At 39.2% G+C, this 60948-nt stretch overlaps 2 protein-coding genes across 2 annotated transcripts in view; both read right to left on the bottom strand.

Annotated features, from left to right (window-relative positions):
* Window positions 1-13216, bottom strand: part of LOC108710353 (hepatic lectin) — a 16385-nt gene extending 3169 nt beyond the window's left edge. The window contains exons 1-8 of the mRNA XM_041587174.1: window positions 13032-13216; window positions 12478-12588; window positions 10904-11020; window positions 8725-8757; window positions 8362-8415; window positions 6566-6619; window positions 3130-3275; window positions 1405-1511 (exon numbers count right to left, since the gene is read on the bottom strand). Of these exons, the coding sequence (XP_041443108.1) occupies window positions 1405-1511; window positions 3130-3275; window positions 6566-6619; window positions 8362-8415; window positions 8725-8757; window positions 10904-11020; window positions 12478-12588; window positions 13032-13089 (680 nt within the window). The 5' untranslated portion in view covers window positions 13090-13216. The remainder of the gene's footprint in view (window positions 1-1404; window positions 1512-3129; window positions 3276-6565; window positions 6620-8361; window positions 8416-8724; window positions 8758-10903; window positions 11021-12477; window positions 12589-13031) is intronic.
* A 15052-nt stretch (window positions 13217-28268) lies between these two features.
* Window positions 28269-51811, bottom strand: LOC121401622 (hepatic lectin-like). The gene is made up of 10 exons (XM_041587175.1): window positions 51581-51811; window positions 43147-43300; window positions 41546-41671; window positions 40521-40637; window positions 38579-38632; window positions 36576-36629; window positions 36317-36379; window positions 33416-33561; window positions 29109-29215; window positions 28269-28464 (listed from the first exon to the last, which is right to left on the bottom strand). The coding sequence occupies exons 2-10, from the start codon at window positions 43154-43156 to the stop codon at window positions 28323-28325; spliced, it is 819 nt and encodes a 272-aa protein (XP_041443109.1). The 5' UTR covers window positions 43157-43300; window positions 51581-51811; the 3' UTR covers window positions 28269-28322.
* Window positions 51812-60948: the final 9137 nt, after the last annotated feature.

Here is a 60948-nt window from a genome sequence, read left to right on the forward strand (position 1 = left end):
GAAGTAGGTGGTCAAAGTTTTTTTTAAAGAGACAGTACTTCGACTATCGAATGGTTGAATAGTCTAACGATTTTTAGTTTGAATTGTTTGATTCGAAGTCAAAGTCGTAGTCAAAGGTCGAAGAAGCCAAAAAAAATTTAGAGGAAGTATTTTTTATTCTAATCCTTCTCTCGAGCTAAGTAAATGTGCCCCCATGTCTACTAGAAAATAATTTAAACATTAAAGAAACCCAATAGGCTGGTTTTGCTTAAATGTATCTTAGTTGGGATCAAGAACAAGCTACTGTTTATTATTACAGAAAAAAAATGAAATATATTTTATTTTAAAATAGGATTATTTGGATAAAAAGGAGTCTATGGGAGATGGCCATCCTGTAATTCTGAGCTTTCTGGAGGTAATAGAGGTTATTTATTTATAAAGTGCTGGCCAGGGTGTAAACTACAAAAAAAAAACATGCAAGCCAACATGTTTTTTGTAACTTGTGCACTGCCCTGCTATTCGCTGAACTGCCTTTGCCAATATTGAGTTCAGCAGTAACCTGTTTGTGCCCAATACAGTGTTGCCTGCAGTTAGCACCCCTGGGGTAAGTAAATGACCCCTTCTTAGTTTTTTTACGGTTAAGATCTCTTTTAAAGCATAAGTAAGCCTTTTATTTCAAATCCTCTAAAAAATCCTCTAAATAGTCCCTGAATAACATACCTTTCTCCCTGCATTCAGATTTATTTAGTTTCCCTATTACAACCAGATTAATTGCAGATCTTTAAGTTACTTCCTTGTCTAGTATGAAGCTCCACCCCTTTTGCTTTCTGAGCACTCCTCTCTAAATGAAGACCTCAAAGAGGTGCTTACTGGGCATGCTCACTGCTTCTTATCTAATGGAAATCAATCAGGTATGTGCAGTAAAGGTATTCCCTAATTTCATGAGTGATTTATTAGTATATATAAAAGGAATACTATACACCAAAATGAATTCTAGAGCAAGAGATAGTTTATATCAAATTAAGTGGCATATTAAAGAATCTTACCAAACTGGAACATTTATTTAATTAAATATTTCCCTTTTACATTTTTTTCCCGTGAACTCCCATTTCATGATATTTTCTGTGCTGCTTCAGAGATCACCTGACCAGAAATACTGCAGCTCAAATTGTAACAGGAAGAAATGATAGAACTCTAATTGGCTCATGTGACCTAACATGTATGGTTTGTTTGGTATGTTTGTGTACATCGTAAATCTTAAGATCCCAGGGGGCAGCCCTTATTCCTTAAAGTGGCAGTTTTACACATGAGCTGTTTTTATAGAGACCTACATTGTTTGAGGGGTATAGTTGTCCTTTAAAGATAATACTATTCTTCACATTCATGATAAAATCTTAATGGAAAGTACAAGTTTTTATTTCTTACCCATCTGCTACCTGATGGAGTGTTCCATCTACCCATTTCCACCTTTTTCCATTCCTTTTGAGGCCAATCCAGAAAAATGAGTTGCCAGTAATACTTTCAAGGAATTTCTAGGGAAGCAGAAGACACCTCTCATTACAAGAGAAAAGTAAGACACAGTTGTACTACATATTAACATCTTTCAAAAAACCATCATCATGGGTTGCTATCTTCAACGGAAATTCATAGAACTGGATGTTTGTTGAGTTGTGCATGCATGATATATAGTAAGTTTGAATTTCAATTCAAGTAGAAAATGAGACAATTACATGTAAGTAGATTTTCTTTAGTGGTTTTATAGGTTTTTGAAATCACAAATGAACTCACTAATGCCATGGAATTTATTAAAAGATCTGAATACAAAAAGTAGTAATGGGGGAAAAAACACTGAATGGTGCGCTAAAAAATATGAATTCCCTGATAACCTCTAAAAAGTCTTTCAGGCAATTCCTAGTGGAAAAAATGTGAAAACCTCTAAAAGTCTAAATTGATTAAAAATGGTCCCATAGGATTAGTGCAGCTCTCATTCCACTTCTATCTAACTGGCAAATTTTTGCATTAGTAATTTTTATACTTAAATCTCGAATTTTTGGAGTTTTAAAGAAAAATAGGTCAACTATGAATTTTTAGATATTCGTAAAAAAAAATAGAAATTCGATTGTTAGTAAAAAGGCCCCAAAGTCACAGAAAAATGAATCAGTCGGCACAAAAGAGCAAATAGAATCCTTAGTATTACAAACAAGTGGATCACTATGAATTGTGCATCTCGGTGCGACCAAGTGACATCAGTGCTTGTGATGCAATGTTGTGTTGTGTTGTGTTGTGAATTAATGTAATGACTTCATATTTCAGTTTACTGACTCTGCACTAGTGATGGGCGAATTTGTCCCATTTCGCATTGCCACGAAATTTGCGACTTTCCCGCAAAATTCATGAAATGGGCGAAAAATTTGCGGGCCACCAATTCTGACTCATTAAAGTCAATAGGCATACATTTAATTGAAAAAAGTTTGACGCCAATGAAATTTCACTACAATTTCGCAAATTTATTCACCGGTGGCGAAACGTGCAAATTCGTGCCTGGTGAATAAATTTGCCCATCACTACTACGACTATTCCCATTTGTTGCCTGCTTTGTGATTACAACTCGTTTGGTACCACATGCTTAAACTGTCTGTTTCACAATCTCAAATGCTCACGTTCCTCCTAAATTGCCACCTCCTGATCCCGATGGCCTTTGTGACCCTAGCAGTGACCAAGCCAAAGTGCATACACCAGTGTGTCCATCTGGTACATCAATGTATAGATGTTTGCCTTTTTTTCTGACATTTTTAAGAATTGTATTCTGTGTGGATTTTCTGATTCAGACTTTTTGCAGCATCAGGCTTTAATAAACCCCGAAAATTTGGGTTTAAAAAAAAAAATAAAAAAATTTGAGTTTTGCCTCAAAAAGCCAGACCAGAGTTAAGTAAATAACCCCCAAAATGTACAATTTCATTTTATTTGTGGTAATAATTTTTAAACTTGATGAATAATATTTTATTCCATGGGTTCAAATGCATTGCCTTTAAGGCAGTGATTCTTTACCTTGATACAATTCACTTTAGAGATGGGACCTGAACATCCCCACTATAATGTAATGAGATGTCAATGGAGTTAACTGTGTTGTATGTACAGTAAATGCCTCACCTGTTCCTTCTCACTGTTGATAACAACCAGGTCACTGTTCTTTGATTTACAGATGCCCTGGGCCTCTGCCCAGTACATTTCAGTTCTAACAATATAATAACAGCTTCCATCAAATGCTCTCCAGTTAGAATCACACCGTGGTCTCTCTGAAAGGGAAGACAGAGTTTGGGGCTGTAAAAAGAAATGTTATATCATAATTATGTCCACATGATGTATGTAACCACCCCCTTTAATTATTGGAGTTGGTCACGCCATTCATTGAAGCCATGGGAGCCACTAAATCATACATTGATATTCTTGACAATTCTGTGGTTTCTATTTTACTGCAAAAGTTTGGGAAAGGGCCTTTTCTGTTTCAATTGAAAAATAACCCCATGTATAAATAAGAGCCGTGCAAAATTGGCTTGCAGATAATGAACGATTTGACTGTCCTGCACAGAATCCTGACCTCAATCCAACGGAACCCCTGTGCGATGGGTTAAAATGTCAACCAGACCTGATCACCAATGAGAGTGGAAGCAATTCCCATCAGCAAAGTTCCAACATCTACCCAAACCAGAGGAGTAGCAATTGATTGATTGAGTGATGGCTGAATTTGTCCAGTTTTGCTTCGCTGAAAAATTTGAGAATTTACAGCGAAATTTGTGAAACTGTGAAAAATTTCCGAAACGCATTGAAGTCAGTGGGCATCAAAATTATTTTGATGCCCGCGACAATTTTTATACACGCGTCTATTTTGTCCAAATGCATTAGTCAATAAGCGTCCGAATAATTTTGACGTGCAACAATTTTTATGTGCTCAACTACTACACTATTTTTTCACTTGGCAGATTTTTCACCGGTGAATTTTTAACCCAGTATTAAATTTATTTGCTGGTGGCGGGAGGAGAATGAGGCTAGAGTGATAACATAACAGAAAACATTTTCATACCCAAACACTGATTAATGGATTTGATTCTTGTTTCTAGGACGAATATATCTTCCCCTGAAATAATAAATTTCCTATAAATTATATATTTGCACACAAGAATAAACTAGTATTTTCATCAATGATTGGTAAAAAGTGGGCAAAGGAAGGGCAGATTGATTGTCAATATAAATAAATGAAAAGTCAAGCACCTAGGCTTCTCTAATAATGTGAACACTTGGAAGGAGATAATTGTGCATAACAGCATATTTAAGAAAACAGAATGACTGAGCTCCATCTTTTAAGGATACCTGCACTAGTTCTGACCATGCACTTAACATATGGATTCAGAGACATGTACTGTAGCTGAACAAGGACTGTGCACACATGGGGTTTTTTTCTTTAAAAAAACTCATATCTATTAAAGGGCATGTAAAGTCAAAAAAATAAAATCCCATTTTTACTTTCTTTAATGAGAAAGAAACCTATCTCCAATATACTTTAATTAAAAAATGTGTACTGTTTTTATAAGAAACCTGACTGTATGCAGTGAAATGCTCCCTTCATTTACTGCTGTGGATAGGAATTGTCAGACAGTCCCTAATTGCTGAGCAGGGAAACAATCATACTTATGAACAGCAGGGGGAGCCCCCGCCTTACTTCCCAGCCATGCAGAACTCAAGCAGCTTTGTTTATGATGATCCCTAAGCAGCCCAGACTACACTGAGCATGTGCACAGTCTTAGTCTTGCAAAGATGTATAACAAAGTTACAAGATGGTGACCCCCCCTGTAGCCAACTTTGAAAGCACAAAATATTTGTTTGATTAGGCTTGTGGTGCAGTAAGTTCATGTTTATATTTAGTATACAAAATACAGCATTTCTAGCCTTATTCTATTTTAGACTTTACATGCCCTTTAAATGAGGAATATGCATAATTGTGGTGGGACTGTTGGTGCTCTTCACCCCTTGGTTTCCTTATTTGAGGTTATTTGGGACATATAAGTAAATAACACTCTGGAACATCTCCAACTTTTTTTCCAGGACAAGCAACAGCCCAGGAAGTGGGAAAACTTGAAATCACTCATTCAGTCATATGGTCATCTCCATAAGTGGAATGATATATTTTCAAGCAACAATCTTTAGAAGTACAACTGCATCCTTGCTTGCAGATAATTACTGGGGCAATGCTGGGCATTTTCCATTCAGAGTACTCCATTTGCTATTTTGCTTAGGCTTGACAAAAAGTCCAAGCAGTTATAGGCTGGGATTCAAACTAAGTCCTGACATTTCAAGTACACAGAGGCCCAACCCCCCCAGCCCACTAAATAGTAATTGTCTAACTAAGCAGCCTCTCTGGCATTTCACAGAACTCACAAACAGTCCAGGCCTGAGCCCAAGTGATAAAACAAATAACTTACCACAAATTTTTGTGCTGCAATTTTCTTTGGGCTGTACTGATGCTTAATTGCCCCAGGTAAATTGGGGACTGTGGCTGCAAACATCCAACACTCAAAGGGTACTTGTTTATTTACCTCTACTCTGGTCTACAACTGGTGCCAATATCATCATTATCAATGGTTATGACAATATATGCAAGAGGGTGATTTGTCAATGTTCAAATTAGAATTTTTGCCACAATTTGATTTTTTTGCACAAAAACCCACACATTCAAGTTATATTTTCAAAAATGTAAAAGTTTGGTATTAATTAAGCACAAAAATTGGAAAAAATAGAATGTAAAACTTCAGCATCTAAAATCTAGCGATTTCATGTAGAAGTCAATGGGAGTTGTCCTAGGCAAAATTCAAGCCATTTTTTAAATTCAAGATTTTTTCACTTATAAAATTACAAATGAGATTTTTGATAAACGAGCCCATAAGTTAACTCAGTAACAGCGCTATTGCCATATAAATCTACCTCTCCGATAAAAGAATGTGCTAAACACATGAAGTGGCATTATGAAGGAGCATTTGCAAAGTATTATAATGGGTGTAAACGTACTCTGAACCCTGATGCAACAAAATAACAACCCGCCATCTTTTGACAGTAATTACAGCTTTTCTGACTCTGCACCTGTAAAGGAACCCTACGGTTACATTATTTTTTTCTCTTTTAATACTGAGGATTATAAATTGTAAATGTCATATATTATGTTTAACATTTTTTTCATCCAAATAAAAAAATAATATAAACAGACACAAAATATAAATATGTCACATAATGTTTAGATTTCCTTAGAAATATCTCAAAATATCTAATCTTTTAATATATTCTTCAAATTTGCAAAGTATTGAAGGTAGGACATGCAATAAGTCAGCACAGACTGCAATTGTGTGATACATTCCTTCACTACAGTGCCCAGGCTGGAATTGAATCAAAGCCGTACTAACCATTACACTAAAGTAGTCTTTGCCCTTTACTAAATATACATTTAAAATCTCCAGTTTTCTTGCTGTCCCCTTCAACCCAACATATCTGTCCTCATTGGGAGAACCCTTAGTTGATCATAACAGACGCATTTGCTTACCCAAACTAGGATTAATGTTCCTCATGTTTGATAAAATATTGGCTTTCTCCTTATCTGCAAATGATACATTTCAATTAGATTAAATATTTGATTGCTACAAAAATGCATAAGAATTCTATAGTATAGAATTTGATATATTGCTGGTTCATAAACTTAATATTTTAGAAAGCATTCAGGATAGTGGACTGCTATCTTGTCCACAGTCAACAGTTGGTCAACTGGATAGTAGTCAGCCATGTAATTCCAGCATAACTTTGTCTTAAACATATCAAGCAAGTAGTCAAAGGATTTCTGTTATTTTAAAGAAACCTACCATTTCTCTGTATCCTTTTTATAATGAAGATAAAGCATAAATTAATTATATTCTCTTTCTATAAAGAACAGGAGCCAGAATATAAATAAAGTTTATATACTCCTTTGTTCTTGTTATCTGATATTCACCCTGCCCTGGATTTGAACCTATTTCCATTTACCTTTTCATTGTCCTATTTACCCATCAATGAATCTTAAAGGGGAACTATTGCGAAAATAAAAATTCAATACAAGCTTCAGCATACTGAAGGAAGAAGTTTTCTAAATATAATCAATTAAAAAATTTTTTATCTACTGTATACTGTCCCTCTCTCAGCATCTGTTTCTCTTAAAGGGATACTGTCATGGGAAAAAACATTTTTTCAAAATGAATCAGTTAATAGTGCTGCTCCAGCAGAATTCTGCACTGAAATCCATTTCTCAAAAGAGCAAACAGATTTTTTTATATTCAGTTTTGAAATCTGACATGGGGCTAGACATATTGTTAATTTCCCAGCTGCCCCAAGTCATGTGACTTGTGCTCTGATAAACTTCAATCACTCTTTACTGCTGTACTGCAAGTTGGAGGGATATTGCCCCCCTCCCTTCCCCCCCCCAGCAGCCAAACAAAAGAACAAAGGGAAGGTAACCAGATAACAGCTGCCTGGTAGATCTAAGAACAACACTCAATAGTAAAAACCCATGTCCCACTGAGACACATTCAGTTACATTGAGAACGAAAAACAGCAGCCTGCCAGAAAGCATTTCTCTCCTAAAGTGCAGGCACAAGTCACATGACCAGGGGCAGCTGGGAAATTGACAAAATTTCTAGCCCCATGTCAGATTTCAAAATTGAATATAAAAAAATCTGTTTGCTCATTTGAGAAACAGATTTCAGCGCAGAATTCTGCTGGAGCAGCACTATTAACTGATTCATTTTGAAAAACAATATTTTTCCCATGACAGTATCCCTTTAATTCTGTCTTTTTGCAGGAGTTGGGTGTAAGATAGTCATTGACAGTTAGATCCTTTTGCCTAGAAGATGTATTAGAGCTTGCTCAATTAAAATCACCAGACATGTCTCTCTATGTGCAGAATTTGTGCAAGAGGCAGTTATTTTGTTTGTACAGGAATCAGTTATTTGAGTGAGCTCTACTTCATCTGCTAGGAAAGGAAGCCCCGCTATGAGATATATTGGATCTAACTGTCAGTGAATATCTGACACCCAACTGCTGCATGAAGACAGAATGAAGAGAAACAGATGCTGAGAGAGGAATAGTGAATATAAACTTGATTATTTCAGAAATGATGCAGAATGTTTATTGATTGTATTTAGAAAGTTTCTTATTTTAATATGATGAAGCTTACGTATATTCATTGATAATTGCGATAGTTCTCCCTTAAATTCAAATCTCCGGGTTTTTTTTTTTGCTACTCCTTTTCTACAATATATGTGTTATCATTAGTAAAGTGCTTAAAAGACAAATTAAAAAGCATTTGCTTACCCAAAGTCTGCTTAATGGTTTTTATTTCTGATTCAATGTTGTCTTTCTTCTCATCTGCAAATTATATATTTTTAAAAGGTAGAAAAACATGAATTTATTACATAAAAATACAGCAGAATTTATTCTACAGATGTTTTTCATTTTCCAAATACTTTGTTCAGAAGTGTGAAAAATACTTTAAAAGAAATAGGCAGAAACAGTGAATATATGGAGGAAGATTATTTTGGAACAAATCATGAAACCCAAGCTAAACACCCTTGATATAAGAGGATATGAAATCAATTTTTTGCCAGATGTGAAACTTCTACAGTGCTTTGGTCACTGATCGATTTTGGTTGGTAAAAGGTTATGGAGTATACTTACCTGACAGTTTTAGCTGCTGGATTATAACAGAATCTGAAAAAAAAGAAGATTGGAAGCAGGAGCTTCAGTGCTGGCACAAACTGAGGTTATATGGTGAATTTGTGTTATTTATACTGTAAATAATTTAGAAGCAAGAAATTCATACATTTGATATGTTTTAGTTCAATATAAAGAGTATAATTATCTCACTTTTCCATTACTCTAAGGGGCTGATTTATCAATGTTCGAGTTGTAATTTTTACTGTGATTTGTTTTGCTTTAAAATCCTTAGTATGTTTTCAAAAACATGATTTTTTTTATTTGTAAGCACAAATTGCATGAGAACTCAAATGTAAAATGTAAGCATCTGAAAGCTTGCAAAGTCATGTACAAGTCAATAAGAGCTGTCCTGGGCAAAATGTATGTGGGTTATTTAATTTAAGTTTTTGAAATTTTTGAAAGCTTGTAGATCAATTTAAAAAAGACTTTTTTTATCCAACCACTTTTTTTAGACAGATTTTTCAATTATAAAACTAGCAGTTTACAGTTTTGAGCTCATTCATGTAGAAAAAAATATATATTTGAATTCTGATAAATAACCTTTATATTGTCACTGAACTCACTGGTGACTTATAGGAGGTTATTTACTAAAACTCGTTTTTTGCTAGACCAGGGTTGCCCAAAAAGTAGACCGGGATCTACCAGTAGACCTTTATCTGGTGATCATTAGATCTCAAGACACAGTCAACAAACAGAAGAAATAGTTGTTTTTTAAATATAGTAAAATAAATTATCTTAGAAATCAATATAATATTTAAGTAATATTTTCGATGGAACAGAATGATAAAAGTGATATCATGGATGAAGATCATAATGGGACAACATCACTAAAAGTAGATCCCGCATTAGTAAAGTATGGGCACTCCTGAACTAGACCTAACTCCCATCCACAAATTTAACTAATTTACTAATAATTAAAAAAATAAAAAAATAAAAAATTTGAGGTTTTATGACTACCTCGAATATTACAAGTTTATAGGCTTAAATACCTCAAATATGTCAAGTTTATAGGCTTAAAAATCTAAAATTTTTGTGTTTTCGAGTGAAACTAACAAACCCCTCAAAACCCCTGAAAATTGGGAAGGAAAAAAAAATCTTCAAATAGTTAAAGAGACCTCTGCCTTTGACTTTTACATGAACTTAACAGGTTTTTATTTTTGGATTCAAATTTTTTGCTTTGGGGCATAATAAATCCTGAAAAAAAAATGTCTCTAAAATTTTGAGTTTTTTGTGAGAAAACAAAACATGACCTTTAATAAATAGACCCCATAATGTCCTAACATTGTACCATAGGGGGTACTATACATTATTCTCTTTATCTTTCCATATGTTGTGAAATTATGTAAATATTTGTCCACAAGAGCCTGTACTGATTTTTCTTAAAGGACAAGTAACCCTTTAAAATAAGTGAATGTAAAACTGAAGAGGGTGCTATTCTAAGCAATGTACAATTCTATGCAATGCACATTCATTATTTCTTTCTTTTGTTATTCCAAGATATTAAGGAAATGTGAACTGTCAACATGAATGAATTGTATTACAACAGCGCCACCTGCTTGTCTTTTTCTTACCAGTCTGAAACCTTTCTCAAATCTTCCCTAACCAGGAGAACATCAGGCCGGGCCTCTTTCTTTCTCCTGGCAACTTCCCTGACAACAGCTGGTGGAGCTGTTGTAACAAAATTCATTCATGTTAATTGTACATGTAACCATCAATATCTTGGAATTAAAAATAAATAAATAATGAATGTACATTGCAAAAGTGCTTAGAAAAGCACCCTTATCGATTTTACATACACTTATTTTAAAGGTGTACTTATCCTTTAAGTGCAGTAAAACTTAAATAAGTGGTATGTATTGTCAGTAATCATGTGTTAAAGAGGAAAGGTTTCATCTCCATAATACTGGGTCCAGGACTTAATCATGTCAAGTTTTTTTATATAGTCAGTTTTCTGACTACATAAGATAAGTCTGTATCTTGCTTCATTGTACTGTGTAACTAGACCTAATAAAATGCACTTGTGAATCAACTCACATCCTGTTCCTTCAACTTCATAGGCATTGAGAAGTAGGAAGCAAGTATTTAGACATTAGTCCAGCTATTATTGTAATTGGTCATCATTCTCCTTTCTCACACTCACAGTATATGGGCACCAGACTTGTAAGGATAACCAAGAAGATGAACGTAAGGATGAGCAAGATCACCAGAAAAAACAGGAGTCTCTTCTGCTTCTTCACCTTTTCAAGTGGTCTAAAACCTGGAATAAAGAGAGAGACATAGACCATTGTATATATTTTTGAAGTTATTATGCAGTTTGATTATTTGACCCCCTAATAACCTAAAGAAGACAATATAGGTCCAAACGTTGACCTCAACATGAATGTTTGCTGTTTGAGGGAGTTTCTATCTATGCTTCCTTTGGGAATGTAGTATAATATGTATTGCTGCAGATGAGTAGGATGTTGCCTATTGGATTACAAATTGCCGACATAAGTTGCCATTCTATTTTATATCATTTTCATATTTTCACAGGAGCTCCAAGATGTCACCCATTTGCTTAACCCAATAATGTTCATGTAAATAATAAAATAAACAAGGGATGTACTGATATTCTGACTATTCATGAGCATTAACCCTGATTCCGCATGCTACTTGGGAGTAATCTTGGACCATTCCCTATCCTCCTCAAATCCTAATAGAGCATATTCTAAACCTGCTGCTTTTCAATCATAATATCAATAAAATACATCCCATTTTTTCAAGAAACCTTCTGCTCCATACCCTTATCCTATGCCACTTAGATTATTGCAAATTCCTACTTCCCACACTCCCACCTCTCTCCCCTGCAATCAGTCTTACACTCCACTGCTAGAATCTTTCTGCTCTCTCCAAAGAGGGAACCAGTTTATTCCCTGTTAAAATCTTTATCTTGGTTCCTAGTTAAGCAAAGGAGACATGAAATCTTTCTAATAACCTTTAATGCCCTTGTTCCCTCTGCTCTTCTACTTCTTCTCTTGTGTCTCTGCCCATTCCTCACCATCTCCTCCATTATTCTCAGAACCACCTTTCACATAATTCTCATCCACTGCCGTCTCTCACCATAAAACTATCTTGCTGCTTCTTACCTCTGGACATCCATCCCTGAAATCCTCCACAGGGAACTTAATATCTTTAAAAAGAAACCCAGACTATATAATTTGAAGCACTAGAACAACATTTGGTCTGGTCTCAGCACTTAAAGGTTATTGTCCAAATGTAAAAATGTATTTTAATTAGATATTGTTTAGATTATAATTCTGGGAAGGTATAGACAAGGTACAAGACAGCTCTCAGAATCAGAATAGGGCTTAGGGAACCATACAAATGGAAGTAGCAGACTATATTATATACAGTTAGGGTAGAAAGGTAAAATGGCTTCCCGAAAGGAAAAATAGAAGGTGGGAAAGTCAGAGAAACAGTGAGCTGCCCTAAATACAACCATTAGGAAACTGGAAACTGAAATCCAGAGAGAAGAATGTATGAGTATAATTGAGCAATTCTTTGCATTTCATAAAGCTCTCTACTTGATATGGTTCAGCCATTCCAGTTTTGCTGAATAAGTCTTTTTTTATTCATTTAATGCAGCAATACATGCATAAAAGCCGGGAACCAAACAGCACTGGGCCCTCTGATGGTAGTAATGGTACATAGAATAAGAATTATTGTATACATTACATTGTGATGAAATATTTTCTTGTATTTGTTGTTCAGGGTTCTCCATCTTCTCATTTGGCTCAGATAGTTCCATATTGAACTTAACCTCATATATATGGCTTTGGTATTTTCCTAGACATGTTAAATTAAAAGTATTACAGATCCAAGGACTGTAGTGCAAAATTAGCCCATGTTGCCAATAAACACCTATACCCCAATTATCACTATTGGGGTATGGATGGATACCCCAATTATCAATTTAACAGTCCCTATTCACACTATAGGATTATTATTCCTACGATGCTAGACATGTAGGAAAAAGCAAAAATGAAATAATAAGCTTTATCATCAGCACTAAAACAAATCATGTCCCAAAACTAGTTTTAGTAGCACTGTAGGACTTCTTTAAACAGAGATCCTTTCGTGGTAATTATATATTGAAAATAATGTCACGTAATTCATTGGGTAGTTTCCAAATATTTCAGTGTCAATACACTTATTTTCCATCACTATAATCTGTCTGTCATTATCTATCTATACACATGAAACACACACTTATACATATATTTCGGTACCTTTGTTTATTTTGGGCAAATTGTTTGAAATGTCCCTCTGCTCTGTTGGGTTGGTCATCTTTCCTGCTGCTCTGTGCTGCCTGTACTGCTCTTTTAAACTGTCTGTCCACTTCCCAATTCTTAATAGTTCTCCTTTTTTGTCATTCCTTAGAAGACACTTTTGATTATTACTCGGAAGTAGGCAGTATTCAGTATTTTTCCATGGTACTGTATATACCATACAGAACTAATGCCGTACCATTATATTTAGTGATGAAGATGGGTCTAATGGTAAAATTGCTCAAAAGGACCCTATGGGCAGTAGAACACATGATAAGTCAGTGTTACCTTAAAAGAACAGTAACACCAAAAAAATTAAAGTGATTTAAAGTAATAAAAATATCACGTAGTGTTGCCCTGCACTGGTAAAACTGTTTGCTTCAGAAACACGACTATAGTATATATATAAACAAGCTGCTGTGTAGCAATGGTGGAAATTGAAAAAAGACTATATGGCACAGGTTAAATAGTGGATAATTGATAACACCATTATGTTCTACAGAGCTTATCTGCTGTGTAACCTGCCCCCATTGCTACAAAGCAGCTTATTTATATAAACTATAGTAGTGTTTCTGAAGCAAACACACCAGTTTTACCAGTGCAGGGCAATACTGCATTAAATGTTTTATTACTTTAAACGCTTTCATTTTTTGATGTTACTGTTCTTTTAAGCAAGTACTGTAATAGGTAGTGATGGGCGAATTTATTCGCCAGGCGCGAATTTGCGCGATTCGCCACCAGCGAATATATTCACGAAACGCCCGAGAAAATTCGCCCGAAAAAATTCGCCGGAGTCAAAAACGAGACGCCAGCGCCGTTTCGTGAATTTTTCACCATTTCCTGAATTTCACGCGAAATTCACGAATTATCCGGCGAAACAGCGCAAATTCGCCCATCACTAGTAATAGGCAGTAAGCATTCTTTTAAGGGATAGGCTTCTTGCTGTTATTTTGATATTCTTCCATTGGGATGAAGGCAGGGACAGGATGAGTTCTGTACCAGTTATAAATGGAGACAATGTATGTTTGCATGACTTGCTCAAAAGGAACAGCACTCCTTCTGCTCATCCAACCCAGAAAGCCTTTGTCCATTATGGGACAATGTGCTTTCTCCACATGGGATCAGTATAACATTGGTTGCATTAAAATGCTTGTCTAACAGCTCACAAAATGAATTAATTGCTCTTCATTAGCCCTGTCTATAATTGACTGGAGGTAAAAGGTTTAAGAACTCTGAAATGATTTTAGACTTTCATTTACTGGGATCTAGGAAACTTTGTTACATTTATCACCAAGCCTATAGGCGACTGAAGTACTAGCACTAGAGTTGACACAATCATGAAAGTGGGTTTTTTGGGGGATGGACAAACTGACTCACCGTAGAACCAATATATTTTGGAGGTCGAATATCACTAGTGCAGGTTAAGTATTAACTTCTACAAGGCTGCCCTTCATTAGAGACACATATGGATCCCAAGCTCTCACCAACCCAGGACTGCTTGGAATCAGCACATGAGCCCAAATTATATAACCATGGATTTTAAAAGGATGCACTGAAAAATGAGAGTGAATTTGTAGATTTGTATAGTTCTCTCTCTCGCCACAATTGGTTGCTCAATGCTCATCTCTACTGACTGAATAATCATAATTATATGCATTTTCTAAGGGAAAACTGCCATATTTTAGCCATTACCCATATTAAAGCATTTTAATAGGTTTTTATTACATTTTAATGTTGCTCCATAAATGCCTTCGAAGAGGAAGTTGCATCTAGAAAAATGTCATTTATATCATCTTTTTGTTCCCATAGCTAGGTGGCCAACCGTGGAAAACAATGGGTTAATGTCATCTGTGTTCTTGTAGAAGTGTTTAGGTTGTTAGTTCACATGTGTAGACCGCATTATACAAATGAGTACAGCATGTTGGGTTGTATCAGGTATGGAACGGGAAGAGTGTTTGTTGCACTGTTTTCCCTAAAATGTGACTCACTCCTTTAACCACCAAATTTACACCACTTTATTTTAAAACCATATACATTGTTTGAGGGAATCTTAACCCAAAAGATGAATTTACATATAATCGGCTTAGCTGCTATCTTTTAGAGTGTTAATGGACTATTCAGGTTGTGCACATTCATCTAGGGTTGCTGGCGCTGACTTTCTCAGAGAGATATTGAGAAAAGCCTGATAAGCGCAGTCTAAAACTGCAACTATCTACTGAACAATAGGAAATGCATGTAACTAGCACAAGTGCTCAGAGAAGCATCCTGAGTAAGCATACACCAATTCATGTTTTGGGTTTAATCGTTGTATTTTCTGTTACCAAAGACTATCGAGTTCAACCCCTCAAAATAATCCCCTGTGCACATACACACACATACTCACACATACCCTCCATACACTCACATGAAACTAGATATACCAATATCTATATTAATTGTAGATGCTAACATCACAATAGCCTTGGAAATCATCCAAGCCACTCTTAAAAGCATTTACAGAATCAGTCATCACAACATTACCCGGCAGTGCATTCCCCAACTTCACTGTCCTGACTGTGAAGAACCACCTACACTGCTTTAAATCTTCCATCCCTTCAACCAGTTTGGTTGCACATCTGCACTCCCTGCAGTTCATTTATAATCTCCTTAAGGACTGGAGCCCAAAACTGCACTGCATACTCCAGATGAGGCCCGTGACTAATTGCCTACTGGGCACAAAATGAGTAAGGCCAATGGAGATGCCTCTATTTCAACTTTATTCAATAAATATTGCTTTTACTTTCATATCTGTGGCCCCGTGGATTTTTATAGAGTACCGGTTGGCCCATTTCTGTTTGTCTGCATGAATAATGTTATACTGTTCCTTGAGCTGAGGGTCTGGAACCACAGATTCCACTTGGTGAGTTATCTACATTGGTTAACTGTAGCACTTTATTTTCTTCTCTGTGTATTCCATTTATTCCAGTGAATACATTTCTGTTCTATTCCTTTACATAACAGTGTATGTGCCAGTAATTAGGTGCTTTCTATGTTGCATAGGTTCTTCCCCGTTTTGCTCCATCTCATTGGTTTTGTATTAGTTATGCCTCACTATTCTGCCATTTCTGTTTTTTTAATAATCCTCATTTTTAATAATAATTGGGTGCTTTCTATCTTACATAGGTTCTTCCCCGTTTTGCTCCATCTCATTGAATCTGTACTAGATATGCCTCCCTATGCTGCCACTTCTTTTTTTTTTTTTTAATAACTTCTCATATTTTAAAATTAACTTCTAAAACTTCTATCCTCTAGAAGTCAGTTGCTGCTGTAGAGGATTCTTCAGCCTGCATGTTTTAACTTTACATCTGATTTATGTCTGTGAGTGCTGCTAGTGGCGAAGACAGCCATAAATCCTCTACAGCAGCACAGCAACTGACTTCTGCAGATATTCATTATGGTATTTTTTAATAAAGCATTAAAAATAGTTAACATTTTGCTGGAAGGAGGAGGTACTAGAGGGGGCTATAATTTTTTTTTTTTACTTAAAATTTTTAAGTGTTACTGATCCTTTAAAAGGCGAGTGTAGCAGGTAGATCTACTTGATACCAGACAAGAGGTACTCAGCAGAACATGGACCTTTTAACTGACTAAAGCTTTAGGGAAAATTAGAGATTGAAAAAAACTAAATATATTGGCCACAATGTGAGTAGCACCTGACACCCATAAATGCAACTCTTTACTCTTTGCCAAAAAATAGTTTGAGTCTCTCTCTCTCTATGTGTATATTATCTATCTTGTAGGTCTATATCTTGGTGGGACAGGACATGTGCATACCCCTGTTATGCCAACCATTCAGAATGGTCAAAGTAGAAGGGCCACATGGATTGCTCTTATTTATTTATTTTATTATCATTATCATATACATGTAATACATGTATTATTGGATTTACATCATCAATAGCTTACCATACACAGGTCCTGACTCCCCTTTGCTATAGAAAAGGGTACTGGGTATTTCTCTCAATGGCAGTGCCTCCACCTAGTGGGATCCAGGTATACACATACGGGTGGCCCCACTAGGAAACAATAATTAACAACAGCATTGCAGTAAAACAGATACACTTTATATAACCAGAGGCAAGTGTCAGGCTCTGCTGGGGTTTGATCCTGAGACCTCCTGGTGACTGGATGGTCACCCTAAATACTGGGCCAGGAGAGCAGCCAGTAAGTTCTCATTTACTCTTCTGCTGGCTCTCCGATTTAGTCATTTCACCCAACAGGGTGAAATGGGGGGGCCTTATATAAGGCTAGCCCTCCTAACTGCCAGTGAGCATTGGCCTAATGTGAGTACTGAGGCACTGTCCCTGGCTCTCGTTAACTGCATTGCCTCTTCTAGTTTCTATCCTGTTCTCCACTTTTCTGGTTCCTGCTTCTTGTCTCTCCTTAACCTGCTCCTGGTTCTGGTCCTGCCTGTCCTGCTCCAGTCCTTCTGCTCACCCCTCATCCTGACCTGGTTCTTCACCCTGTTCCTGCTTCACCCACAACGTCCTGCTCCTGTGTCTGATCCAGTTCTGTTCTCTTTGTCTGCAAAGTCCCGCTCCTGTCTTGTCTCTGATTCAGTCCTGTTTTCTTTGCCCACAACATCCCGCTCCTGTACTATCTGTGATCCAGTCCTGTTCTCTTTGCCCACACTGTTCCACTCCTGTCCTTTTTCTAATACTGTCCAGTCCTCTTTGCACGCACCATCTTTATTCAACCTGACTCTAAGCCCTCATCACCCTGTTCCAGTCAATACAGTATCAGCTCCTGCCTGAAAGACTCACCTACATTTCTCTTCCTCCTTAGCAACCCTTCCTATCCTTGACAAAAAGTAAAATGGAAATACACAATATCACATATCAATCCTTCCCTGGGGTACCCATGTGGTTCTTCAACGCCTGGCAGTCTTTAACAGGACACAGTCCCACACTCTCACTCTTGCTGGACAAACACAGTCGCAATCCCATGAGCTTTTAAACCCAGGTAACGCTAACTGACCCCTTTACCTCTCTTTTGTATAGACACAGTAACTCCCATCTAGCCTCTTTCACAGGAATCCTTTACCAGGCAGCTCCTTTACTCTCTCTTCTGTGTCCGAGTTCCAAATGATTATCAGGGTCCCGTTAACCCCGAGCTCACCAAGGGCCTCACCACCCATGTGGCTTCTCTCCATAGCCTGGGGCCTTTTGCTTCAAGAGCCCCAGCCAGAAAAAATCACTCCATGCTGAAGTGAAAAAGGAAGAAGAGCATGAGTCATGTGATAGATCAACTGCACTCCTGTAATTCACTCTTACTGCACTGGTGGGGCTGGCCCTCCGTTGACAGGGCAGGGTCCCTTAGCAACAGCAAAGAAAGTTTAACGGATCCGCACACACATGATTATTTGCAGTTGGGGAGCTTCCCCTTTCATTATGCTACCAACGGAATCAACGTTCCGGGGGGGTTAAGGATTCACGATGAAGGGAGGGTTAGCCCCCCCTGAAACATTGAATCTGTTGGTAGCATAATAAAAGGGGAGCTCCCCAACTGCAAATAATCGTGTGTGTGCAGATCCATTAAAGTTTCTTTGCTATTGCTAAGAAGAGCATGGCATGGCACATGGCAGATCAGCTTTATGAAGATATGGAGACTGTCTGGCCAAATTCAGAATCTGCCAGGGAAAACTACACAGGGACAAATGACTCATGCCCCCTCCCTTATCCAATTTAGGCCCACCACTTAGCTGGTCACAGCAGGGGATTTCCAACCATGTGGGATTTTCAGATCATAGGGGAACTTAACCCTAGGGGTCCCTACACTAACATGAAAAGGAGAGAGAGGACAAGAGAAAGATGACAGTAGGCTGTAGGGACTGAAATGATGAAGTTGGTGCATTTGTAGTGATCATCTCTTTAAAGCCAAGCCATCAGAGCCAGATCATGGTCAGGCTCAGGCAATCTGTGTTTCTTTGCTTCATCTTTGAGGGATCAATAATTTAGTCGTTTGGATTGCTTTTAATGCTAATGAATTCAGTGTGGTTTTTAAGATACTGTGTATCTGGTACCCTTACCAGCAGAACTAGCCAATATAAAGTCTGGACACTTCCTTTGCCCTTTATGCCCTTATTTTTTGAGTTACTTGTTGTTATTTCCTATATTTATTGTCTGGTTTGCCTGGAGTTCTGTTCCTAGTTTTGACTGCTCTTATTTTCTTTATCCTGCTAGTATTTGTGACCATGTATACAAATATAAAAAATATAAAATACCTATTTCTATTAAAGAATGAGAACAAAATCTGGTTTGTGCATAAAAGGATTCGGACAAATAGCACCCCATACATTCCTGCCCTCATGTACTGGTAGAGATGTAAACAATGCAATTTCTCTGTTCTTTCTGCCTAGCAACAGTTACTAATCACTATTTCTGTGTCCAAATCATCTGTCCCCCCATCAGACTCTGTCCCTTCCTTAGCCTACAGAACAGGGATCCAGTAGCATTTCCAGTGCTGGGGTAAGGGGTGGGGGACTTGGGGGGGGAAGTCCATGGGAATATGTCAAAAAAGTGTTACATAAATTTGCTAGATGGGTCTCACAATATGCTGTGACCTTCTTTATACAATTTTTATTTTACTATCTATCTATACTCTACATGTATAAATCAACTAATGGGAGTAGAAAAACTAATACCGAATCAGTTTTGTAATTTACAGTGATGAAAAAAATTATATATTTTTTAAAAAGAAGCCAGTATTCAGCAATTGTGACCTGGCTGCTCACAGACAAAATACTATTACTGTGGTGATACTGGGCTGAATTGTATGAAATGGGCTAATTGAATATTGAAATAGTGAAATAAGGGAAAATTAACACAAAGCCTTCATATATACATAGATTTACAAATACAAACCAACTAGTAGGGATGTAGCGAACGGCGGAAAAAATGTTCGCGAACATATTCGCGAACTTGCGTCCAAAAATGCGAATGGTTCGCGGATGTCGCGAACCCCATAGACTTCAATGGGAAGGCGAATTTTAAAAGCTAGAAAAGACATTTCTGGCCAGAAAAATGATTTTAAAGTTGTTTAAAGGGTGCAACAACCTGGACAGTAGCATGCCAGAGGGGGATCAAGGGCAAAAATGTATCTGAAAAATACATTGTTGACACAGCGCTGCGTTTTGTGCTGTAAAGGGCAGAAATCACACTACGTCACTCAGGTGATGTTTCTGGACACGGAATGTGAAAAAGCTCACACAGCTAGGTGGCACTTGGTTAAAGACTGGGCAAACAATGCCTGCAAGGGCAACGTATACAGTAGTGGATACGGAATATATTATTGCTGCTGTAAAAACATCACTCAGGTGATGTTTACGGACACGGAATTATTATTGTTATTTAGACAGAATGTGAAAAAGCTCACACAGCTAGGTGGCACTTGCATACCTCCCAACTGTCCCTCTTTTGACCACTCAACCCCCTGTCCCTCTTTTGTACTGGAAAGTCCCTCTTTTCTCTGCACTGAACAGCCAGAAAAAAAACAGTTTCTAACTTAATTGGCTTTTGGCAGAGAGCTCAGAACAGCTAACAGGTGCAAATAAGATACTTTGTAACAATTTTGACTCTGGTTGGTGCTGGTGGTGGTGAACTACTAGGAGGAGCAGCACACCAGTCCCTCTTTTCTCTGCACTGAACAGCCAGAAAAAAAACAGTTTCTAACTTAATTAGCTTTTGGCAGAGAGCTCAGAACAGCTAACAGGTGCAAATAAGATACTTTGTAACAATTTTGACTCTGGTTGGTGCTGGTAGTGGTGAACTACTAGGAGGAGCAGCACACCAGTCCCACTCCCCAACACAGCTAGACTAATAGCACTGGGCTCTTATAGTAGCAAAGTAAAAAAACAAAAAAGAAAATAAAAGCAGTCCTTACAAGGACTATTGGGTTATTACAGCAGTCAGCAGATGAGATCAGAAGCAGTGCCCACAGCAGCTACATACAGAGCACTGCAGTAGAAGGTAGATTACTAGTCAGCAAAGCTAACTAACCTAAACTCACTGTCCCTCAAATCCCTACAGAGTTCTGTCCCTACAATACAGAGCAGTATCAAGTAGATTACTAGCCAGCAAAGTTACTATCAACTGTCCCTCAAATCACTAACAGCTCTCTCCCTACACTAGCTCTTCCAAGCACACACAGGCAGAATGAAAAAACGCTGCAGGGCTTCAGTTTATATATGGAAGGGGAGTGGTCCAGGGGGTGTGGGGGTGGTCCAGGAGGGAGAGCTTCGCGAATGGCCGATGTTCGCGCGAATTAGTTCGCGGGCGAACAGTCCGCGACATCCCTACCAACTAGATGTGTGGTCAGTCTGTCTATTGATTGTTTTGAAAATCTGGTAATAAGAATTATATTCTTCATAGCACTCATGACCCTGTAAAATATATTCTTATAAACTCTGCTTAGTGATTTCAGTTTAATTTGCGCTTAGCAATGTCACTTGTGTTACATGATTTAATGAGGTTTGTTTATTAATAGAAACATGTAGCAATTGCTATAAAATACATCTAAGTCACCTAACCACAACCAGTATAAAAGCACTTTGTCTGCAATATTATTCAGGGCTGGAATGACTCATGCCCCCTCCCTTATCCAATGTAGGCCCACCACTTAGCTGGTCACTGCAGGGGATTTCCAACCATGTGGGATTTTCAGACCATAGGGGAACTTAAACCTAGGGGTCCCTACACTAACATGAAAAGGAGAGCGAGGACAAGAGAAAGATGAGAGTAGGCTGTAGGTACTGAAAGGGTTTAGTTGGTGCATTTGCAGTTAACATCTCTTTAAAGCCAAGCCATCAGAGCCAGATCATGGTCAGGTAAACTGCTTCATCTTTGATAGATCAATAATTTAGCCATGTTTGGATTGCTTGTAATGCAAATTCATTCATTGTGGTTTTAAACTTATTGTATCTGGTACCCTTACCAGCAGAAGTAATTTGTATAAAAAAATATACAAAAGACGTATTTCTATTAAAGAATGAGAACAAAATCTGGTTTGTGCACTAAAGGATTCGGACAAATGGCAATCCATACATTTCTGCCCTCATGTACTGGTAAAGATATAAACAATGCCCAGAATAGCCTACAATACATTAATTAAACCAAAGGAAAAGGGGGGAATTGGCTTACCATGTTTGAAAACTTATTATTTTGCTATGCAACTTTCTAGAGTATTATTATAAAGGGTTATACAAATCCATAACGGAATATATCGGAACATTTGATATTAATTCTATAAGCAACAATCTATCTTGGTTTGAACGCATTTTTTTGAAAAATATTCATATAAAAAGACCAATTTCATTTTTCTATAGAAGTCTGATCTCAAATGGAGACGCAAAACCTCCATTTGCCCATAAGTGGGAAGAGGAATTAAACTTTAACCTCTCGACGGATGAATGGGAAAAGATTTGCATTAATACATACAAAACATTTACCTCTACAGCATCATATGAATCATCTTATAAACTTTTGGCAAGATGGTACTTAACCCCAGTCAAATTAAAAAGCATATATGGCACAGAAGATCTTTGTTGGAGATGTAAAGAGGAAAAGGGTACCTATGAACATATTTGGTATGGATGCAAAATTTTAAAACCTTATTGGCAGGCTATACAATCTATTATTGACAAAATATACCCAAATCTTTTAAGGTTACATCCTTCCGCAGTTTTACTCTTATATGATAATAATATTAAAAAGATTATCAACATATCAACTATCAAATATATTCTAGTTTCTGCTAAGTCATTAATTCCCCGTAAATGGAAATCTAAAGAGCCTCCCCTCTTAACAGAGTGGGTAAAACTAATTGAGGAGATAAGACATGCTGAAGAGGCTATAGCATATAAAAATAATGTTTTGCAAAAACACCTGAAAAATTGGAACTCCTGGATTTCTTATATGGAAAGAAATAAATGAATGTATAGCAATATCGTTATTTATTTCTTGGATAATATTAAAAACATCTTGTTCAACTATATGAGTAACTTACAATTTACATATCTGTCATGTAACTCAACGGCTTATGTAATATCCTGTTAAATATTGTTGAAAAACATTTTCTTGTAGGTGTGGAAAACTTTTTCTTTCTTTTTGTCTTTTTCTTTGTATCCCCCCCCTTCTTCATCTTCTGTACCCCTGATACTTTTTGATATTGAAAACTTAATAAAAAGAGATTTAACAAGATATAAACAATGCAATTTCTCTGTTCCTTCTGCCCAGCAGCAGTTAGTCTTCACACTATTTCTGTGTCCAAATCATCTGTCCCCCCTCATGATTTTTTTACCCATTGGAGTCTATGGGGATAAACATTTTGTTCATCACTACATTATGACCCTGTAAAATATATAGTGAATAAAATACCCCCTATTATAAAATATAAGGAAATTATAAGTCACAGAGGAGCTCCATGACCATATAAAAACACTAGGCCAAAGGCCTCATATTTTCCAAAAAGGGGTACTTTATTTATTATAATACACAAGTTTTAGTGAGTCATGTGACAAAATTGGCATCACTACTCACCGTTTATAACTGATGACATCACTAGACACTGTTTATAAGGATATAATTTACAAGATATTCATGGCTTTTGTGTATTTTATAGAGCAGGGGTCCCCAACCTTTTTCACCCGTGAGCAACATTCAGATGTAAAAAGTGTTGGGGAGCAACACAAGCATGAAAAATGTTCCTGGGTGGTGCCAAATAAGGGCTGTGATTGACTATTGGTGGCCCCTATGTGGACTGGCAGCCTACAGGAGGTTCTGGTTGGCTGTACATCTGGTTTTCATGCAACCAAAACTTGCCTCCAAGCCAGGAATTAAAAAATAAGCACCTGATTTGAGGCCACGGAGAGCAACATCCAAGGGGTTGGGGAGCAACATGTTGCTCGCGAGCTGCTGGTTGGGGATCACTGTTATAGAGAATAAAGTACCCCCTATTGTAAAATATAAGGATATTATAAGTCACCGAGGAGTTCCATGACCATATAAAAGCACGAGGCCGAGTGATTTTATACAGGTCACGGAACTCTGAGGTTACTTCTAATATCCTCATATTTTCCAAAAAGGGGTACTTTATTTATTATAATACACAAGTTTTGGTGAGTCATGTGACAAAAATGACATCACTACTCACCGTTTATAACTGATGACATCACTAGTCACCATTTATAAGGATATCATTTACAAGATATTCATGGCTTTTGTGTATTATATTCTTATAAACTCTGCTAAGTGATTTCAGTTTAATTTTGCTTAGCAATGTCACTTGTGTTACATGATTTAATGAGGGTTGTGTATTATTGGACATATGTAGCAATTGTTGTAAAATACATCTAAGTCACCTCACCACAATCAGTATAAAAGAATTTTTTCTGAAACATTATTCAGGGCTGGAACTAAGGCTTGGTGTAGTCAACAGAGATATTTGCCTGCATTGGGCAGGGTGGTGTAATCGGAGGGGAGTGACCAGGAAGGAAGAGAACCATGCAGACCAAGTGGCAGGTGGGGGATCATGTGAACAAAGTGGCAGTGGGTAGAAAAGGTGGGAGAAAGAGGAGAACTATACTGTAATGTATGATGTAGCAGGTTTAGTGTCATGTTTTCATTATGAGGTGTATCAGTAAGAAAACACAATGCTAAGTTTTGTTGCTAAATCCATGCAAATCCATGTTTTATTATCCAAAGACTCAGCACAATGGCTGGGAGCTCCTAACAATATGGCTGGGGAATTTTGCAGATAAAAGCATTCTTTATATAACAGACACGATCATGCCAGCACTCACCGCGAGTCTCTACACAGTTCTCAATCCCTTGAATATTAGAGGGTTCACCTTTATCCCAATAACTAGATCAAAAACATAAATGTGAAAAATAAATTACTTTAGTATACAGTTGTACATTTACACGTGGAGGCCTATTTATTTTAGAATGTTAGCAGTTTTAGAGGTTTTTGAAACCACAATATTTCTCTAAAATCATGAATGCCATGACAGTTATTAAAAGATTCAAATACAAAAAGTAGAAACAGGAAAAAAAGGTTAATTATTCACTAAATAAAATTGGGTTATTTATCAAAGGTCGAGTTCATGTAGAACTCAATGGCAGAGATACCTTGACCCATTTGAAAAGTCAGGTCAAAAAAGTCGATGCAGGAAAAGTTTTGACAGAATTGTATGAAAATTATTTTTTGAATTATTGTCTAAAAACCTTTTTTAAATTGTAAAAGGGACCTCTGCCATTGACTTCTACATCACCTCGACAGGTTTTAGCTGGAGTATTTTTGGATTCGTATTGTAAGCTATAGAAGTCAGTGGGACCAATGGGAGTCAAAAACTTGAATATTTAGAGGTTTTTGAGGTTTTCGTTCACGTATTTGGTCGTTCAGTGTTTTTTTCATTCATGCTTTTTAAATTCGGATCTAAATTTCATGGCAATTGCGATTTTAGAGCAAAAGAGTTTAATCATGTTTTTTTTTTTTAAAAAAAACCTCTAAAACCACTAAAATGAGACTGTTTATAAAAGAGCTTACCTACCATGGGCGTCTGCAAATAGGGGCAAGGGCAGTCACTTGCCCCCCCCCTGAATTTTGCCCTCAAACCAGTCTGCTGCTGATCCGTTACTTTGCCATATACAATAATATTTTGCAGGTGCGATCATTCCCACCTCTCTGTCAGTGATTTCATCCAGTAGCTGTCTTTATAGCGCCTCCTGTTCTTCCTCAAATTAAAATCTGCTGTACAAAATAACTAAGCACAATTTTTTGCCTGCCCACCAGGGTAGCCGGTTTTCCAGCCAAATTGGGCTACTAATTTAAAGCCCAGCTTGGGTTTTGAAAGTACAAACTAGCCAAGGTATGGATCAGGGCTACTTTTTGGGCCTTTGGCTGGTTTGTGCTTTGGAAACCAGCCAAAGTTTTTTCTTGCCCTAATGTGCCAAGCCTTTGTCTCCCAATGCATGTTGGGTAAAGTCGTTTTTGTTTAACAATTTGCCAACTGGTGACTTTAGTGACTTTATTGGCTTTGCCATTAATATGGCCCCAGCGGGGGATAATTACCCCCTTTTATCTGGGCATGGGAGTGTGGCATAGCTAACATAGATCAGGTATAGATAATATAGGGGGGGTCTTGCCAGATGGGCTAATAGAGCAGGTAAATGGGAGCTCTGATATGCACAGTGATTGGTTCGTTGGCCAGTCTGACAAAAGCCCACTAAAGCAGAGGCTATATAAATCTATATAAATCAGCCACCTGAAGTGCGCGTTGTAGCTGTGGCAGCACCGCTCATGAAACTCCCCAGCCCACCATCCCATTATGAAAAGGAAAATTTTGTCGCAACTGTTAAATATAATTTATAGATGGCGATGTTACATGATGGCTCTGGCTTTGGTCGTGGCGGAACATTTAAGTCATAGCGGGCACTGAGAGCATAGCTACTAAAAGAAGTTAATAATGAATTTGTATACAGGTAAAATGTTTTGGGATTGAATACTTGGTTCTGTTAATTCTGAGTTATAATAAAAGCAGCTGGGGGCTTTCACCACTCATTCTTTTAGTCTGGTGTCATTTATTTATGTAGGATTTATTGCAGCATTATAACACATCACCTATCCAGGTCAGATATCCTAGGTTTTGGGGTTATCAAGTATATGCCTACTACTCCCATGATTTCCTACAATCTTGGCACAAAGTTACTGTATGACTTTGCCCCCCCCCGGAAATTCTTTCTGTGGATGCTCATGCCTAGCATACATTTTGTGACTAACAGTCCTGTGAAGGAGGAGCATGTGAGACATTATGGGAGTGGGGGGACTTGGCTGGAGGAAAGAGTATTTCAGATACACTATTTCTGTAGTCAGACCAGCAGATGAAGTAGACATCACTGAAACAAACAGCCCAGTGAAAGTGTAAGAGGAAAGTGACCACCAACACAAGTGTATGACTAATGTAAATGAGTTGTTCTATTCCTTACCTCTGTCCATCTTGTGCCAATGGATTGGAATGTCTTTCTGCCCAGTTGACTGGTTCCTTCTCAGTGTTGTTCTGCCTCCTCCGTGTCACATACAACTGCTCCCTGGGTCTCCACTTCTGCTTTCCCTCATTGCTTTTTATCTTTTTATACTTCCTCTTAATATTAAATAAAGAATATTGCATATCTCCCTAACCACATCAGTCACTCAACCTATATGTACAGCTGCATTTTTTGCTTGTATTTATACAGTGCTGACACATTATACATCATTCACTGCCTACCCACAGTAGGGCCAATTTTATCAACATACAAACCTCTTGCAGATAACACCTTGGCTGGAATCCAACTCAGAACCCCAGTGCTGTAAGGCACCGGTGCTTCCCAGTGAGCCACCATACTGCAAGATTTAATAACCAAAAACTTGCTATCCAGAAAGTACTAAATGATTATAATTCCATTTCCCAAAATGCCCTTCTGTATGTAGCCCATTGCCTGCCAAGTTCCTAGATTCTGTGTTCAAAGAGACAAAGATTTGAAGTGTCAGTAAATAATGTACATTTGTTGGTACATCTGACAGCTCTATTTACTGAAGCGCATTGTACTGCTGCACAGAAACTTAGAGATTGACAACATGTACTTTGTAATTAATCTGGGACCCAAATAGTTCAGGAATCATCCCAAACCGCAGACACATGACAACCAAATACACAAATATGCAAAGAGTGACAACTGGACATTTTTTACAGTTCATACAGTTTGTTTTGCTGTTCCTTCAGTGTAGAAAAATGCAGGAGTGACTAGTTACATAATACATAGCCACTAGGGATGGGCACATTTTTTCGCCGTGTTTTGCCTCGGAAATGACGGCCATAGACTTGTATGGCGTTGTGCGTAAAAAAAAAAAAAGACTTTCATTGCCGTTGACGACATTTCGCCGGCAGCAAATTTTTGGCAAAACTAAATGGGTCAAACTCGCCCAAGCCAAAATTAGCCAGAAATATAATTTACAACAACTAATTGTAAGCATGAAAGGACTACAGCAAGGTTCCTTAATCTTATTATCCTCGGATCCAGATAAAGTCTGCTGTAGCATCAATTATTTATTTCTTATTAGTAGTTATTGGATATATACATATATTGTATTTAAGAGATTTACATTTTATTTATATTTCTTCCAGATATTGATATTGTAATAAGATGCTCAAAAAAAACAATATTTACACCTCCATAACTATATACAGCTTAGTATTTTTTCCTCGCAGATGGCTTTATACTGATTAGTGCAAAAAATATCATTCCACTTTTTGTCTATCCACGTGCTGACACAGTTTTCGATTCCTGCTTCATTATTTGGCTCACCCGTGTACCAAAATCTGCAGAAGAATTGCAAACTGAGTTAAATTGGGAACTGCAGGTTTGAGAGCTGCACAAAGAATTGGTGTTATGAGTCTTGTTATACCCATTACAGTAAAGTCTAACAGAGTGCAGATAAATATAGAAAAAAAAAATCAGCCCATACCAGGACTTGCGATAATTAAAAATGCTGTATCTAAGGGATAATTTACAATCCCAGGGTTCACACTTGTGCCCCCCCCCCCAGGGCTGTTGCTTACTGCATGGTGCACAATATTAAAAATCTGGGGCTCTGTGCAGAGAGTAGCATCTAAACATGCAGCTCAGTACAGGGCCCGCTGCGCCTCCTTCCGCTCCATAACTAACATGTCTGAATAACATGCAATGTAGGGACTGGAGGGGGGGACACCAACGAGCCCCCCTGCCCTGCCACTTTTGAATCAAGCAATGGCATAAACAGAACTCAGAGGCCTTTTATATACACAATAACCCCCTTCCCATTTGTCTGACATCCATTCAGTTTTTACCCTCTTTCATATCCCTTCCCGCTGCCTGTAGGGGTGGGGTCAGTGGTGGCTTGTGGATGGTTGGACAAGATGGGGAGGGCAAGAGTTGACTGGAGGGTCTTGAAGCATTTTTCTGAGGGCCAGGAACAGAATCTTACCCCTCTGATCGAACAAGGATTGTTCCATCCTGCCATCTCCACACATTATGATCCCTTGTGAGGCCTATCCAAAACTTTGAGTCATCAGTAATTCTTTCAATGAAGTTCTGGGGAAGAAGAAGAAACATCTCATTACAAGATAGTGGAAAGACACAGCTGTACTACATATGAACATATGCCACACACACCAAAACTTCCATCAGATTGTGATAATATAAATGGTAGCCAACAATCCTGAACTGGTAAAATGATAATTAAGTGAATAATAAGACTATTAGAAGGCCTCGGGCAAATTAATCAGTTGATAAAGCAGAGCAACTGGCAACTGAATATTTGCAAACAAGTGAACCCCCATAACCAAGTGCTGAAATCATGGTGACTCTATTATACTAGTATAAAAAAAAGAATTTAATTGGCTGACATTATGGATTATGTCAGTTATTCCACTGTCATATATATATAGACTGTTTTGTCAGGAAGCTGCACAAACTTTGTATAGTATTAAACCCAGGGTTATCAGTATTCCATGTGTTACTTTTAATATAGAGAGGTGTACCTTGAATTTAATTCCGATACATTTTTGAAAACAAATGTACAAGCTGACGGAGTCTAAAGGGTATGCTGGAACAGGAGATGTGGAGATTTTGAGACGATATTGGCTTTTCTGTATCACCTATAGCGATGAGCGAATCTGTCGCGGAACAGCAAAAACATTTGCGATTGCGAAAAAATCCACCAAAGGAATTGAAGTGAATGGGCATCAACACGTGACAATTTTTTTTACACGTGCAACAATTTTTCTCGCTCCAAATGCATTAAAGTCAATGGTCATTTTTTCTTGTGGCAACTTTTTTTGTGACAGTGATTTTTTTGTCCAAATGCATTAAAGTCAATGGGCGTTTTTTCTTATGGCGACTTTTTTGTCCAAATGCATTACATATCATGTGTACATGCACAGAGGACCTTTCCTTAACCTTAAATATTTTGGAATCTTGCCCTAGTAGTTAATAATTTCATAATAACAGCTATGTATGGGAAAGTCTTATTTTTTACTATTGTAGGGTATTGCTAAATAGCTTTCCCTTTTATTGTGTAATCCCCTGCAGTTTGGCCACTACAGGGCTCCTTAGTTAAAGGAGAAGGAAAGCTACGGAGGCATTTTATTGCCAATAGATTAGCTGCAATAGTGCAATCTAGAATGCTATATTTATTTTGTAGAATGTTTTACCATACCTGAGTAAATAGCTCTAGAAACTCTCTGTTTGTTTAGGATAGGAGCTGCAGTATTAACATGGTGTGACATCACTTCCTGCCTGAGTCTCTCCCTGCTCTGGGCTCAGATTACAGCAGAGAAGGGTGGAGAGGAGCAAACTGAGCATGCTCATGCCCAGGGCAATGAGGTTTAAGCTGAAGGCAGGAAGTCTGATACAGAAGCCCATGTGTACACAATAGAAGGAAAGAAATGCAGTGTTCCTTTTGACAGGGGGCTCAGAGCAGCATTACTTTGGGGGGTTTACTGGTATATTTAGATGGACCTTTCTGATAATGCTTACTTAGTTTTAACCTTTCCTTCTCCTTTAAAGGGATACTGTCATGGGAAAAACATTTTTTTTCAAAATGAATCAGTTAATAGTGCTGCTCCAGCAGCCAAACAAAAGAATAATGGGAAGGTAACCAGATAACAGCTCCCTGACACAAGATAACAGCTGCCTGGTAGATCTAAGAACAACACTCAAAAGTAAAAACTCATGTCCCACTGAGACACATTCAGTTACATTGAGAAGGAAAAACAGCAGCCTGCCAGAAAGCAGTTCTCTCCTAAAGTGCAGGCACAAGATACATGACTGGGGGCAGCTGGGAAATTCACAAAATGTCTAGCCCCATGTCAGATTTCAAAATTGAATATAAAAAAACCTGTATTCTCTTTTGAGAAATGGATTTCAGTGGAGAATTCTGTAAGAGTAGCACTATTAACTGATGCGTTTTAAAAAAAAAAACATGTTTTCCGATGACAGGATCCCTTTAAAGAGAAAGGCTTCTCTTCCTCAAATCAGACCTTGAGGGTTTCCTTGTTTAGCCACAAGGTGGCAGTTATATATATGTTGGGAGCCATGCTGTTAGAGGGTTTTTCTGTCTGGGACTCCCTGCCAAAGGAAGAGGAGCCAAGAGTGGATCCCTAGACAAGTGCAGGATCTAGTGAGTGGTCAGTCATCTCCTGCTATAGGTCTATCTAGGAAATGAAGTTAAGCTCAGAGCTATTTAACGAGCAGTAGCTCATGGCTATTTAGCGGAACAGTTTGGGCTTCAATGACTAGTGTTAGAGTGGCTAGGTCTCTGGTGACATTGTTGCCCAGAATAGTGAATCAGTGTGTAAAATTCAGGGGCTACATAGGTGAGTTCTATTCAAAGAGTAGTAGTTTAAAAGAACCCTGCTTCCATTACAGTGAGGACTCAAACCTGGGACAGACGGATTAATTTGGGAAATTATTCATAAAGCTCATGGTAATTTAGGACTGTATGCTAGACATTGCAGAGATAGAAGGAGAAGGCATAATTGAGAGAGAAGGCCCCCTAAATGGCTAATGGCACTCTACCAGTGTTTTTCCACATTTTGTTTCCATAAAATTCTAGTACTGTGGCCTTGAGTCAGAACCACTTTTTGGCTCTAAGAGCATTTCTTTTTTTTCTGTGCTGTGGAGCAATATCGCTATGCTCTCCCATGGGTAACTTCCTTTTACTCCTGAACGCATTTGTGTTATACGATTCCATGTGCAAGTCTATAAAAATCCTGAGATTCCTTTGTCCGTGGGGTTCTGAACTTGAAAACTCAAGTGGTCCCTGGTAACTGAATTTCATAAACATAAACATGCCATAGAAGGTGGGCATTGTGCTGGCTTTAGGAATCTAATGAACTCTAGTAAATAGTGATGGGTGAATTTGGGGCATTTTGCCAAAAAATTTGTGTACCCGCAAAATTTGCGAAACTGCAAAAAATTTGCGAAATGGTGCCGGTGTCTAATTTTTGACGTCGGAGTCCGTTTTTGATGAAATTGCACTGGCTTCCATTTTTTTTTTTGACGCCGGCGAATTTTCGCTGCGGTTTCCAGAATTTATTTGCCAGCGGCGAATCAAAGGAATTCGCCGCGAATTTGTGCCTGCCGATCACTACTAGCAAAGAAATAAGGATGAAACTGGTTCCATATTGTTCCTATATGTGTAAATAATATAGGGCTGGTAGTACAAGTATGGGATAACTTATCAAGAAACTCATCATCCAGAAAGTTCAGAAGGCCATCTCCCGTGGAGTGCATTTTAATTTCAATTTAAAAAAAAAATTCTCTATAATTATAAGACAGTAGCTAGTAAGTGATACTAACTAGTACAGTAAATTGCAGTACATGTTGGTGGCAAACCAATCTTATTGGGGTTATTTAATGTTTAAATGATTTTTAACAGGTGATGGGTATGGTGATCCAAATTACAGAAAGCCCCAAGTATTATGCATCATAGATCCCCATACCTGTAGTGCAATATACAGGGACTTACAGTAAATGTTTTTTTTTTGGAGTAGTAGCTTTCAGCATTGATGAGGTCAATTTTATTGCAATTTATATTCAAATTCATTTTAAAGCCATAATCCAGAAAGCTCATAATAACAGGCAAGCCATCACCTATATTATTTTTATTATGACAGAGAAAATAGAAATCATTTTTGAAATTTGGATTATTTGGATAAAGTGGAGTCTAGAGAGGCAGTTTTTCAGTATGTTGGAGCGTTCTGTTTAATGAGTTTTCGGATAACAGATCCTTTAACTGTACTTGAGGGTAATTGAGATGCATATATCAATACTGGTGGCAAAACAATTGTATTGGGTTTATTTAATGTTATTTTTAGCAGACTGAAGGAAGGTGCAAAGAGACCAATTACAGAAGGTCCAGATAACACCTAGATATCTTCACAATAGGGTTGTCACCTGTCCAGTTTTGACCTGGACATCCCGGTTTTCAGAAGGGCTATCTGGGTCAAAACTTCCTGTCTGATTTTCCAAATATGGAAGTCTGGACAGGACTCTTGTCAATCGCCCATCTCCATGTCATAACCTCGCCACTGACATCATTGCCTGCCTCGCCAAATTGACTGCTATATACTATGACAACACTGCCCATGTCCCTGTGATGTCACAAACCACCCCCCCCCCCCGTCCGGACTCATCTGATTGAAAGGTGACAACCCTACCTCATTATCATATAATGAGAAGTCTATAGTGAATAGATCAGTTGTGTTATATGTGCAATAAGTGTCTCACCTGTTCCTTCTCACTGGTGATAATAACCAGATCACTGTTCATTGCTTTACAAGTGGCCTGAGCATCCTCCCAGTTCTTCTTAGTTGTAACAATATAATAACAGCTTCCATCAAATGCTCTCCAGTTAGATTCACACTGAGGTCTCTCTGAAAGGGAAGACAAAGTTTGGGTCTGCACAACTGAATCGGAGATAACGATTACACAAATATAAAGGTCATAATTAGTGATGGGCAAATCTGTGCCATGGCCAAAAATTTACGAAACGCATTGAAGTCAACGGGCGTCAAAATAATTTAGACACATGTCAATTTTGACATGAGCGTCAATTTTCATCCGTGCGACAATGCATTGGTACAAGTGCATTAAAGTCAATGAGACTTGATGTAAGCGACAATTCTGACGCGCCAATTATTTTTTGACGTGCTGGATGTTTGCCGATGAATTGTTGCCGCAGTTTCGCAGTTTTCGCAGTCACTTGCTGCAAATGCGGAAATTCTCAGCAAATTCGTGTCTAGCGAATTTATTCGCCCATCACTAGCCGTAATAAATGAGTATTCATGTGACACTTTGGGTACTCATTGTATTTGTTAGAGAGTTATTATTTCATATTATGCACCAGCATTTTTTATAGTTGAGCAGGAGTTGGTTTTATGGTCGGTGCTGTTTATATCCTGAATGGACACCTGTGTTTAAATGAACTGATAAAAGTGTCTGTAGTGGATCTCTCAAGACTACTGTACATATGGTGAAGGCATATAAAGGGCAATGTGAAACTCAACCCCTCTGGAGAGGGGGACTCAATATGCCATTCTATACATCACAATTATGAGTGTAATTTTAATTGATTTTTAGGTAATAAAGGTTTTTACACTATTCTACACTCTATTATGTTTTATAACAGCAGAAAGCAAATTCTCACAAATTACCTGAGACATTACACGTGGTGAACTTAAAAGAACAGTAACATGAAAAAATTAAAGTGTTTTAGAGTAATAAAAATTTAATACAGTGTTGCCCTGCACTGGTAAAACTGATGTGTTTGTTTCAGAAACACTACTATAGTTTATATAAACAAGCTGCTGTGTAGCAATGGGGGCAGCCATTCAAATGAGAAAAGGCTCAGGTTACACAGCAGATAAGCTCTGTAGAATATAATAGTGTTATACGTTATCCACTATCTTATCTGTGCCATATAGACTTTTTCAATTTCCGCCATTGCTACACAGCAGCTTGTTGTGACTTTAGAGCACTTCATTTGTGGTTTCCAGAAGATTGCTGGACAGTGACATTTGGAAATAGAAAAAATAGGTCAGTAAGATACACAACATACTACACCCTCATATTCTTTTTGCTATGTGCTTATTTCTGAAACTGCATGGTTTTTACACTCGGGGGAGAACGAGTTTACGAGTCTGAAAAAAAGGGGAACTCCAGGGACCTTGTATAATCTACTGTTAAAGACATCATTCCAGCATCTGTCACAGATGTCCAGTTAAACCACATAATTGGCAGTAGGACCACAGAGGAAGCTGCTATGCAGATTCAACAGGCAAAGTCCAGTTCACGGTACCAACAGCTCAGGATTGATTTCCAGCCAAAGAGTCATGGGCAGGCAGCAATCAGTGAATTCAGGAGTAAGGCAAGAGGTCTAAATTCAGGAATCAGACAAAATAGAATTTAAGAGCACCCAAGAAGAGATCAGGAGTAGAACCTATATACGGGCATTGAAACCAGGAATGCAGAGTCTTTTATTTCTAATTTGCCATCCAAACCATGTTGAATGACACGCCACAGTGCTGCAACACAGCTCATGTGAATCATGGGCACCGCCATTTTTAAAGCATTGCAGAAGAGGATCGATGGTTTCTATCAGCTCAATGCCAGTGGAGAAACTGATCCTGACTTCTTCCACTTCAGGTTCATGTTTTCTTCCACTTCAGGTTCATGTTTTCTGCCACTATTAGGTTTTCTCAATATCTAAAAAAACTGTACTTATTTTCTCCTCTAAAACCAATTTTTCCGCATCTAATCCCCCTACTGTTGTCAGGACCTACCTGGTATCAAACCTTGGACTATGCATTTAACCATTATTGCTTTATTCCAGTGAGCAGCCAGAGCTTTTTGAGCTGATTGCTCTATTATCATGAAAGTAATACAGTTTCCTCTACCTTCTGCCCAATTACCACCACCACCCATCTCATTAACATCATGAGTTTGTAATTTATCAGTTAGTGGCCTTTATAATCCTTCATCAAGCCATGTCTCATTGAAGCCTAATTTCAGCCAGTAGTTATAGAACAGGCCGGGGTCAAAGTCACATGGTGCAGTAGCGTAGTCAAGTTTAGAGGCTGGGGTCAAACCAATCAATAAATGCAGCACAATGTCAGGATCCGGAAAATAGTCAAATACAGGCAAAGGTCAGTTCAGGCAGCAATACAGGGGTGGTCAAGTACAGGTAGAGGTGAAGGAACAGAGAAGCAGACTAGAAGCACACCCAGGAATTATGTACAATAGGCCTACGTTAGGCAGGGAGAATAGAATGTGGTGCCTTTTAATATTTTAAATTCACGCCAAGCACAATGATGGAAATGGAAATTCAGAAGTGGGGTACGCCAGAGGAGGAGGAAAACGTGTGTATTATTACATTAGGCTCCAACCTGACAGTTACCCACCTGTGTTCAAACCTGACAGCTGTGTCCCCATCACATACTCCACCCACTTCTGTACCTGCTCACAACCTTGCTCATTTCTTCTTATAAACAAAATAGATAACACTTGACTTGTCCAGTTCTCCTACCATCTATAATCCAGTTTCTGTACCATTTTTATTGTATAAACTTTTTTTGTTAAATTATTGTAAGACGATGCTATATAAATAAATGAAATGATGATGGCAGATACCTTTTTGTAATGTCTGTAAGGTTTTATGCTTTATAATTTTCTTAGTCTCTGATATACAAGAGTCTGAAAAGAGATATGAATGGAATCACCTAACAATAATATGGTCCGTTTGGTTTACGTATACTAAAGTGCCAGAGAATGAAATGGAGAGAATTTATATCCCTTAAAATGCCATATTCCTCAATAGAATGTAGCAGCAAGATTCATAAAAGATCTCTTTACTTTCCTTAATCAAACAGAAAAAAAGACAATTGCTTACCCAGTGTCTGGTTTATGGTTGTGATTTGTGTTAGAAGGTTGTATTTCTGCTCATCTGCAAAGTAAAAGAGAGCAATAGAATTACCAATGAAAGTTTAATGAACCTTAATATGTATAGGAGCATATTTATAGTTATACATGTTGTCCAGAATTCTTATCTTTAAAACAGATCCTGGACTTTTGAGGCCCCATTGGTGTTGGGACCTGTTAACCAGAATGCTTGAGATATGGGGATCTATCTGTAATTTGGATCTCAATAAGTCCACTAAAAATAATTTAAAAATCAATAAAACCCAATAGGATTGTTTTTCACATCCTTTTCCAATAAGGATTAATTATATCTTAGTTGGGACCCAGTACAAGGTATTGCTTTCTCATCATAGAGAAAAAGGAAACCATTTTTTTTTAAAAAAAATCTATTTATTTGGTTAAAAGGGAGTCCATGTGGCAAATTCACTAAAGGACAAAGCACCTAACACTAGCGTTAATTCGTTGGCATAGCGCATTTTCGTTAAATCACCGATTCACTAACTGACACTGGCGTAAATTCGCTAGTGTTACTTCGCACCCTTACGACTGGCGAATTTGCGCAAGGGACGTAACTACGCAAATTCATTGACGCGCGCATTTTTCTGAACGCTACCTTTTATGCCAGACTTCCTTTGCCACCTCAGACCAGGCGAAGTGCAATAGAGTAGATAGGGATTGCTTCAAAAAAAGTAAAAAAATGTTTCTAAGTCCCAAAAAACGCTGGCGGTTTTTCATTTTTTATGGGTGATAGGCTGAAAAAGATCGAAAAATTATTTGGGGCTCCCCTCCTTCCCCCCTACATTTTATAACTCATGGCACCTTAACTATACAGTGGGCACATGTGTAGGGCAAAATAAAAATTTTATTTGCTGTTTTGAAGGTTTCCCAGGCTTGTGTAGTGCTGCTACATACAGTATACCTCCATTGTAACTTCAATTTGGCGCCGTATACAAATTAAGCATCGCTACCGTAACTTCGCTTTGCATGGCGAATTAACGCTAGTGCAACTTCTCAACCTTATGCTTCCCCTGAGCGCAACTTCGGATTTTAGTGAATTTGTGTAGCGCTGGCGAAAATACGCCTGGCGAAGTGCGGCGAATCGGACGCTGGCGCAACTATGAGTCTTAATGAATTTGCACCTATGGGAGATGGCTTTCGTGTAATTCGGAGCTTTCTGAGTTTCCAATAATGGATGTTATAGCTGGGTCTCTGGGAACATTTTATCTGATCTTCTCATCAACGTTGTAAATTTTTGCCTCCCATGATAGACTCTGTGTTGAGTCATTTATTTTTAGCTTCCTGTGTGACCCTATCTATAACAATCAATGATTTACTTTCAGTTCTGTCTCTTTCTCTTGTTCGGCTCTTTGCCAGGTAGCGGAAGCCATTCTAGACAGAAGAAGGTGTAAGAAGATTAAAAATAATGCTTTTGCTGAAACTAAACCAAGCTCTCTGAAGAACCCAGGGGTGTATTCCATCAGACCCTGATGCTTTGTTATCTTGTCTAAATATTATGTGAGTAATGTCTGCCAGCCAGGAGAGGAGAGATAATATAATTAACAAATATTTTATGTCTAAAAGGTGTAAGAATATATGTAAATGTATAATAAATGGGGATGTTTTGTGGTCAGTCTTCATCAACCCTGAACTTGAAATATGGGATTTTTGACAAAAGCCAGGTTGATGTCTGTCCAATTCTGTGTTCGTTTCTATGATACCCACATCTTGAAGCTATTGTGCTGCTCACGGATCTGCTCTAGTGCACCAACAGAATACTAAAGTAAAACAAAAGGGAAATGCTAACTGTGGTGTTTATACAAATGGCCTGTAGATGTCACTGTGCCCAGACTTATACTGTGCATACTTCCTGACAGCTTAAAAGTGAAAGTTACTGTTGTTTATACCTGCATGACTCTGCTAATAAAGCACTGTTATACTCTACTCATCCTCGGCTACCCAAAACATAACACTTACCAATTGTTTGGTTTATGGTTGCTATTTGGGTTAGAAGGTCATTTTTTTCCTTATCTGCAAGGAGTAAAGTGGAATTAAAATTTCTCATATCAAGATATTTAATTTTTTTAATATATACATGTATGGGACCTGTTATCCAGAATGCTTGGAACCTGTGGCTTTCTGGATAAGGGTTATTTCTATAATTTTATACCTTGTCTACTAGAAAACCATGTAAACATTAAATAAACCAAATAGGCTGGTTTTGCTTCCAATAAGGATTAATTCTATTTTTGTTTGGACCAAGTACAAGGTTTGTTTGGTTACTACAGGGAAAAAGGAAATCATTTTTAAAAATGTGGATTATTTGGATAAAATGGCGTCTATGGGAGATGGCCTTTCCATAATTCAGAGCTTTCTTGATAATGGGTTTCCGGATAACAAATCCCATACCTGAATATCAAACACTCATATATATATATATATATATATATATATATATATATATATACATATATATATATATATATATATATATATATATATATATATATATATATATATATATATATATATATATATATATATATATATAGTGAATAAAGTACCCCCTCTTGTTAAATATAAGGATATTATAAGTTACCGAGGAGTTTCATGACCATATAAAAACACGAGGCCAAAGGCCGAGTGTTTTTATACAGGTCATGGAACTCCGAGGTAACTTCTAATATCCTCATATTTTGCAACTGGGGGTACTTTATTTATTATAATACACAAATTTCAGTGAGTCATGTGACAGAAATGACATAAGAACTCACCGTTTATAACTGATGACATCAGAACTCACCGTTTATAAGGATATATTTTACAGGATATTCATGGCTTTTGTGTATTATATAGTGAATAAAGTACCCCCTCTTGTAAAATATAAGGATATTATGTTACCGAGGAGTTTCATGACCATATAAAAACACGAGGCCGAAGGCCGAGTGTTTTTATACAGGTCATGGAACTCTGAGGTAACTTCTAATATCCCCATATTTTGCAACTGGGGGTACTTTATTATTATAATACACAAGTTTCAGTGAGTCATGTGACAGAAATGACAGAATTCACCGTTTATAACTGATGACATCAGAACTCACCGTTTATAAGGATACAATTTACAAGATATTTATGGCTTTTGTGTATTATAAGGATATTATAATTTACAGAGGAGTTCCATGACCATATAAAAACATGAGGCCAAAGGTCGAGTGTTTTTATACAAGTCATGGAACTCCGACAACAATGCATTTGCAGCATTACGGACCATTTGTTTTTAGATGGGGTCGGTGACCACCATTTGAAAGCTGGAAAGTATCAGAAGACGACAGCAAATAATTAAAAACTATAAAAAAGAAATAATGAAGACTAATGGAAAAGTTGCTTAGAATTAGCCATTCTATAACATACCAAAGTTAACTTAAAGTTGCGCTACTCCTTTAAGTGTTATACCATGGGGCTGATTTAATAAACATAAAAAATGGGAGCTGGGGAATCCAAAAGGGTTCCCAGCAGTTTAATCTTCAGAATTTCCTGACTGCAAAATGGTTTAAGTTACTGACATATTTACCAAAGTTATGAAAATTTGATCAAATGTTTCAGTTGGTTTTGGGCGTCAAACACCATCATCATCATTTTCTATGGGGGAACGCAAATCACATGTTCAGATTAACAAAAGTGACATGCATTGGTGTTGCTTGTTAAAAAGAACAATTTGGTAATACATCTAATAAATATGCCCCCACGTTGATCCCTCTAGGTTAGGCTCAAAGAAGCTAAACATGAGGTGGGAACAATCTGAGTAAAATGTTGATCAGCCTCATCCTTCATCCCCCATATTTCATCCCTTCATAGTCAGTATTTGAAGAATATGTATTTACATATTACAGAGCTCATTGTCAGTATGGGTGAAACTCACAGTAGATAAACATGAGGCTGGTCAGGATTATCAGGAAAGTAAAGGCAATGACCAGCAGGGTCCCCAGAACCATCAGGAGTCTCCTCTGTCTCCTCAACATTTCACTTGCCTTCAGAACTGAAAAGGACATGGATTGACAGATTATTTATTGATTCTGCTGGGAGAAGAATGCTGTGGTTCTGGCTATTAAATAACATATAATCAATAAATATGTTTATCGTCAAGAGAATACAAGAATTGCATGGTAAAGGCACATGGAGGAGTCCAAATGCACATTTCTGCACTGGAACCTTCTTGGACTTCTAGTTCCAGTGATACTACAATGGTGATTATCTGTAAACCCCCTGCAGTTTAGTGTTTTGTTCTGTTAGTGATGGGCAAATAAATTCACCATACATTAATTTGTGGTGAATTTCTGCTTTTCGCAGCAAGCAAAGTAATTCACGAAACTGCGGCAAAATTTCACAAAAATTCCAAATTTTGATAAAATAATTTTCGTCCATCAAAATTATTCAGACGCACATTGATTTTAATGCATTTGGACCAAATAGTCGCATGTATAAAAATTGAGGCTCGGGTCAAAATTGACATGTGTCAAAATTACTTTGATGGCCATTGACTTCAATGCGTTTCGCACATTTTTCGCAGTAAATTCACTCATTTTTCAGCGAAACGGCACAGATTCACTCATCACTATTCCTTGTCTCAAGAAAGATGAGAACCACCCTAATATTTTTTAATAAGTGGTATTTGCTATATAGCTGAAGTTGGGGGGAATTTGCATTTATATTTATCCACTAAATAAATAGAAAACAATATTTCAGCAGCAATGGATGTCCAAAATTTCACTGGGTCATTCTTAGAAGAAGACATGCTAGACCATTTATTACATTACTCCCATTTGTAGCTTAAAGTTGTAGAATGCTACATAATTTGAATCTCAAATGGGTGGCCAAAGTAAAGAGCTCTATATACATCAACACTGTGCAAGCAAGCAGGAGTCCATACAGTGAGTTACAGATTACATTTTGGTGAGAGGTTTTCTTCTTTGGGTACTTGTGGAACCTTCATTTTCTTCCTTGAAGACTCAGTTGGTTCCATTGTGCCAGTGAAATTTTCATATATCTCATCAAAATCATTTTGCTGCTTCCCTGGGTATTTGAAATAAAATATATTTTTAGCAAATATGAATTACGCGCATTAGTTCTGAATGAAAGACAATCATAGTTCTGATTTATATATTTTCTAAAGCTCTGGTAATGCCCCCATCTGCTTTATGCGGAGAGGTTTTAAAAGTGCCTTTTTGTTAAAGTATTTGTTGACATTCACATAACTGGTAACTCCCTCTTCCACACACTTCATACCTCCCAACATTTTTGAAATAGGAAAAGGGACAGAAAGTTACATTTTTGACCATGCCCATTTTTGTTGTGGGTTTATTTTTGCGAGTGGGTCCCTAAGCTCAGTAAGTGACCAGCAGCACAGAGCATGTGCAGTGAATCAGCAGAAAAGAAGATGGGGAGCTACTGGCAGGACCGCCATCAGAAATCGCAGGGCCCCATACGACGAAATTTTCTGGGCCCCCTGGGCTGTGCCCACCGCAAGCCCCACCTACAGGTCTGCCCTCCCCAACACACAGGTCCGCCCCCCACCACACAGTAAAAAAACAAAAAAAAATTGGTGGCTAGGGTTCCCACATGTTAATAAAAAGATATTGGTGGCCAGGGCCCCCCATTAAAAAATATTGGTGGCTAGGACACCACATGAGAAAAAAAAATTGTTTCCAGCCCCCCCCCACACACATTATAAGAAAATTGGTGGCCAGGGCCCCTTACACATCCATGCCTTCCCAAAGTCAGCACCTCTCACAAAGATGGGGGGCCCGACTAATCAAGTAAGTATGGCGTGGCCGGGCCCCCTTACCCTCGGGCCCCCTATAACTCTTCCCCTGTCCCCCCCTGATGGCTCCCCTGGCTACTGGGGCATCTTTAGAGACACAGATCTTTACTGCTAAACAGCTGTGGTTGCCTTGGGCTGGTACAGAAACCCAAAACATAATGTACAACATTTCTAGCTACTTCTTTAGTTATGCTTTAGTTCTCCTTTAAAGATTTTTTTTCTTTAAACATGTATGTGTATGTCCTTCCTTTTCTGATGAATGGTGCGCAAGCGCACATCTTTATTCTAGGGAACCAATGTCTCCAATATCCAAAATCTGAATCATGAGCGCTTAAATCAAGCTACAAAATAAAACTGTATAATAATAAATATTCACAATAACAGTGTCTAACATAGTTTATGATTAAACAGTCAATGAAGAAGGCGAAGTATGTAAGACATTGTGAAATCAGGGGGGTCTTGGCTGGAGGAGAGCTGAATTCTGATACATTGTTTCTGTAGTCAGTTAAGCAGTGCAGGAAATAGCTAATAAACAGAAAGATGCTGATTTCTGTAGCAATGACATTTACAAATAATATTGAAATCATGAAATTTTTACACTGAATGTAATGTAAATACACAGATGTTCATATGTATTTATGTATCCTGATACAGAGGGTATAGATAGAGAGTGACCACTATTGTATGTGTATGGCTAATGCAAATGTTGAGTTGTTCTATTCCTTACCTCTGTCCATCTTGTGCCAATGGATTGGAATGTCTTTCTGCCCAGTTGACTGGTTCCTTCTCAGTGTTGTTCTGCCTCCTCCGTGTCACATACAACTGCTCCCTGGGTCTCCACTTCTGCTTTTTTTATCATTTCTTACAGATGTAGATTTCATCTTCACATAGTTTAAAAACAACATGTAAGGATATTTCAAAAAGCTGTATATTTATGCCACTGTTAACATAGGCTTGTTGTTTTTTTACCAATTCTGCTATACTTGAGATATTGTACAAGAACTCTCCTTAACAGTATTTCCTTTCTTTATCTACTTATGTTGTACACTTCTATCTTTTATTTGTTAATATCTAATAAAACAAATTACCAACAAAAAAAAGACAGATCCAAATGGTTGAGTGCTATGTTCATATGTATATCTACTTGTCAGGGGGCCTAGCGGCTCCCAAAGGGGGTGGTCCAGACCCAGGAGGAAGCCCAGGGGCAGACCTTCAAGTCGTGGTAGCCAAAAGGGTTAATCAGGATTCATAGTCAGGTCACAGGCAACAGTTCACAAGGCAGGCAGCGAAGGGTCAAAATCCAGAACAGGCAGAGGTCAGCAGAATAGATAGCAAAATAACACCCAGGTACTTTAGCAGAAAGAAACCTATATTTGGGCAAGGTTTCAGCATACAGGGCGCCCTTTTATTTAAAATTTCGGTGCCGGGGGTGATGTCATCATGCCTGCGGCGTAGCATACTCATGTGGAGTAGCATACTCATGTCTCTCCACCGGGAGAAGACACGCCGCTGAGCACTCCCGGCAGCCTTGACAGTACCCCCCCCATGGGGGGGCCACTGGACCACCGAGTCTTGGCTTCTGGGGAAATTGTTTGTAAAATAACTTCACCAGGTGAGGAGCATGGACATCGGAGTGTTTTTCCCATGCGCATTCTTCGGGACTAAAGCCCTTCTAACTAATAAGGAACTGGAGAGAACCTCTGGAGATTCTGGAGTCTAAGATCTTTTCCACCTCGTACTCTTGTTGGCCGTCCACAGAGATAGCTGAAGGGGAAGACTGATTAGAAGAGAAGCGATTGGAAATTGCTGGTTTCACCAGAGAGACATGAAACACATTGGGAATTCACATCTCAGGTGGAAGCTGAAGTCTAACGGCCACAGGATTAATAATCTCCATAATGGAAAATGGACCAACAAATTTTGGGCCCAACTTGGGAGAAGGCACTTTCAAACGAATGTTTCTAGTGGATAACCATACCTTGTCACCAACTTTGTATGGAAGAGAGGGCCTGTGTCTCCAATCCACAGAAGTCTTGTGCACAAGAGCACTCTTTTCCAAATTCCGCCCCCGGGAGGAGATCATACCAATCATCCTGACAAAGAGAAACACGATTCCTCAAGAATTGCTCCAAAGCTTGATTCACACACACTCCACTGCCCCATTGGTTTGGGGATGGTAGGCAGAGGAGAACTGAAGAGTGATACCCAAGTCTTTACATAAGGAGTGCCAGAATTTAGCCGTAAATTGAGAACCCCTGTCAGAGATTATTTCCGCCGGGAAGCCATGCAAACGGAAAATGAATTGGATGAAGAGCTGTGAAAGTTTCACCTCCGAGGGAAGTTTCCGCAATGGGATGAAATGTGCCATCTTACTGAAACGGTCAATAACAACCCAGATCACAGTATTCCCTCTAGAAGGAGGAAGCTCTACAATGAAGTCCATTGCTAAGTGAGTCCATAGATGAGAGGGGATGGGTAGAGGTTGTAATAACCCTCTAGGGTGAGTATGGCTAGCTTTGGAAGCGGCACAAACGGTACACGCCGCAACAAAGTTTTTGACATCTTTACGGATAGTCGGCCACCAGACAGGATGTCGTAGTAGCTCAAGAGTCTTTTCTGGACCAGGATGTCCAGCTTGCTTGGAACAATGAGTCTGTTGTAGGATAGGCAGGCGAAGCTCAGAGGGTACAAACGCCATTCCAATGGGGGTATCAGAAGGAGCGGAAGACTGGCCAGCCAAGATTTGTTCAGCAAATTGAGGGAACAGAGAAGCAATAATTTTGGCAAAAGGAATAATTGGTTCTTGCCTTCCAGGAAGACGATCCACCGGAGTGAAGCTTCGTGATAGAGCATCAGCTTTCCAATTCTTGGAGCCAGGGCGATAAGTCAAACCGTAGTTGAAGCGAGAAAAGAAGAGAGCCCACCTTGCCTGTCGGGGATTCAACCTCTTGAGAGATTGGATGAATTCAAAATTTTTATGGTCAGTATAGATAGATGACCGGGATCGGAGATCCTTCAAGAAGATGACGCCACTCCTCGAGAGCAAGCTTTACTACCAAGAGTTCACGATTCCCAACATCATAATTCTGCTCTGCTGAAGAGAACTTCTTGGAGAAATAAGCACAAGGATGTAGTTTGCCATCAGCCGGATGTCTTTGGGATAGGATAGTGCCAGCTCCAACTTCAGAAGCATCCACCTCAATGAAAAAGGGTAACCCCGGATCTGGATGTCGGAGGACAGAGGCAGAGGTGAAAGCATCCTTCAGGGACTGAAAAGCTTCAACAGCCGAGGGGGGCTATGAGTTGGGTTTACCCCCTTTTCAGATGAGGGCAAGGATAGGCGCAATGTGAGAGAAGAACCCCTTAATAAATTGTCCGTAATAATTTGCGAGCCCAATGAATCTTTGAATCACCTTAGTACTCAACAGAAGAGGCCACTCCTGAATTGTGGATACTTTGGCAGGATCCATCTCGAAACCCTCTGGGGAGATCATGTAACCTAGAAAAGGGATCTTGGACACTTTGAAGACACATTTCTCCAGCTTGGCAAAGAGAGAGTTCTTCCTCAGACGAGAGAGTACCTCCTTCACCTGGGAGCGATAACTTTCTATGTCCTTCGAGAAGATTAGGATGTCATCTAGGTAAACAACCACAGATTTCCCCAAAAGAACCCAGAAGATGTCGTTCACCAATTCCTGGAAGACGGCGGGGGCATTGCAGAGGCCGAAGGGCATTACGAGGTATTCATAATGCCCATCCCGAGTGTTGAATGCCATCTTCCATTCATCACCTTCACGGAGAGATTGTATGCCCCACGTAGATCCAACTTAGAGAAAATCTGAGCCCCTTTCAGTTGGTCAAACAGTTCGGCAATAAGAGGCAAGAGGTATTGGTTCTTAACCGTAATCTTATTAAGCCCCCGATAGTCAATGCGGGGACACAGACTCCGCAGGAGAGAGAGGATAGGTGCGACCTCTGGGAGGCATAGTTCCAGGGAGAATATCGACTGGGCAGTTGTAGTGAGGATGATGTGTAATGAGGAGGGAGGAATTCTGCAGACTTTTTACAGAAGACAGAGAATTTCTTGTAGAAGTATGGTAGAGTTTTCAGATCTGTCAAAGAGATATTCACCCACTGGATAGGATTAGCAGGAAGACAGTGCTGTTGACAGAATGGACTCCAACGAGAGATCTGCCCAGAAGACCAATCAATGGTGGGGTTATGTAGGCGATGCCAGGGTAGACCCAAGACAACAGGAACAGAAGGGCAGGAAATAATCAGGAACGATAACTTTTCTTTATGTAAAGTCCCAACCTGCACAGGCAATTCCCCTGTCGTCATGGAGATAAACTCGGACGTTAGTGGCCTATGGTCAATAGCCATAACCTGAAGGGGAGTAGACAATGGATAAAGGGGAACATCCATATATTTGGCAAAGAAAGCATCCATGAAATTTACAGCAGCCCCAGAATCGATGAAGACAGAGCCGAAAATAGTCTTAGTGGCCAGAGGGATCTGCAGAAGAAACTTGTGAGAATCTTCCTGAGACTTGGGAGCTATGCCACCTACAGTACGTGTGTCACCCTAGATCTACCTTGGGGAATAGAACCTTTAGGCTTCACAGGACAGGAATTGACAAAGTTAGCTTGTCCACCACAGTACAGACATAGACCAGCCAAACGTCTTCGAAGTCCTTCTTGCTCGGAGAGACAGGACCTTCCAACTTATATTCTCCTCCAAAGGAGTAACGGAAGACTGCTGGGAAGGTGCAGGCAACAGAGGGCTTTGAAAGAGTGGTGCCAGCATAGGTTGGAATCTCTTACTGTGCTCTTTGTCAACTTGATGCTCTCTAAGACGAGTGTCCACTTTAATGGTGAGAGCAATCAAATCCTCCAGCAGTTCTGGAAGCTCCCTGGAGACAAGATCATCTTTTAGTTGGGTTGATAGACCTTGGTAGAATACAGCATTGTATGCCTCATCATTCCAGGAGGTCTCCGCCATTAAGGTTCTAAAGTCAATAGCGTACTCACTGGCACTGCGGTTACCCTGCCGGAGTTGCAGGAGCCAAGAAGAAGCATTAGTGACTCGACCTGGAGCATCAAAGACAGTACGGAAAGCCTGGAGGAATGCTTTGATGTCAAATGTCAATGGAGAATTCTTCTCCCAGAGAGATGTTGCCCACTCAGTGGTTTGTCCTCCAGATGAGACATCACATACCCCACCTTGGCACATTCACTGGGGTACTGTGAAGGTTGAAACTCGAATTGGATCTGGCACTGTGTAGCAAAACTCTGCAGGCTTGCAGATCCCCATTGTAACGAGGTGGAGGAGGAATGTGTGGCTCGCTAGCCGAAGAGACAGCAGCAGGAGGGACAATAGCTGTGGGAGGACTGCCAGCAACAGGAGACACTGGAGTCACACGGGAGAGGAGTGTATCAAGTGCTTGCCCAATGCGGAACTGCTGAGTTTCATAATCTTCCATGCGGGACGCCAATCCACATAGCGCTCGTCCGACATCAGGTGTAACTTCCTCAGTGGGGTCCATGGCCCAATTATAATGTCAGGGGGCCTAGGATCTCCCAAAGGGAGTAGTCTGGACCAAGGAGGAAGCCCAGAGGCAGAAGTCCAAGTCATGGTAGCCAAAGGTTTAATCAGGAGTCGTAGTCAGGTCACAGGCAAGAGTTCAAAGGCAGGCAGCGAAGGGTCATCACGGCGGTGCCACAGCATACCCATGTGGAACGCATGGGCACCGGCATCTTGGATTTTACACCGCCGGGAGAAGACATGCTGCTGAGCGCTCCCAGCAGCCTTGACACTACTGTATAAATGAATGCAAAAGTTGGGTACCAGTTATTTTGGAAGTAAAAAGTATTAAACTACTTGTTGTGAGGTATAGACAGAAAGGTAAATATTGTTAGATAGATAGATAGATAGATAGCTTGATAAGGGGGGACTTGCAGCACTGAGGGTAGCAGCAAACATGGGGGAGAAAAGGAGGCTCAGAGAGCAACCACTGGCAGGGGCCAGTGTAGTAGGGGGTGGAGAAGGGGCAATGGAGTCAATGAGGGAGGCAGGTTTGTGACAGTCAAGAGCGGAAGTAGGGACAGAAGGTTAGGGGGGCTGGTCCACAGCTCGTCCAAAGGAACAAATTTGTTATTTTGGGTAAAGATGCTGGAGAGGACAGCTCTGAACTGGTCGTGTCTGGAGCAGGCTGACTCTCAGAGCACCCTGGGAGGCAGTGTCTCTAATACTGGCTGTGGGGAGAGTGCAAGGAAGGAATTGCAGGTTTTATTTTAAAGATTGATAGGATAATCTTTTGTAAAGACCCTTCTTGGTGAATGGTCTGCTGCTTGTCTGGTGCTAGGGTTCAGCATGTGGTGGAGCAAGTGGACAGATTATTGGGTGGGACTGGGGAAGAACCAGCAGTCTTGTTACTCATAGGTACCAATGACAAAGTAAGAGGAGGTGAGTAAGTGCTTAAGAATGATTTTTATAAACTAGGTGAAAAGTTAAGGGCAACGACTTCCATGTTAATTTTCTCAGGCTGTTAAAGAGCCAACAATAAAAAATGCTATACTGGATCTAGTGATCTGTAATGATTCAGACCTATAGCAAATGCGCTAGTGGTTGAACTCCTGAACAATAGTGTCCATAATGTGATCTCATTCAATGTCTGGTGCAAAAAACAAATATACACCGGGGCAACAAAACCCTGAATTTCAGAAAAGCATATTTTAATGCTTCAAAGCAGGGGTGCCCAATATGTCGACCGCGATCTGCCAGTCGATTAACTCAAAGTTCCTGGTAGACCACGATTGTTCCGTTAAATGTGCACAGCAGGCACAGCTCTACCGGTGCTCGCCCTCCCTCCCTCCCTTCTTATTCTGCTACACAGCCGTGATAGGCTGAAAGAAACCAGCAGCAGCACTGAGAGCAACTTGCAATATGGTTGTGCAGAAAAAGAGGAAGCAAGGGAGCCATCATTTAATCTACCGAAAAGGCCTCAGCCTTGAGACTACTCACTACCCTCTCTTCCTCCCATACAGTCAGTCAGTGCATCTGATTTTGTTTTATTCTGAATTGTGGCTGGTTGATAAGTTTAGTCAAAGCCTTGGTTCCCACAGCTGCTTTGTGTAACTGCAGGCAATAAACATAAAATTACCACTATGCCATTCTTCTACGTATGTCTGTAAGCTCAGGTGTGTTTTATATATGGAATTGCCTCTGTGTCATCCTCAAATGAAATGTGGGGGTATTATACATGGTATTGCCTCTCTACCATCCTGATACGAGTTCTGGGGATATTTATACTTGGAATTGCCACTGTACTATCCTGCTATGAATTCTGGGGGTATTTATGCATGGTATTGCCTCTTTACCAGCATACACTCTTTATAAGCTCACTAAAGTATCTTTCCTTTATTGCTTAAACTGTGCATTTGCATCATTGACCCTTTCATCTAGTTATTATTAAAATCAATTTATGGGTTTGCTAAACTCAATATATCCTGTTGGATTGAAATGCCATGTTTCTGATCTTTTTGCTTGGGAGATAGAAGATACACTCACCTTTTCAGCAGAGTCATCATGAAAGGAATATTTGTCTGGAGATTCTACACTTTCATTCTTCTTATCCCCATGTATTCCTAAAGGTGGCCATACACGGGCAGACTAAAGCTGCCGATATCGTCATCTTATCTGCCCATGTGTGTGGGCTCCCGATAGGGCCTCCTGATCGTTATCAGGCCAAAAATCGGCCAGATATCAATCGGTCAAATTTGATTTTTCGTACAATCCAGGGCCACATCTGCGGTCCTGCGACTCGTCAGAGCCCATTCGTGGTATTGTAATGTCTATATGTATTTTGTGGTCACAGCCTCATAACACCCCCGCCTAATGTTTTTAAAAATTAGTGGTGAGCACAACTTTCCGTTGTTTGTTACAGTTATACGGTAGCAGTGACCAGCTCCATGTTGTAGCTCTCACCCTTCCCAGCTATAGTCAGGTGATCCCACTGGTGTCTAATAAAAGGGCAGCCAAGTTTGGGAGTTTTACTTTGAAAGCAGCTAGTGTTGCAGGTAAAACTTAGTCCCTTTGTAAAATATATAATTAAGCAATTGAATTCTTAATGAATCAGATGAAAATTGAGCGTTGGACTGGCCAAATATGGGATGACTTTGACGTAGTTGGCCAGCTTAAATATATTGTAATATATGGACAAACAATCCCTGTTTTGTTTAAAGGGTAAGGCAATTTTCAGTAGCAGTATGCACAAAATGTCTCTGTCTTAAATATATTGATAATGGGTTGAGTGCAGAGGACCTCTTGTACTTGCAGATGTCAACCACAACTGCTTCTGGGCTATAGTCTATTTAGAAAATATATCAGGTCTTACGGGGAAGAGGAGCCAGCCTCTTGTTGGCAAGTGGCCATCTGGGCCCCCTGATAGCAACCTCACCCATTGCCTGCTGTGTCTTCAGGTCCCCTGCTATTGCTGCCTTTCCACCCTCCTAACTCTCACTAGCCTGCCCCCCATCTCTAGGCCCAGTTCAACCCTCCTCTGTTCCTGTGTTTTCATCCTGCTAGACATCTGGCCTGTAAAACTCTGGGTTATACCTTAACTGCCTCACTAACTGAGGCTTTTGCTCCTCCTCAGCTCTGTTTGCCAGCTCCACCACTGCAACCTCTTTGTCTAAGGTGGCATTCTGAAAACTGTGGGTTAGCATCTCTGCCCTAGCAGGATCGAACCTCCCCCAACGGATGAAAACTGGACCAGTCAACATTTTTTTTTTTGCACCAATGGCATTGGGCATCCAGATGGTCTAGGGCCTCCTGCACCACCTACTCACAGACCGTACACTGGCACCAACACACTCTGGCCTTCTTCATTGAGCTTTTTGGAGAACAGGCCCACCAGGCCAGTCATATATAGCTTTTTGCACCATGTAAACACCTAAAGGGATTTTCCTATGCAACAAGCCACTGCTCTCATTGCCATATCAGGTCCAGGGTCGGACTGGCCTGCCGGGGTCCCGGGAAAAAACCTGGTGGGCCCCTAGGCCCTAGTTAATTTGCTATCACATAGTAATAATTAATTTTGTACTGTGCGGTCTTGAGATGAGGGCCGTAGCCCTTCCATTTAACTAGATATTGAAGCTTACCTCGCACTAGGCTCGCTCTTGGACAATGAATTCAGGCTGACCCTCAACCAATACTGGGGAGGAAAGGATTGTTGGTGCACCTGTGTTGTAGGTTTCAGGGGGGAAACATGAAAAGAATTAGAAATTTTGAAATTATCAGGAAGTTTGAGATGAACAGAAGAAGGGTTAATTACTTTGATGATGGGATATGGACCAATAAACCTGGGCTCCAACTTGAGGGAAGGGACCTTTAACTTAAAATTTTTTGTAGATAACCATACAGAGTCTCCTACCAGATATTTGGGTGCCTCTCTACGAGAGCTGTAGCTGCAGAAAGAGAGTCGTGCACCACAGACCAAATTTTTGCAAACTGTTTAACAGAAGAATTAACAGGGGGTACAGGGGATGCTGAACCAGAAAAAGAAAATGCTTTGAGATGTAAACCATTAACAATAAAAAATGGAGATTCACCAGTAGAAGAATGAGTTGCATTATTGTAAGCAAACTCTGCCCAGGGTAGTAGTTCAGCCCATGAGGACTGGTTGTCAGATACGTAACACCTCAAAAATTGTTCAAGGGACTAGTTAACCCTTTTTTATTTTGACCATTGGTTTGAGGATGATAAGCAGTAGAAAATGACAACTCAATCCCCACTAAGGAGCAGAATGCCCTCCAAAATTTTGAATTGTACAAATTGTACCCCTCTATCAGAGACAATATTAACAGGAAAACAATGCAACTTAAAAATATTAGAAATGAATAACTTGGCCAATGTTTTGGCAGAAGGGAGGTGTGGGAGGGAAATTAAGTGGCTCATTTTGCTGAATCTATCCACCACCACCCAAATCACAGTCTTCCCCTGAGAAGGCGGCAAATCAACAATGAAATCCATCGAAAGATGGGACCAGGGATTTTCAGGAATTGGTAGTGGCCTCAATAAATCCTGAGACAAATGGCTAGAGGATTTAGACCTCTGACAGACTGGGCAAGAACTAACAACATATTTAGCGTCTTGCTTAAATGAAGGCCACCAAACATTGTGGGATAAAAGAGACACCGTTTTGGCAATGCCAGGGTGTCCTGCCATTTTGGAATTCTGAACCTCACTCAGAACCTGTTCCCTAAGATCCTCGGGTACAAATAATCTGCCAGGGGGAGTTTGTACGGGGGCAGAAGGCTGACCTGAGGATAATAGTGTGGCAAGGTCTGATCCCAGAGCTGCCACAATTAATTCACTAGGAATGATGGGAATGCACTCACTAGATTTGGACGAAATAGATTCAAAACTCCTAGAGAGTGCATCCGTCTTAGTGTTCTTGGAACCAGGCCTGTAGATAAGGGAAAAATTAAACCGGATGAAAAATAAAGCCCATCTAGCCTGCCTAGGATTCAACCGCTTGGCAGCCTCAATGTATAACAAATTTTTGTGGTCAGTAAAGACCGTTATCAAATGCTTAGCCCCCCTCCAACAGATGTCACCATTCCTCAAAGGCCTACTTAACAGCCAACAATTCTCTATTCCCGATATCATAATTAGCCTCAGCAGGCAAAAAATTTTTAGAGAAAAAGGCACAAGGGTGTACATTGTTGGTTGTTGGATGCCTTTGAGAAAGGACTTCCCCGCCCCAACCTCAACAATGAATGGAAGAGTGGTGTCAGGGTGACGAAGAATGGGGGCAGATACAAACTCCTTTTTAAGGAATTTGAAGGCTTGAATAGCATTGGGAGGCCACATACTCGGATCTGCACCTTTTTTAGTTAAATCAGTGATAAGGGCCACTATCAAAGAAAAGTTTTTAATAAATTGCCGGTAATAGTTGGCGAACCCTAAGAACCTTTGGGTTGCCTGCAAAGAAAGAGGCTGAGCCCAGTCCAGAACCACCTTAACTTTCCCAGGATCCATTTCCAGACCCTTACAAGAGATGTTAAACCCCAAAAATTGGACAGACGAAACTTCAAAGGTGCACTTCTCTAGCTTGGCGTAGAGGTTATTTTCCCTCAACTGGTGTAACACCTCCTGCACATGTTTACGGTGATCACACAAGCTGGAAGAAAAAATCAGGATATCGTCTAAATAGACCACTACGAATAACCCCAGCAGGTCCAGCATTACAAAGACCAAACAGCATTACTAAATATTCGTAGTGGCTGTCCCTAGTATTAAAGTCCGTTTTCCACTCATCTCCCTCACTGATACGGATGAGGTTATATGCACCTCTAAGATCAAGCTTAGAATAAATACTGGAATTTCTAACCTGAGCCGAAATTAGACGAAGGGGGCAATGTTTTTTTTATGGTGATCTTATTTAGACCCCTGTAGGATGCACAAGTTTGAAAAATAAAGATATTTTTGGTTCACTAACCAAGGAGTGCGGGTCCTCTTGATATATATATATATATATATATATATATATATATGTAAACTACCTCAGCCTTGGGAAAGACTTGTGAGGGAGGCAGCTGGCTCTGAAACCTAAATTCCCCCAGAAAAAAGAAAATAATACTCCAGTATGGGGAAAAAAGAAGAAGGAGACCATAAAGTTCAGGTCGCTAACTAAATATTCTGTTAACCCCACTCTCCAAGGCAAACCTGGGATTCCAACAGATTAACCTTAACTAACTGCCACCTCCCTCTCCCATCCATAAAAATCATAAGGGGTGTAGGGACCATACACCCCAATGCCGTTGGACGCTTTTTAGACATGCCCAGGTAGGCACACGGATGGGGGGACATAGCACTTGCCATCGGACAGATTATAATCAGGAGGGCACATGGATCAAGGACAAACCAGTGATATAAGCCACAGTAACACTGTGCCTACCTGATCCGGATGATGAAACACTTCATACCTGAGGTAATGTGCTTACGGGGGTAAAAGATCACATGGAACAAAACCCCAGTCCCTAGGATGCTTTCCAGCAAGTCCTAATGCTTCCCGAAGGTTAAAAAGAAAACTTGCTTCTAACAGGAGCAACAATAAACTGAAGCAGAAGAAAAAAAGACACCAGATTGGGGGTTGGGCTTCTAAAGCTTTGGGGAGGGTCCTTCTGACGGGAGCACTTGGGCGGGGGCTATCCCGTTACGTATGACATGGAGTTGTCCACTGAAAAACATGGCACTGTACACCATTATTTTGGACTAAGCCCCGCACTCCCCTTCTTCCTTAGAAATGCATTTCAGATCATTCCCAACATAGCAACATATCCTAATACTTGGCTATTTCCCCATCCATTCACTACTTAGTCATGTGACTTATTTAGCTGCGTTATAGCAATTCCAATTACACAGGACAGGACCATTAACTCAAGCTCTCCCATTGTATTGGCTAAGCTCCTTGTATTTGCAAACATACTTTTTTTTAATGCAAATTTCTTTTTAAAATGAACATTGCAGAATTTTGAAAATACATGCACTAGCACAGTTATTACAGTCACAATAAACACCCCTTTTGAACATAATCTCAAAGATCAGGGCTTGTGCGGCGCATACTTTTTGCTTATTGTTTTAATTAAGAAATATCTGTGTTTTTTGTTATTTTTGGCACAAAACAAGAATGTGAAACTACTTTCACTTTAGCAGTCCATTTAGACCTCAGATAATGAGCTCATTTTGTTTAAAAGTATATAAAGAACTCTGAAGTAATTTTCTTTCAAGAAAACTTTCGAACGAGTGCTTTAGAATGGCAAAAAATGTGGACTTTAAAAAAATGCATCTGTAACACAGATCGTATTTATGGTGCTAATGTTTAGCACATGTGTGTTTAGGTGTATACTATCCCTTAACCATCCATTATCATTTGAATGGGGGACCAGGGAATGTGCATGGATCCATCTCCTCTGTTTTGTATGGTGTAAATAATTAAGCCAGATAAGACGATAAGACATTTATTTTACTTGAGATGCTCCCACAACCCCCCTTTTTTGTGTATTCTCTACGTTTAATGCGGTTATCAGTCTATAAAAATGAATTATTGTCCTCCTTGGCATATCAAGATAAAAAGACAGCTATTTTTAGTAAAATAATCGAGATTTGAGCATTTTGTTATTTTTTGCATTCACATTATTGAGTGGAAAACCACCTTCCTTTCTGATGATATTAATAACCCCCTTTAAATTTTATCCACAAATAGCAGAGAACAGACCTAGTAATTTAATGTATGGGTAGAGGTTGACCACATCTTATATTGCAAAACCCGGGAGATGAGCTACCCTGCCATGTTAATGTGCTGGCAATGTTCGCTGAAGTGGGTGGGAGACACCAAACTCTAACTCCACCCAGCAAATACAGAGCCTTTTTTATGCCATCTTGAACACCTGATAAAAAGAAGTCCAGGTCTCTGTAAATCAGATAAACGCCCATCAGGCCACATTATTCTGGCCTAATTAAAGGCGAATTACCACCCAGCTTTTTGAGCAAACAAAGAAACATTTTGTGTTGAGCATTCTATGAGCATATTCTGTCACTGGCAAGTCCCTGATCCAAGGCTATATTACACAAGTTATGATTTCGGAACATACAAGTATGAGGTGAAGGAAACTACTAGGGCAATGCTTTAAGTCATGTTTAATCAGATCTCTGAGTTTAGGCAAAACAAAAAATTGTTGCTATCTGTATGGACAAATATTACCACTGGGCCCTGAAAAACCTGACCACCACAGGCATAACTTGGGTCCACCTGAGCCCCCACAGACCTTTCCAAATAAGAGAAAACAAATATTTGCCTCCAGGCCAGATTTTCACACACTTGCAGCCCAATGTATGAATGGTCAAAAAGAAGAACAGCTGGGACAAAAAACAAATAAGTATAATATGAGCAATTCAAGTCAAACTGTATGTATGAAGTATAACAATCAGACTTCTGAAGTGAGGCACTGCACAATCACTCCGTTCAACCACACTTGTTTTGGTAGCTGCGCCAGTATGGAAGCAATGCATAACAAATTTGCTAATGTCCAATCCCAGGAAAGGCAAATGTTTTAATACAGCCTCAAATTAGAAGCAAGTTATGGGGGATCTATCCTAATAGCATAGGAACTAGTCACATGAGGTCCTAAGAAGCTTCAATGCCAATGTGAGTTTCACTGGGAAAACTGTGTCAGATATAGGTGACTGGGAAACCCAAACACCTTTGCCATATATGTCTGTTTTCGACCTCTGTTGTTCACAGATACTTCTTCGTCCAAAAGGCCCCAACTCCATGTTTGCTGTCAGGAACCCTCTTGCACAAAAGAATGCAATGTTTAAGGCAAAATGGAATGAGAACTACAGTGGGAAGCACAGATTAACCTCAATGCAATCAGACACTGCAATAGCAGAGAGAAGGAAATGGTCTACGGTTATCCTTCCTAATTCTGTCCTTTTTTCCACCACCCCCCCCCAAAAATAATGTGGAATTAAAATACCGTTCCATACGCCGTAAAATTGCATTATACCAGTTTTTACCAATGGATCAGTGACTGACCAATTGACTAATTCATAAACATTTAGGGGGTAATTTATTAAAATCCGAATATTAAAATCTCAAAAAAGATTTTTTACTAGAAAACTCACATTTATAAAGGGGAAAAAAAGCATTTTTTGAGATTTATTATACCCCGATGCAGCAAAAAGCTGGAATCTGAAAATCCGCCTTCTCAGACCTGCTGAGGTCCTGTATAAGTCAAAGGGAGAGGCACCTATCTCAATTTAACGTTTCCGTGGTCTGCACTGGATTTAGCCCGAAAATCTTAATTTTTCAGGGTTTTTGGCCAAAAACTCTAAAAATTAGAGCAATTTGTGAAAAAGCCTGAAAGATTTGAGGAATTCTGAAAAAGCCCCCAAAAAATGGAGTGATTGGAGTTTTCACTCGATTTTATCGCGTTTTTACGCAATCCGAATAAATTGAAATTCTTATTAATAAGTAAGCTTAAATTGGGTATGGGAGTTTGGTTGTGGGTTTTTTTTTATAAAATATGAGATAAATTTAGATTTTAGTAAATAACCCCCTAAAAGTACTACCAAATTACTTTAAAATCTAAATTCATGAGACCTTTAAAAATACATAGTTTCAATAGTGATGGGCGAATGTGACCCATTTTGCTTTGCTGAAAATTCGTGAAACTGCGAAAATTTGCCGAAATGCATTTCTCTATGGGCGACAACATCTTTTTGAGGGGCGACAAATTTTTGAAGTGCAACAATTTTTTTTCACCCATATGGGCATCATTTTCGCTGTGAAACTGGGTGTAAAATTTCACTTATCACTAATCATCAATACTAATAATTAATTAACCAGTACAATTCAGAAAGTTCAATACGAAGAAAAGTCCTTTCCGTTAAGTTAATGATAAAAAAAAAAGAGTTCAGCAGACGCAACTATTCAGGGAGTTTGCTTTTGATCCTTAGCATGCAGGTCAGATTCAAAAGCAAATCTTTATATGCCCGCCCCCTTAAGTCACTGATACATTGTAGATATACAATAAGCAGTGTCAATATCTTCTGTCTGACAATCTTAGCAACATTTATTGTACTACTTTGTGAAAGAATCATGTGTCCCATATCTGAAATCTGTATCAGTAATGTGGCAGAAAATAATTCAGTGCAATTAAAATGTATGAAGGCACTATCTTCAGATAGTACAGATAGATGCTGTTTTCCGGAGCAATGATATTTACAAATAAAAGTGTTGGCATTTGGCATTAAAGGATAAGTAAACCTTTAAAATAAGTGAATGTAAAATTGACGAGGGGGCTATTCTAAGCACTTTTGTAATTTACATTCATTATTTATTTTATTTTGATTCCAAGATATTAAAGGATACATGTACTGTTAATATGAAAGAATTTTGTTACAACAGCGCCACCTGTTGGTCAGCTTCCGACCATTCTGACCACCAAGTAGTCAAGGAAGTTTTCAGGAGAAAGACCGAGGCTGCTCTGATGTTCTTCTGATTAGCAAATATTTGATAAAGGTTTCTAATTGTTTTTCCAAAGCAGAACAACATCAGAGCAGCCTCTTTCTTTCTCCTGAAAACTTCCTTGACTACTTGGTGGTCAGACTGGTCGGAAAAAGACCAGCAGTTGGAGCTGTTGTGACAAAATCATGTTAACAATACGAGGCAGATTTATCAAAGGTCGAGGTGAATTTTCTAATGAAAAAAAAAATTTCAAGCTATTATTTGTGTACTTTGACTAGGGAATAGTCTAAATTCAATTTGAATTTGAAAAAAATTCAAAAATTCGAATATCGAAATTTATCATGTACTTTGACCATTCGCCATCTAAAATCAGCCGAATTGCTGATTAAACCTGTGGGGGACCTCCTATGACCTATTTGGTGGACTTTGAAAAATCAAATATTTTTGGGGGGAAAACTTCAAATCGAATTCGATCGAATGCGATATTCCTTTGATTCGTACGATTCTAATTTGTCCAAATGCTGACCTATTCAATCGAAAACAGACCCATTCGACCAAAAAAAAACCTTCAACTCAATTTCGGTTGGCCTTTTTAAATTAGAATTTTCGAAGGTTTTTCAATTCAAAATTTGACCCTTGATAAATATGCCCCTTAATATCTTGGAGTGAAAAATAAATAATGAATGTACATTGCAAAAGTTCTTAGAATAGCCCCCTCATCAATTTTACATTCACTTATTTTAAAGGTTTACTTACCCTTTAAATGAATGTACTGTAAATGTGAAAACAGGTATGTAAAACAGATATACTAAAACAAACAGCCCAATGCAGGTGTAACAGGAGAGTGGCCACTACCACACTTGTATGGCTAATGCAAACATGAGTTTTTATATTTCTTACCAATGTCCAATGTTGTGCCAATGATTCGGAATTCTGTCCAGATGAGTTCTTCCTTCACAGTGTTGTTCTGCCTCCTCCGTGCCAGATATAGTAGCTCCCTGGGTCTCCACTTCTGCTTTCTTTCATTATCACTTTTACTCTTTTATGAACAAAGAGCAGGAAGTAAAGAGGAAATGCATTTAGAAAGTTAAGGAAAATGTCTCCTGCTGTTATCCAGTGTGGAATAGCAGACGGGTGCATCAAGGGAAGAAATAAAAATGAAGATATAGTGGTATTGTTAGAGACAGCTACTGTCCTATCTTGCCTCATTGATGTCTAAATATGCACTTGGATTGGAAGACTTGTTTCACAAGACACAGAGCAGGTTCTGTTTTCCAGCTGAAAGAAACAGCCACTGAGGGATTTATAATCAATATTATATGAATATTATAGGGCTGGAGTTTGTAAGTACCCGACTCTAAGAGGAGCACAGTTTAAAAAGGTTCCTTATTTCTATAATTGTATAATTAAATACCGGTTAATTATATCAAGCTGAAGCTTTGATTCTTAGTGAAATTAGTTTTCTGCTCAAAATAGGATAATACCCGATGTTACAGTGAGTGCACATTAAGTGCTGGACACCAGCATACACTCTTTATAATCTCTCGAAACTTTAGTGTTGAGCAACAAACAGGGACACAGAAGGGAGAGCTGAGAAACAGACAGGGACACAGAAGGGAGAACTGAGCTGAGAAACAGACAGGGACACAGAAGGGAGAGCTGAGCTGAGCAACACGCAGGGACACAGAAGGGAGAGCTGAGCAACAGGCAGGGACACAGAAGGGAGAGCTGACTGCAACAAGCAGGGACACAGAAGGGAGAACTGAGCTGAGCAACAGACATGGACACAGAAGGGAGAGCTGAGCTGAGCAACAAGCAGGGACACAGAAGGGAGAGCTGAGCTGAGCAACAAGCAGGGACACAGAAGGGAGAGCAGAGCTGAGCAACAGACATGGACACAGAAGGGAGAGCTGAGCTGAGCAACAAGCAGGGACACAGAAGGGAGAGCAGAGCTGAGCAACAGACATGGACACAGAAGGGAGAGCTGAGCTGAGCAACAAGCAGGGACACAGAAGGGTGAGCAGAGCTGAGCAACGGACAGGGACACAGAAGGGAGAGCTGAGCAACAAGCAGGGACACAGAAGGGAGCTGAGCAACAAACAGGGACACAGAAGGGAGAGCTGACAGTAACAAGCAGGGACACAGAAGGGAGAGCTGACAGCAACAAGCACTGAGGGAAAGAGGGTGTTTATCACGAAATGTGTAAGGCTGTGGACACAATAAACTTTTCACTTTGAATTTATCTGCCTGGTGGAAGATTGCCTTCATTGAGTGCCTGCTCCAAAAAGTCTTTTTGGAAAGGGAGTGTGTTTAAACTTTTATAACCAGCCAAATTTTGGTAATTAGGCGTTGTGGTCAAAAAAATGGGTGTGGTCAAAAAATTGCCGCACATTACCAAGGTAGATCTCCTGATGGGGGCCAGGTGTCAAGAGTAGATCCCAGTGTAACAAAGTCTGGACACCCCTGCTCTAAAGTATCCCTTTCCTTCTTTGC

Source organism: Xenopus laevis, chromosome 3L (genome assembly GCF_017654675.1).
Source record: "Xenopus laevis strain J_2021 chromosome 3L, Xenopus_laevis_v10.1, whole genome shotgun sequence".
NCBI classification, from domain to species: Eukaryota; Metazoa; Chordata; class Amphibia; order Anura; family Pipidae; genus Xenopus; species Xenopus laevis.

Bases quoted from the DNA above. Each gene is read 5' to 3' on its own strand.
- LOC121401622 (XM_041587175.1), bottom strand. The intron at 40,638-41,545 runs GTAATCTGTAAC...TGTCCTTTTCAG, and splicing joins AGAAAACCTCTCACCAAAAT to TTCTGAAGGCAAGTGAAATG. The intron at 28,465-29,108 runs GTAAGATTCTGT...ATTCTTCTGCAG, and splicing joins ATCCTTGTTCGATCAGAGGG to ATTTTGGTACACGGGTGAGC.